Source organism: Brassica oleracea, chromosome C4 (assembly GCF_000695525.1).
Source record: "Brassica oleracea var. oleracea cultivar TO1000 chromosome C4, BOL, whole genome shotgun sequence".
In the NCBI taxonomy this organism is placed as follows: domain Eukaryota; kingdom Viridiplantae; phylum Streptophyta; class Magnoliopsida; order Brassicales; family Brassicaceae; genus Brassica; species Brassica oleracea.
This window is the reverse complement of record NC_027751.1, coordinates 1522230-1576706: the sequence shown is the minus strand read 5'-3', so window position 1 is coordinate 1576706 and position 54477 is coordinate 1522230. Positions and strand designations below refer to the sequence as shown.

Sequence of the window (54477 nt, the reverse complement as noted above, 5' to 3'; positions counted from 1 at the left end):
TGGCTGATCAATTTAGTTGTCCAGTTGAAATCTTTCAAAAGTATGTGAAAGATTAAAGTCAAAGTAAATATAGATTTAGAATAGTAGTTATATTTTACTAACGAAAATACACAAAAAAACCGAACCGAACCGAAACCAATCTGATATCTGGATTGAACACCCCTAATCCAAATGAAGCCAAACTATTGTTTCATTCTCCAAAATATAATAAAAATAATAACTTAATTCCGCGCAAGGCGCGGATCTTATCCTAGTTCTTAATGATAGATCGAACGAAGCTTTATAGATCCCCAAAGATGTCAAGTTACGGCTGTGGAAAATTAAGAATGGCACGCCTTATTCAACCAATCAGTTGTGGAATTTTTACAATTATGGGGGTCGGACCATAGACCGGTCCTGGCACGGATTCAGTCTAGGGTTAGGAGGTCACGAAAGAATTTCAGATTTGACAAGAGATGGATTGGAAAGCCGGCCTTCAAGGAAGCAGTAACTTCGGGGTGGGGACGATTTGATGAAATTCCAATGATGAATTTTCACCAAAAAGTTACCTCATGTCGAAATAAAATTAGCTCATGGAAGAAGCAAAATCTTACAAATTCTGCTATATTGATAAAAGATCTCAAAGACAAGATAGATTTCGCACATGATGATGAATTCACTACAACAGAAGAATTGGAAGATTTGAGGAAACAACTGATTTTGGCGTTTAGAGAAGAAAATACTTTTTGGGAATAAAAAAACAGAGATCAATGGCATAAATATGGGGACATGAACACAAAATTTTATCATGCCATTACAAAGAAACGGAGAGCACATAATCGGATAATTAGTATCAAAGACAAACATGAGAAGCTGGTAGAGAGTGAAATCGAGGTGGAGAACGTAGCTATTCAATACTTTCGAGATCTCTTCTCTACCTCTTCGCCGACAGAGCTAGACGCCTCAATCCGTTTTATCTCGGAAAAGGTGTCCAATACCGAAAATAGGTTACTCTTAGAGGAACCGTCAGAACATGAAATTAAAAAAGATCTTTTCGATATCAACCCGAAAAAGGCACCCGGTCCTGATGGTATGACTAGTAAATTATTTCAGAAATTCTGGCGCGAGATGTGGCAAGACATTATTAGACTTGTCCGCGATTTCTTTGCGACGGGTAGTTTTGACCCACTTTTGAACCAGACGAATATCTGTCTCATCCCAAAAAAGAAGAAACCCGGGAAATGACTGAGTTTAGATCTATTAGTCTTTGTAATGTCAGTTACAAGATTATATCTAAACTCATATGGAAGAGACTTAACAGAGTTATCCCGCACTTGATCTCCGAAACACAATCGGCCTTTGTGGCAAAACGTTTGATTACTGACAATATCCTGATAGCACAAGAAAACTTTCACGCCCTACGGACGAACCAACGATGTAGAGAAGACTTCATGGCTATCAAAACAGATATGAGCAAAGCTTATGATAGAGTAGAATAAAGCTTTTTAGCTGCTTTGATGATAAAGATGGGCTTTGATGAAAGACTGGTTGACCTCATTATGTGTTGTGTCACGTCGGTCACATATCAAGTCTTAGTCAATGGGCAACCGAGAGGGCGTATCCTACCTAAGAGAGAATTAAGACAAGGCGATCCCCTCTCTCCTTTTCTGTTAATTCTGTGTACGGAGGCATTGATATCACTGCTGAATGGAGCAGAAGCAAATAAGAATATTACGGGTCTACGTGTTGCTAGGGCAAGCCCAAGGATCTCTCATCTTCTTTTTTCCGATGATAGTCTTCTTTTCTGTTAGGCGGAATTAAGCCAATGCAAGGAGATCATAGACATTCTAGATACATATGGGAAGGCATCTGGACAACGACTAAATGCATCAAAGTCATCGACTTTTTTTGGAAATCGAGTGGAACATTCTCGGAAGCAAGACATTAAAGCTGTGTTAGGGTTCTACTCAGAAGGAGGCATGGGGATGTACCTTGGATTACCGGAACAAATTGGTGGCTCGAAGATGAAAGTTTTCTCCTATATACAAGATCAGTTCAATGGGCGAGTCAACACTTGGTCATTAAGACTTATTTCTAAAGGAGGACAAGAAGTTCAAATAAAAGCGGTAGCGTAAGCAGATCCGACATATGTGATGTCGTGTTACTTGCTTCCACAAGGCATAACCGAAAAATTAAAAAGCACGACGTCTAACTTTTGGTGGAGTTCAAAACAGAATAGCAGAGGTTTGCATTGGATAGCATGGGACAAGATCTGTACCCCCAAAGATTTGGGGGGACTAGGTTTTCGAGATCTTCATGATTTCAATATAGCGCTTCTTGCAAAATAATTGTGGAGACTGGTCCATTACCCAAACTCATTACTCGTACGTGTTCTAAAAGGAAGTTACTATAATCACACTACACCATTAGAAGATCGACGTACATACTCACCATCATATGGATGGCATAGTATTATGGCAGCGAAACCGTTACTTATTTCGGGTTTACGGAAAACAATTGGTACGGGTCGAGACACGAGAGTTTGGAGTGAACCTTGGGTTCCAGATGAAGTGGCTCGACCACCTAGACCTGCTGGTCACATTGTATACAGACTACCCCAACTCCTTGTTCAGTCCTTTATTAGGACTGATACCAAGGAGTGGGATACACAGCTCCTCCGTGAGTTTTTTCATCCAGATGATATCCCCTTGATCCTGGGACTGAAACCCTCTAGCTCTCTTGTCCCGTATGGATAGGTCTGGAACCATACAAAATCAGATGTTTACTCTGTTAAAACATGATATGACTTAATCTGATCGACTAAGTTGAGTCTTTTACAAGGAGGGGCCATCGGACCAAGCATTACAGGTCTACAGGGCCATGTGTGGAATGTTAAGGCCCCGAGCAAGATGAAGCATTTTCTGTGGTAAGCTATTTCGGGTTGTGTGGCCACGGCAGAGAGACTCACGTGTAGACACATGGGCACTGATAGGAGTTGTCCTAGATGTGTTGGTCCAGTGGAGTCGATAAATCATTTTCTTTTTGAATGCCCCCCAGCCCTTCAGGTGTGGGATTTATCGGACTATCTGTCCCTTCCGGGTTACTTCCCGAGTACTTCCATATATCAAAATATGAAGTTCATGTTTTGGAAGTGAAAAGAGGTGGCTCCCTTGAGACCACAATTTGATACCTTCCCATGGATCTGTTGGTACATTTGGAATGCGAGGAATGATAAACTATTCAATGGGAAAGAAGTATCCCCAATTGATATCCTTCAACATGCATAGAGCTGGAAATTTTAATCATTGCCCGCGGGCCCCGCCCCGTTTGACCCGCTGCGGGTGCGGGTCGAACCATTTGAAATTTTTAAAACGCGGGTGCGGATGCGGATCGAGATTATTTTGAGCGGGGCGGGTGCGGGTCAGCCGAATTTGAATCGCGGGTACCCGCCAACCCGCAAATTAAAAAAAAAAAACATTTTTGAAAAAAAAAACATTTTTTCGTAAAATATATAAAAAACAATAAATATTTGTATAATTTTAATTATAAATATATTTTTTTAATAGTATTTTTTAAAAATAACTATTATATAAATAAAAAAATAATTATTTTTAATTAAAATAATTATTATATAATTAGAAAATAATCATTTTTAATTAAAATAACTATTTTTAATATAATTAATATTAATTACCCGCGGGTTTGGCGGGTTACCCGCGGGTTTTGGCGGGGCGGGTGCGGATATAAAAGTTTTTGTTTGCGGGTTATGCGGGTCGAGTTTTTGAATCGAAAAAATGATTCGACCCGCGGCGGGACGGGGCGGGTCGGGGCGGGTTGACCCGCGAACCCAGCACTAAACATGCATCTCTGGAGGCAGAATGTTGGAGAAAAGCAAACGAAAAAGAGGAAACAACTGAAGAACAGGAAGACCCTCCTCCTATTGAAACTGAGGCAGTGTCCCCTTGGATGGCCCAAATCCCTACCTGCCAAATTGATGCATCATGGATTAATAATGGCAGCGTCAGTGAATTAAGGTGGAGTCTTAAGGATCAAATGGGCCTAGAACTCTTTGGATTACGTGCTTGCCAGAGGAGCCTCTCAGCCCTGCATGCGGAGATGGATGGTTTCCTTTGGGCAGCCTCTTGTATTAGAGACATGAGGATAACTTCGGTACGGTTCGAGACGGACTGCTCGGACCTAGTGGATATGATAACAAACCCAACGGAGTGGTCATCCTTCTCAACAGAGATCGAGGCTTTTCAGAGGATACATGAGGGCTTCGAGAATGTGAGTCTGTCTCATATTTCTCGGAGTCGTAATGGTTTGGCAGATGCGCTAGCAAAGGATGCAAGGACTATATGCTACCTATTTACCCATATAGATCAGATCCAGACAGATGGAAGTGCTCGTAAGAGAATCAGCTCGTGTGCTCTTCACTTGATCTAGTTTTAGATGGGTTAGGGGAAAAAAAAAAGTAGACATAAAAGATAATTCCAAGTTTACGATTTAGCTCCATGCCCACAAAAGTTAGAAAAATATCGTATATAACGGATGATTTAGTTTTTCCTCATGAGATAACTAGGTCTAGTTTCTACACGTCACGCCGCTGTGAACATGCACGTTTCATTAAAAGGAAGAAGAAAGTTACTACGACCACATGTCGTTGAAATAAAAGAAAAAGCTAACACATTTATAATTATCAATCTCTAGCTAGCTAATTATGACCAACTATGTTGATTGAGATAAAATATTAATTTTGGCCTAATTAATTACAGAGATGGCAGTAAAACAACAACCGAATAAATTGTTGAAACAAAAAAAAAGAACTAAACTGTGAACTAAAAAGTAAAACGGCTTTCGTGCATGGTTGCATCATAAGGAGAACATGTATGTTGACTTTTAAAGTAAACGGATCGATGCAAAGCCAAAGGACTTATTCTGATCGAATCTATAAAGTTGATACGTTCTCTGGAGTTATTGTCTACGAAGTTGATACGTTCTATGGAGTTATGTGTTCTGAGACGTTGATTTGATCTCAAAAGAAGTCGTTTGGATTGATCCGTTTAAGTTTTGTTCTTTGTTATTCGTCGCTGAAAATAGCGATTACTAAATTTACGTAGGATCTGATCTTATATTTTGATCTATGTGCTTTGACTATGTTTTGAGTATACTATTTTTCATAGGATTAAATTAATTCTAAATCTGAAAACATTACACCCAAAGCAGTTGTATGTTTTATGTTTTTTGATTGAGAAGCCCATTGGACTGGATTATAAAATCAAAACCTTCTCCATTAACGATTCTCAAAATCCATATCTGCAAAGATAAATAAAAGAAGCCTATTGGACCTAATTTCCAGTAGATAAATTGTCTTGTTTTAGTATGCAAATTCGCAAATACATTTTGGAGATGGTACGTTAACTAAATAATCTTCAGAAGCAAGAAACATTTAACAAGCTGATGGTCAGAACCCCATCTTCCTTTTCTTTCACTTCCTGAAGGAATGAAATTGCTATGACCTAAAAATACACTTGCATCAGAGACTCCTGTCAAAAAGAAGGTTTCAGAAGCTTCAGTTCACTCTGCCTTCTTCCCCTGGTACTGCTGATAAGGAGTTCACCAACAACACCAGCTTAGGGCATGATTAACCCCGGTCTCTTACCCGGAGTTCTTAATTCATGATTTGACATTTTTTTTTCACTTTTCGGCTAATTAAGAGACGAATCTTAGAGCATGATTATTGGAGGGTTCTTAACGAAATATAAGAACATGTCTTTTAACTTTTAACTAAAAAAATTAAGAACCGGCTCTTAAATAAGAGTTTTAAGAAACGGTTCTTAGTTTTTTTAGTTAAAAGTTGAGAGACGGGTTCTTATATTCCGCTAAGAACCCCTCCCTAAGAACCTCCCAATAATTATGCTCTTTCATCTTTTATCTAAGAGACGGTTCTTACCTTTTTTGGTTAAAATCTAAGAAAAGCTAAGAATAGTCATTTAACCCAAGCTGAGAACCATGGGGTTAACGATGGTCTTAGGGAATTGTTTAAGGCCATGTGGGGCTTGAATTTACGCTTAGGTTATCTGTAACTTAAGAGCATTAGATTCTTACTTAGGAAATTAAAAAAATCTATTGTTTTTAAAACCTAATCAACTGCGTTTGTCGTATAGTCCACGTCACTTTTAGTTGAATTACCACCCAACATGAATTGACCAAGTCGGTTCTGATTTCGTGAGATAGTGGGTCAAAGACTTCTAAGATAACGTGGATAGATCCCTAAACCCAAATTTTGTTCCATAATCTTTAAAACATATACACAAAAGTAGTTGGAACTTTGGTAGAATTAGTCTACACACAAAAATTAAGTCGTTGGAAAGGCGTTCACTAATCCAAAACATTATAAACTTCGACGTTGTTGATAGTTATAATAGTTTAAAGATTAAGTTAGGTGCACCCAGCACCAGCTGTCACACACACGACAGAAACTCTTTAAGGCCATTGTCTCTCATGGTAATGCCAATGGAGTCTTAATGACCAAACCAACAACATTGGTTCTTCCTCTGCCCCACCTAACTCTCACCAGTATTAATTTATTGCTCACCCAATTCAATGTTTTAAAATTTAATAGCCTCACAACGAACGAGTCTTTACAAAATTATAAACAACACTCCTTGCATATTTGCTTCATATTTGTAAAATACATAGGACACACACGCAAAGCATGAGCCACATGAAACAACTCCTCTTGAATTGCGTGTGAATCACCCTAAAGGCAATACAGTATCCTTCAAATCTCTCTCTCTCTCTCTGTATAGCAACTCATGCTATTGTCATTTTGTTCTCTCTGTTTCTCTTTTCTACACCATTTCTTGTTTTCAATGGAGAACAAGTACCTCAACATCCTTTCGTTTTGTTTTTCCAACACTATTTGTGGGTTACTCATAGTTTCTTGGCTCGCAAGAAACATTATCTATACTAATGGATTATCAACAACGCTAACATGGAGAAGGAAAACAAGAAAGAAGAAGAATCAAGATGATGAGAACAAAATGTCACTGCTAGATTTGCCTGACTTAACCTTAGACTGCATCTTAGAGAAGCTCTCCCCGTCTGAGCTATGTGCTATGGCTTGTGTTTGCTCTGAGCTAAGGGATAAATGTGTGTGCGATCATCTTTGGAAGAAACACATGGAGAAGAGATGGGGGAGATTAATGGGTGATGCAGCGATTAAAGAGTGGAAAACTCATGTCGCCACATTAATGGCATGTCTCAAAAACTCGAATCCAAGCAGTTATAGAAGTAACGCACAACAATGGAGGTCGAGGCTTGCTGCGAATCTTAAACCTTTTTCATGGTTAAAAACAAACCATGGTTGCCACAACGGAGGTTCATCATCATCATCTCCTATTGATTCTGTGATGTATTGGTACTCTAATCTGGAGAGTGGCAAGTTCTGGTTTCCTGCTCAGGTCTACAACAGAGAGGTAAAAACATTTCCAACCTATTTCTATTTTTTCTTTATTTTAGAGTTTCTTTAAGGGTTGAAGATAGTTTAATAATCGAATTACCCTGAATAAAAAGACTTCAAGTTCTGATGATTTATATGATACTTCCTCAATTTCAAAATATAAGTAGTTTCAGTATAAAATATTAATATTAATAATTTCATTTATTTTTAATATATATGATCAACCAATTATAAAAAGTAACTATAAATTATTTAATTGGTTACATAAGTATAAAAGTTACATCGAAATGTGAAAACTATTTATATTTTTGAATAAAAAAAATATTTTCAAAATTACCTATATAACGTGAAACAAGGGAGTATAATATGTGTTTGGTTTGATGCAGAACGGGCATGTTGGATTCATGATGTCGTGTTACGATGCTAAAGTCAGATACGATAACAGGACTAATACATTTCAAGCAAGGTAAAGAATGACACTCTTGAAAACTTGTTTCTCTCATGTCACTGACTCAATGTTTCTTTCTCTTTATTCAGATACTCAGCGCATGGTCGACGTGCGGCGGAGGAAAACGTGACGTGGCAGAGATTGAGACCGGCTCTTGTGGAGACAGAGTCACGTGACCTACACGTGTCCGACTGTTTGCAGGGACTAAGACCGGGAGACCATTTCGAGATCCAATGGAGAAGAACTAAAGAGTTCCCTTACGGTTGGTGGTTCGGAGTAGTGGGTCACCTTCAAAACTGTGTCGGAGAAGAGAACTGCCGTTGCGTCTCTGACGGTAACATATACGAAACTTATCTTCTTACTTCAGAAACGTTTTGAGTCGTTCACGAGGGAATGAATAGATGTTTCTTGTGTGTGATTATATATATTGGGCAGAGAATGTGGTGATGGAGTTTAGACAGTTCAGACCGGAGTCGCCGTGGAAAACGACGGTGTTAAACCGGAAAGACCACCGTGAGACGGGAAATGAAGTCAGTGGTTTTTACGGTGGTGTGAAGAAACTGGGTACTGAGGAAGAGGTTTCTACGTGGAAGCGGTTGTGGCCTTCGCAAGTTTTAGATTAGTATTTATTTAATTTTGGTGGGGAGTTTGCTTAAGAAGTAGCAATCTTATTTAACTAAATTTGGAATTTCTACTCACACTGTAAAAAGAAAAATATAAATCAAAAAGAAAACAGACTTCAGAGAAAAGTGTGTACATTGGCTTTGCTTGAAGAAAACATAAACAGAAACAGACTACTGGTTTAGCGAAAGAAGGGTTTATCACGCATTAAAACTAGAATGTTAGATTTACAAGAAAAAGGAAAAGTAAGGATCTTACTTGTAATACTCCATCCGTTCCTGTAAGTAAGATGTTTTAGGATTTTTATTTGTTCCACAAAGATAGATTTTTTATATGTTTAACGTACTTTTTTATACTTTTAAAAAACATTAAATGAAAATATTTGAATTGATTAAATTTGATTGGTGAAAAATTATTGGAAAGTGTATAATAAAGTAAAAGAAAAATTAAATTATAAACATTTATTGAATTCTTAATAAGCGTGAAAACTTTAGAAAATCTTACTTTCAGGAACAGAGATAGTATTATTTAATTAATTTATAGCATATGCTGATAATTTATCTCAAAATGATACGAAATATTCGTTCTAAGAAAAAGAAGATACGAAATATTCTGGAATCTTTGCTGATTTTTATTTATTTACAACTTACTTCTAAATGATAAATATACTAATTTTTTTTAGTTTTTAATGGTAACAAAATTTGAAGTGTAAAAATATCTCTTAACCACAATTATATGTATTTTTTGAAGTGGTATTAGTTTAGAGTTACAGAAAATGATCTAACTTATATTTATATATGTTTAAAGTTAAATTATTATTTTAATATGTGTTTTTTTTTGTAGAACACATATGTGTGCTTTTTTTAAAAGAAGAAGAAAAAAACATCGTTTAGAAATAAAAGGAATAATGATCTCATAAAAAAATGTATATAAAATTAATATTATTATCATTATCTGAGTGATGATGTTTGTTTGAAAATGGAGAGATTACTGAAAATTTCTGGAAAGATCCTTCCTTTATAGACGACTCGAGGAGAAACTAAACCCCTCTCGATCCATCGCCAAATCCAGATTCATTCAACGACGAGCTTTCTCATATGACTTCAGAGAAAAGTGTGTATATTGGCTTTGCTTGAAGAAAACATAAACGGAAACAGACTACTGGCTTGTTTAATGAAAGAAAGGGTTTATCACACGTTAAAACTAGAGAGTTGGATTTACAAGAAAAAAGGAAAAGTAAGGATCTTACTTGAAAAAAAAAAAAAAAAACTTAACCTAAATTCGAGTTCGCCCTAGCCGCTCTCAGACACGATACCCGAGGCAAGCTCTAACTCCGCCTTCTCCGGCGCCGGCGAAGCTAGATCTCGCTGGCGCCAGGATCTCCCGGCTCGTCTCCTCTTCTTCTCCATCTCTCGGCTTCTCTCAACCATCTTATCTTTGTTTTGTCCGTTTATAAATCTGTTGCTTCTTGGTGGCTGGAAATCTCAACGGAGCTCACAACGGAGGCGGAAGCAAAACCGGTTGAATCTGTTTCTCCTGGTGATGCTTTCCCTATGGCTGGTACTCCTCTGCTCGACGACTCCAATCAGCTCTCCAACCATGGTTGATAACCGCTTCTCGGGTGAAAGCCCCGAAGAAATTTACTCACGAGTCTTTGCTCAACGTTTATTGGTGGGTATTGAGAATGTTTCTCCTCGGACGAGCTTGTTAATCTCAGTCCTAAACCTTTCTGCTCCTGTAGAACCGCCGAGTAATGCTGCTAGCTTTTCTTCCTCACAGTCTTTCCATTGGTCAGATCTACTATTTCACCGGTTTTTAACACAATCAACGACTCAGTGTTCGATGAACACTCTCTGTACCTGGAAGAACTGCTCAACTCTGCTATGGTGTGAGCGAGGCATCATATCCAGTGGCTTTATTTCAGATCTCGCCATAGTTGAGTGCTTTTGTGGCTCTGCACAAGATGATAAATCTCTCCAACCGTTAATGGCCACCCCGTTTGTTGACTCACGAAATCTGCTCCCTCCACCACTGATATATTATGTTCTGTGTATAAAAGAACATCCTTTGGAGCACTCACAAGCCAGTCAAAGCGTCTCTTCCAACATTCAATGGTCGGGAGTTGCGTTGTTCAGGTATCGATCAATTTCAGATAGCTCATTCTCAGGACATTACTCAATTCCATATCCTTCGCTGAGATGTGTAAGGCTTGATCCAAACAGCCCACTAAATTTATTCTTTGTGGATAAAATTAGTCAAATTTCCTCTCGACAGGGCCGAGAGAGATCCTTTTACATTTCCTCCTTCTCAAAGGAGAGAACTATCCCACCAAAATCCCTCTTTCTAAGAGTTGATTCTCTCCCGGAATCCAAAACCGGGAAAATTTACAAATTTCCACACCGTTTGTTATCTTATGTGATGATCCATTTGGGGCCGGTAGATGCAACGAATCTCATTCATATGAGAGTCGAGGTTTCAGATGATATTTCGATGTCACATACTTCTGTGACTAATCGTTTGTTATTTGAAGAGATTGAAGTGCGGTGTAAATCTTTCATAGATTGGATCGCAAGTGGCAACTTTGTTATCTTCTATAACGTTTTATCAAGCTTTTTAAAATTTGTGTCTCTATCCTTCTATTGCTTTGAATTATATGTTAGGGATTTAGCCGTTTGGCTCGCACATCGTGGCTTGTACGATGTTGCTACTACTGTTGTCATCGTTTAATCTAGTAATGAAGATTTTGGTGCACACAAAAAAAAAAAAATCTTACTTGTAATATTATTTAATTAATTTATAGCATATGCTGATAATTTGTCTCCAAAGGATACGAAATATTCGTTCTAATAAAAAGAAGATACGAAATATTCCGGATTGTTTGCTGATTTTTTTTTTTATTTATAACTTTTTTTTTGTGAATATTTATTTATAACTTATTTCTAAATGATAAATATTCTAAATTATTTAGATTTTAATGGACATTTTATTAGTCAATAGTAACAAATTTTGTATAGTAAAAATATTTCTTAACCACAATTATGTATATGTAAGATAATTATCTAACTTACATTTATATATTTTTAAAGCTAAATAATTATTTTAATATGTGTGCTTTTTTAAAAGAAAAAAAAAACATCTAGGAATAATAATTAATGATCTCATTAAAAAAAGTGTAGAAAATTAATTTTATTATTATCTGAGTGTTGTGTTGTTTGTTTGAAACTGGAGAGATTACTGAAAATTCCTGGAAAGATCCTTCCTTTCCTTGGGTAGAAAAACACATCGGAGATACAATTCCAGATTCATTCCACCACGAGCTTCCTCTCCGCGATTGTTTGACTTTTTCTGTTCATCTCCGATTACGATGAACGGAGGTCCTTCTGGTTTCAGTTACGCACCCTCCCTCAATAACCCATCCCCTCCTTTGATTCGATCAAATTATTGTAATTTTCCATCATGGGTTTTCGATTTAACGATCGAAAGTTTCGAACTTTTTGCAGATAACGCTCCGGTCACGCGAGCCTTCGTCATCACGAGCGTCCTCTTCACTGTCTTCTTGGGGATCCGCGGAGGAGGAGGAGGTTCTTCTTCCAAGCTCGCCTTGTCTTATCAGGTAGTGAATCTCCTTTTTCAAATGTCTTCTCTTTACTCTTTGTTCGATTTTAAGCTCTTATAGGTTACATAAGATCTGTTGTTTATGTTGGGTTTCCACTTTAGTCTCAAAGGTTGTTGCTTTATTGAGTGGGGAAGAAGCTAAATTAAAGATCTTTAGGCTTCAAAGAGATGTTACCATTATGTTAGATAGTTTGATAATGGATGTGACCATCATCATGTGTTAGATAACTTGCCTCTGCTCATGTGATTGTGTATGCCAAAGATGTTTGATTGGTTTAAAAGCTTCTTGTTTTTTGAGTGTCTCTGTAGAGTAACTATTGTTAAAGTCTCTTCCTTTTTTTGTGAAAGGTTGGTAATTGTATTATTGTATTTATTATAATCTTATGGCAATTTGATTGTAGGATGTTTTTGAGAAGTTTAGGATATGGAAGCTGATCAAATCGAGTTTCGCCTTCTCCTCCACCTCAGAATTGCTCTTTGGCGTGTATTTGCTTTACTACTTCCGAGTCTTTGAGAGGCAGATTGGTTCGAATAAGCACTCGGTAAGGAGATAGCTCAGCTTCAGTTCTCTCTTCATTGTAAATTTTGGTTTGTCATTTCATTTATGCCCCTTGGACTGGTAACTAGAAAGATGATTGCCTTTTAATCTTTAAACGATTGTGCTTACAAGACATTAACTTGTACTCGTTCTGCAGGTTTTCATCTTGTTCTCTGGGTTTGTATCACTAATTCTACAGACCATCGTGTTATCACTCTTTAAAGGTATATGTATCTTCCAATCTTGTAAACTTACACTCTTTTGGTCAGTTCTGGTACTTTAGAATAATGCAGACAATGGGAAGGGAATATAGTTAATGATTAAGCTTAAATTAGCCTGGTTGCTAGTCTCACCAATCACCAAAGTGCATAGGGAGGATTAGGATCGGTGATGATCTATTGTTGGTGTCAAATTCTTTCTTGCTTACCCTTGACTCTCACACTGTTCAAGATGTTTTACAAACACTTCCCTGGTCCATGAGTTATATTGTATTTTTCTTGTTAAGCACTTGTGGGCATATAAAAATATTGTTTGTTTGTTTGTAGACTCTTCAGCAAACCTACTGACATCTGGACCATACGCTCTCATATTTGCTTCCTTTGTACCCTTCTGCTTGGACATTCCTGTTTCAAAGAGGTTCAATGTATTTGGCCTACACTTCTCTGATAAATCATTCATATATCTTGCTGGTGTCCAGGTAAACACTACCATATGTTTATTTGTACTGTACGCTCTCATATTTGTCAATTCTTTTAGATGGACAAGTTACTCGGTTTCCATTTTTTTGTAGCTTTTACTATCTTCTTGGAAAAGATCCATGTTACCTGGTATTTGCGGCATAATTGCTGGTTCCTTGTATCGTTTAAACATCTTTGGTATCCGCAAGGCAAAGGTTATATGCCTTTCTTACCTTTTGCTAACAGTATTTGTCACTTTACTAACACTAGTTTTTTGTCTAAAACACATTCACAGCTCCCTGGGATCATAGCTTCGTTCTTTTCCCGAATGTCATTGCCATCCTCGAGCAGCCATTCTCAGGCACCAAGAAGGACATCACCCAGCTTAGGTCGCCAAGCAGTGGTAAGGACAACATCTGTTTTTCTTTGCTTGAAACCCCCATCTTCATTTGCTGACATGCTGTGTTTGAGTTTTTTTTTTATAGAGATCTTATCAAGCACCGATACCGTCAAGTATAGAGCCATCTGAGGAAGCTATAGCTACTCTGGTGTCTATGGGATTTGACCAGAACGCAGCTAGGCAGGCTCTTGTACACGCGAGAAACGATGTCAACGCAGCCACCAACATTCTTCTTGAAGCACACTCTCACTAAACCTTCGATAGGAAAGATTCCATTCGAGATGCAGACGGGAGAGGTGTTCTTCTTCTGCTGTGTTCTAACATTGCCTTGACGAAATCATGTCCAGCGAACGATCTGATTTGCATCCTCTTTTTCTTTCTTTTAGCTTTTTTTTTTGCCGTTGTATTTTAGGACAACATCTGTAGGTTGTGTCTATGTAGTGCACATTTGCTAGTCTTTTCTTGCTGATTTGAAAGATATATGGAGAGGCCATTCTATGATTTCAATCTTCATATCTTACTGATCTTTCACAGCAAACATAACACTAAAAATCGGTTTAAACGGATTTAAGGGAAACAATTTTTTGAACGATCAGTTTAAGTGTTTAAAAAGTCGGTTTAGACATCCTCTTAATCAATAATCTACTATAAAATGCTTAATGATTTTTTGAACATTGAGTTTGCTAAGGACTTGGTAAAAGAATAATTCATTGTGAAAACTTGCTATAAACTATTATTAATGAGTTGATATACATAAACATAACAAACAGACCAGGAAGCAAGAAAAAAAATGCTCAAATAACTCTGCCTCTGGTTACACATTATACATACGCAAATTTGTGACTCTTGTCTGGATCAATGCGTAGTCTTTAGTTCTTCCTTGTCTTGGTCCATGGTGTAAACTGGTATCTCCCAGTTCTTGTTCTTTTTTGGATCATCTGTTAAAGTAAGATCCGTTTCATACTCTCTAAACGTCTTGAAGAATGTCTTTGCACACATCATTACCAGCCTCTCCACCATGAATAACTGATAATTGTTCTCGATTATAGGATCTAAAATCTCACTGAAATTCGACGAATAAGCCACTTTGTACCTGTAGTGTTAAACAAGAGTCTTAAGCTCATCTTTGCAAGAACATTCAAACATGTAGTAAACCTATAAACTTGATTTTACCTGGCAGAGAGAGGAGAGAAGAATCCAGGGGTTCTCTCATTAGAACCGATGTAAAGAGTTCTCCCTGGTGGCTGCTTCTGTATCCTGCTCATGATAAACTCTGGGCGTGTGTCTCTGTCTAAATGCGGAAACTGTGTTCTTCCAACGTTAAACCTGTCTTTTCTTGTTTTTAGTTTGTCACCTCGACGAACATGGATTGCATCATAGTCACCAAGTTGTGCTTTTATCTGTTCAACCAAAATTTGCTTGATATCAAAGCTAAAGACAACCTTCAAAAAGCTAAGATTGTATGGAAACTTCATTAACCTTTTCTGCAGCATTTCTCAATCTTGGTGCTGCCATACTCGGCAGAAACGAATAAGGAAGCATGACGTTGCTACGATCAATTCTATCTTTGCACTCAACAAACCTAACACCAAGAAAGATACAAGAATCAACAATGCTCACGACCGGTCCTGGTTAAAGCCGAAAGAAATCTATATAGACATAAGCTCCCAAATATGTAAAAATAATATTTTTTTTTATCGAATCTTTTACTAAATCGCCTACGGTTTCCAAAATCTCAAGGTCGGTTTTGGTCACATTGGTCTTACCATGCGAGAGGACTTGCGGTTCGGTTAATGAGCAAAAGATTTGCATAGTGGCTAGAGTCATTAAGCTCACGCCTACTAGCTCCACTCACATGCGCAATCCCACGCTCCTTCAGCTTCATACCTGTCGATAGCACAATGTGCCACGTCTCCGAGTCGTCCAAGATCACAGGGATCTTCTCAGAGATGAGGTCAACGTCATACAATGACTCCATCGCACAAGAACTCACTTCCCAACTAAAAACACACACACAAACACATAAAGAGACATCCATGATCCATCTCTTGTCTTTAAAGTACAAAACACAACAAAAAGAAAAGTTCTCACCTTTCATTGTCGGATCCGTTAAGTAAACCTTTCTTGTTATGTATCGGATTGATGCACATACGAGAAGGCATAACGAACGTCCTGTTGAGAAACATGGCTTCTTCGAGAGCGCATCTAAGGCTGGACTCTTGGTGGCCCAAACCAGCGCAGCTCTCGCAGTTCTTGCCGGGACAATCGACTCTGTCTCCCCAGTACAAGTACTTGTCCGACAAGCTGTGTTGTCTCTTGGTGCGAGAAGACCTCGAGAAGTAATCAACTAGACCGGATCCTCTGGTGGAGAAGGACGAGGAGAAAAGGAGGAGGAGCAATGCGGCGGCGGCGAGGAGAGATAAAAGGACGAGTCTTTTGGATCCGTGAGTGGGTTTGGACCTATGGGTTTTGCTCATCGTCGCCATTGAAGTGATGATGATGGAAGGAGGAAGAAAGGAATAGTCTTTGTGATGGATCAGAGATCTGAAGGATGGTCACGTACTCACGTGGGTCTCTACGGCGAATGTGAGGGGACAGGATCACGTGTCTACGGATGATTGCTCATGATCCAAAGATGTTTCAGTGAAAGAGTAGTCAACACGTAAAAGGTGTAGCAGCGCACGTATCTAATAAGACTACAAAACATACAAAAGTTCTTTCTACTGTCGGAGACTCTCTCAGATGTCGCTGTATCCCCATTTATGGATCTGATCCGTATCCCTTTCGACTAGGGGAAAGTCAACTGATTCTAAACCGAATCTAAACCAAATTCAAACCGATAATTGAAGGATACATGTTGGCAACTATAGAGAGGACATTCGGGTACCCTTTCATATCTGAATAGTGTTTTTCGGATTCTTTGGGTTCAATCTCTTATGTCTGTTTGGAATTTTATATATGTTCGGATTGAATTTGATTGCTAATATTTTGGGTTCAAATATATTTTTATAACTGTCTAAGATTTATTTGGTATACAAACTTATTTAGGATTCAGTTAGTAATAATTCATGTTCGAATATCTATGTTACATGGAAGCGGAAGCGGCTACGTGGAAGCGGAAGCGTAGAAGCGAGATTTTTTAAAAAATTAGGAAGTGGGTACGTGTTGGAAGCGTATATCCATATGTATATATAAATATAAATATAAGAATTTTTTTAAAAAAAATTAGGACTAAAAATTATATGATATAAATTTAAAATAAAATATTTATTCATTTATAATGATTTTGAAATGATTTCATATTAAAACTGCGAAAATACACATAAATTAAGTTTAAAAGAAATTATTATATTAATTATTTTTAATACTTCATAAATAATTGACAAATATATTTGAATATATGATATATGTTTAATAAAAACCTCAATACATAAAGACAATTTATAGTATTAATTTTAATATTTATATATTTATATTCTCTCTATTCATTACTATTAAAATTTGGATTTTATATAAATTAAAAACTATGATTATATATATGACATTGTATTTTTTTTAAAGAACGGAATTCCAAAATGGAACCATAAGCTTTCAATATGTTTTTAAAGAGAATATTTTAGAAGCGTTTTGGAAGCGAGATTACGTAAGCTTCTATAAGGTTCCGATTCCGATTCCGAAGCGGGAAACGGAGGTCCGATGAAGCTTCCATGCAATATAGTTGAATATATTTAATAACTAGGTGTTTCGTCCACGCATGCTGATATAAATATTTTATTTAATTATTAATACATTCATTACTAATTAAAAGACTATAATGATAAATTATTATTTATGTTTTATAAAATTATTATATATATTTTCGTTTGAAAACTCTTACGTATATTTTTTTAAGAAATTACATTATATTCATTATTAATAAATAAATCTAAAAAGTCACTCAATATTCTCTTTTCAATTATATAAAATTATAAATTTTACTTGGTTAGTATTTAATTATGTGTTTTCTGTTTTTTTTTTAATTTTAACCTTTTTATAAAAAAAAATATTTTTCAGATAACAACACAATATATATAGAAATTATCCTTTTAGTTTAAAATATATCTTTTAGGTTTTGGATATTTGTTGTTATTATTAAATTTAATCACTTATCTAATCAAAGTAATTTTTTTTTTTCATTTTTGTAACTAATTTATATCTTTTATTCATTAAAAATATAAACGATAAAAATCACTCTAACTTTGAAAGTGAGACCTTGAAAACGAAAAATCACTTCACAAATAATAATATAATAAATAAATCCATTCAGATATTTTTACAAGTCGGATTGAACTGTATGTGGATTCGGTTTAGGTTTAGATTTCAGGTTTTTTTTTGCCAGATCTAAAGTAAATGGAGCAATCCCTTTAAGGGTGATCATATTCAATATGATTGTGTAAGATATATGGAATGTCACATTCCTCTTTATCTGAAGGCACACACATTACACACACAGAGACATAATTATTGAATCTTTTTGACTCAAAATATTACCACACGAATACAATAAGAAACACAAAACTACACTTTTTAGTTTGCATCTTTTTCTCAATCTAAAACAATGTTCGTTGCTCCTCTACGCTTTCTGTAATGTCCGAGAAGAAACGCCATGTAGTAGCCTGACAAAACCCAAGAAACTAAGCTTCCCATCTGAATGTCTTATCCAATCCTGAAGCACAACGTGCACTGGTACTGATGGCCCCAGTCCAAGTTCCTGCAGTTAGTTAACAAACATTTTTCATTACCAATCAGTAGTTTAAGTTTGCTTCTTCATGAGTAAGAAAGGGTAAAGATTCATACCGATGCAAGTTCCTCGATCATGATGGGTCTATTCCCATCTTTCTCAAACAACTCGTAAGCACGCCGTGCGTGTTGCTCCCACGTCTCCATTGCTTCCAGCTGATAAACACTTAATGCTGATGCACAGAACTCTTCAAAGTCTAGCTTCTTGTATTGAAGACAACTTATCTGCATCCCAAGAAAAAGATTAATAACGTTTAACCACCAAACTTAATAATAAAGCTCAAGTCTCATTTCCTTACCATGTGAACAAAATCTAAGACTCGTGAGTCCTTGGTAGCATCTGTTGCAGTCTTTAAAATTGCCTGAGATTTTGTATGAAAAAAAAAATCAAAAATCACACAAAGATGTTCCAAATGAAAAGAGATTAGAACTCACTGTTTTGTAATTCTGCATGGAGATATATCCATTTTTGCTTGGCCCCAACAATGTAAACTGCTCCCTCAGATAAGCTAACTGTGGTACAGTTAATGTCTTGGCAAGAGCCTGGAACAATTAATAAAAAGAAAACGCTTTTATTCTCAATAATTGAATCTACCAAGTAGTATTAGTCACAGCTTCTTAGAATCAAACTAACCTGCAAAGCAGATTTTCTCAAAGAAGTTGACATTATGTACACTTTCACAAGCTTGTATATGATCATATCAGATGGTATCTTCAGCTCATGCGAGCCAACTAGCCACGGATGACCTGAGGAACAAAGACAAATGATTCTTCAAATAATGCTATAGAGATGAAGTTATGATTATATATACTTACACAAAGCCTGTGCTGCGGTTAGTCTTTTACGGTAATCTTTATTCAGCAATCTTTTCACAAAATCTACAGCATCAGGTGACAGTGAAGGCCAAGGAGCTTCTTCAAAGTTTGGTTCTGCTTTAAGAACAGCTCTAAAGATTCCGGATTCAGTACGTGCCCAAAAGGGTCTACTCCCGCAGAGAAGAATATAAGCAATGACTCCTATACTCCACATGTCAGCTTCTGTTCCGTATGTACGGTGCAGAACCTCTGGGGCCACGTAATAAGCACTTCCTACTATATCATTCAACCTTTCATCTGCAGAACATGTGTAAAACACTGTCAAGTTTTCATATTTAACAACGAGATGGGTACATATAATGTCTTGTCATTGTTATTCACATGTTCTGACCTGGCTTGACGTAATCAGAGAGACCAAAGTCTATTGCTTTTAGAGGAGAAGTCTCATCCTTAGTGCTGAAGAGAAAGTTCTGTGAGAGGAAAATGAACAAATAGAAAGAAAACATAAGCGTCATCATCACTCTTGCACAAACTAGTGGAATAATTCAATCTTTGTGTAACAAAGACTAATGATAATGTGATGGGGCCTAGAAAGTGAAGTGTCACCAAAATTTAAATCATTTCTTAAAAAATGTCACAATGACATTTCACACAGATTAAAAAAAATGATTTAAATACATTTATGTTCTTATAAATTACACCTATTTGACGAGATAAATAAAATTATTTATAATATCAATCCAATATGCAATTAATATTAAACTAAAAGTAAGTATAATTTATAATAAAATTCTATAAATGACATTTTTATGTAACAAGAAAAAATGACACTTATTCAGAAAGAGAGGGGAGTATAAAGGTACCTCGGGTTTAAGGTCACGGTGAACCACACCTTGTAGATGACAGTAAGCTACTACACTAAGAATCTGAACCATAACTTGTTTAGCATCATCTTCTGAGTATTTGCCACCCCTAATGTGAGACCAATCCCAAAAAATTCAATACATCAATAAGCAAAGGGAGTTCAAAAGCCCCAAAAAAATTACCTTTGAAGTATTTTGTCCAAGAGTTCACCACCTTTACATAACCTGATAAAAAAACAAGAGATTTTAAGTATTTTTCATCACAAGATGATTAAATGAGGTTAAGAAAAATAATGTAATGCTTACTCCATCACAATATAAACATTTTCATCATCTTCAAAAGCGTCATAGAACTGGACTAAGTTCTTGTGACCAGTCAGAGCTCGCAGTATCTTCACTTCTCTACTAACATCCTCAATTGCAATTGCAGTCGTCATCTGAACTCAACAACATATAACAACACTAAGCAACGAGCTAATGGAGATAGCTGGTAGCTGGTTTAATCAGTATCATCTGAAAACTCTGTTTCAGACCAAATAGTAAAAACAACGAACTAAAGAATCAAACTTTGTTCAATCATAAGCATGATCTCTAAACTAGATGGAAGTTTGGAACAAATCAAACATCATTCGCCAACATTTAAAGCAGTTCCACGTAGATTCACATAGAGAAGCCAAAACAGAGCATTTAATGAACAGAGCACAATCCTAACACATCAGAACAGAGCACTTAATGAAACAGAGCACAATCCAAACATTAACGGACACGACATTAACAGAAACTGTTAAAGATCAAACCTTTGACTTAGGGATGACTTTAACAGCAACTTCTTGACCCTTCAAGCTCCCCTTTTTACCCTTAGCGGAGCAAGTATACCCAAAATGCCCCCGACCCACCTCCCCATCAATCTCGTAATGCGACGCGAAGTGCTTGGAGAACCCGAAGCTCTTGTCAAGACCGATCTCGAACTCCTCCCCTTCGGGGATCGAGACCTCGTTGGGGGGCTTGGCGGCGGAGCCGTGGCGACGCGCGAGGAAAGCGCGTATGTGCTTGGCAGGGGAAGGAGGAGGGAAAGGTCTCTTGAAGATGCGGAGAGGCGTGGAGCTCGCGCTCGACGAGACGGCGGGGGAGGATTTGAACAAGCTGGGTAAAGGGCTTGGGCTGTAAAACGGAAAGCCGGAGGATTTCGCCGGAGGAGGAGGAGGAGGAGGCTGAGGTTCGTCGGGAGATGGGAGGCTCTGTTTTGATTGGTGCTCGATGGGTTTGCCGTGGCACATCCCCATGGCTTGAGAAGGGGAGAAAGATTGAGACTTTTCGATTCGAACGACGAGAAAAATAGAAACTTTCGAGAACTCGGTTTAGGGATTAGATCACACGCAAAGTGGAAGGAGAAGGTGAAGGAGGGGAAGCGATATTCATACCAATCGGAAGGGAAAGTTGAGTAAATACACTAGGCGAAGCAAAAGCAAAGTGTTCTCGAGGATGAAAAAAAGAGAAAAGAAGATGCTTTCACAGTAACAACAAGAAGAAAAAAGGTAGAGAGAGAGAGAGGAATAAAGGTGATAGAATAAAAAAAAAAGGAAGCAAAAGCTTTGATTGGTTTACTTTTTTATTTTAATTTATTTTTAATGTAGTTTAACATACATATATATCCCTCTTGCCATATCTTTTGTTAAATGGGAATAATGTGATGTTTGGTTGCCAAGAATGAAGGAAGAGTTTTGTGATGTTTAGTAGGTTATATATGGGTTTTTTTCCAACAGTTAGAATTTTATTAACTTGGTAACATAAATACAAAATTGGAGTTAACCAAGATGGTGATAATACAAGCACTATTTGGTGGCCTTTCCTTGCTAACATATGTGCAAAATTATTACAAGTTCGTTTGTTATCAGGGCTTATCATAATATAAAGAGATTTTAGGTTTTAGATAGAGTGGGGGAGGAGAATAGACGAGTCTATAAAAAGAAAATTGACAAAGTATTGTCAAGACTCACGGCAACCTTATCTTGAGTATTTGCACTGCCCAATTTGGTATTTGGTATAAGTATAATTACAAACAAAGAGTCCAAAAAGAGTTGTAGAATCATGCCAGACTGATAAAGGAGCACATAGTCTCGAAGTTGGCACTTGATAAAAAGAAAGCTACCCGATGAAAGGCATAATTAGTTTTCATATACTATGTTAGCAAATACTTCCTCTCATAGTATATGTTTTGTATTTTTATGCATATTAAACACACACTAAAATTTGATAGTAAATAAGTTTATTATTAACTGTTATTAACCTATTTAAAATAATGTATAGAAAACATAAATTTTATCTCTTGTAAAAACAAATTTCTTAAGTAAAATATTTTTCTTTCAAAAGCAAAAAATAATTATATGAGATTTGCTTAATTTTTACTAACTACATACGTAAACTTACACCCAAAATCCACATATCTAATTATATATATGTTTCTTGTAGAATTATTAACATGAATATTACATATTAATATACTATACAACATTCAAATTTCTTTGCATTTTTACAGACTGAGACATAAATTAAGCTCTCCAGATTTTGGTTATTGGTTTCTTGCCACATCTCATTTCCAATTTTTATTTGCCTACTCAAACTTTGAAAACAACATGTATGAATTTACTTACACGTCAAAACCGAGATGAATAGATTAATAAACAATAGTTTGTGTTTGGTACTACTAGCATACTAGCCACTAGGCACAAATGATTTGAATACATCGATGAATTTCTTATCGTAGAAAACAAGTATCGTCGCTGGCATAGTTTAATCAACCGAATGTTTGTTTTGTTTTATTTTTACATGACAGAGTGTTTTACAGTACAACCTAGGCTGTTTTTCTTCTGCTAATTAATGGGTTAAGTAGATTAGAGGCTTAACTATTCCACAATTCTTTCAAATATTTATGTTTATGCCGCAGTTAATCACGTATGGACAAAACCCACCTGACATTTCAATCACGTTTTAAATAATGGTTTCGTCTAAGATAAGAAAATACATATTTTAATTCTGTGCATCCTATGATATTATCATTAATTATTTCATGGGGTATACATCCTATGCAATCAATAGTCATCATTCGTTTATTTCATAAAGATACATTTTGTGTGTAATGCGTGAGATAGTGACTATCTCACGTGTTTTACAATGAGTTAGAAACTCGATAGTTAGGAAGGCAAATGATCTGACTGATTTTTTTTTATTGAAACGAGTCTCTGGAGTGTTTATAAAATTCAGTGGGTTCAGATGTCAGTTTGAAAAAACAAAAACAAAAAATGAGTACCACAAGTTTCATCATACAAACAAATAATAAAATTTGCTTTAGTTACGGGTTCTTATTTTTCTTGAGCCATGCAGAAGAGCTCAGTCAACAATACAAAAGTTAAAAAAAAAAAACCATTGAGAAGAGCCAAGTCAATAATAATTGAGTAATCATGTTCAAAGTATCAAGATGGCAAGATCAGTAGTATTATACAAAATGGCAATATTATAAATGAATTTGAACGTGTTAGTTATAAGTTCTAACCTAACCGAAAGAAGATTCTGAAAGTAAATAATAAACTAAACAAACAATGCCCAAAGAAAGTGGAAACCAGAGAATGCCTAAAACAACCACCGTCGGTGGGCTTAGAAGTAAAACAATGAAAGTGGACTGAACAGAAGAATATCTATTTTCCCTGACAATTTTCTCTCACTTCATTTGCTTTTGCCACCTCTTTGCATTTCTAATTTCAATCTATGTATGTCATTTCTAAACTAAATCATTTTCTTAATTGTATTCACTAGGTTTTTGTTGCATCTACAAAATATAATCAGAAAATTATCACAAAAATTAAAAAGGCGTAAGTTTCGATTCAGTTTTGGTGCCGTCCAATTTTATAAAGTGACATTCCCGTGAATTACTTGGAGTTTTGTAAGAAATGGTAATTTTTTTTTAACACAAAGAAATGGTATAAAATGATTAATTATATGTGGTAGCAGTGTTGGTGCCTTTGACGTACGGCATAGGCTTTAGAGTAGAGACATGGTGTTGTAACTCAAAAGTGTTATCGAGTTGTCATGTCAGAGTCACCGTCACAGTGGACTGCGCTACTCAACTCTAATTTGGGCCTTTCTCGGGAAACCGTAAGAAGAGGGGTCCAAGTCTTTTTAGATGGGCTTCAATCCTCTATTATTCTCTTCTTTTTTCTTATTTGTTTTCATTATCAATCCATTCAAGAGTTTGGTATTGAAAAGAGGAACAGTTTGTTCATTTCATTTATACAGAGGCAGCCCTCAGGGGAAGCAATGGAACCTCAGGCTCCAGGCCTTTATTAATTTAAGAAAATTATTGGCCAAAAATTTCCAAAGAACCCTAAGTAGCCTAGTGGTTAGTGAAAGCCAAAATAGAGATGGGGGTACAGAATATACACTAGCATTTCTCCTTGTGCTGTTGTGCATACATTTTTTACATATCCCTTTTTATTAAAGGTGAATTATTTAGAGTCTCTCCATAGTAATAGCCAATAGGCCTTGTTTTTTATTGCTTCCGGTCTGGAAATAAATATTAAGGGCTGGCACTGCACTTATACGTGCAGTTCAATTATACGTGCAATTTTAAAAATCGAGAGTGATTGATTGTCTCACTCTAAAGAGTTGAGTTTTTAAGTAGTAAATCTCGTACGAAACCCTAAACATATCTTAAAAAGTACGGTTGCATATATACGTGATTCAATTTTTAGTTATCAAAAGTTTTGAAGAGACATGTTACGTATTCTAGATAAAGTAGTCACGCATATATAAAACAAGTTTATACGCAGGTACAATATATAGATGTGGGTGTAATTTAAATATTGTGATGTTTCATAGTGTATAATTTAACTAATGGTTTTATTTTAAAATATCTATCAATTTCAATAACATTTAGATAAAATTTAAAGGTTATATATGTTCATAGTCAATATAGATTTAGACTTAGATAAAATTCAAATCAGTCGTATAAAAGATTTACGTTAGATCAGTCAGTCGTCTATTAGAAGTGTTGAGCATGACTACATGTTCTGACATACTAACTGCTTAAATAATTAAAAACTCAAAGCTTAAGTGTGATATATTCACAAATATAACAACTCAATTTGTTTTACAAGTCGAATGAACTAGTTATAGTTCATTTCTGAAGAAGCTTTCTAAAACATTTGTGTCAAAAGAAAACCAATTTCTGCATTAAAACGATACCGAATATTACGCTGAGGTTGCTACTTCAGCATTTTAGGAAATTCCCGGTAAACCCTGTAGTACGTGAAAAGGTTCCAACATTTCTGCGGGTCGATAAACAAGAAAACCTGAACAAGACAGACAGCAAGATCACATGAAAACAAAAAGAAAAACACATATTTGACGTGTAGTATGACAACTCATATTTGCTTGTTTGTGAATTGTAAATAAAATAAAGCAAACACACAAAATAGTAGTAATATTCAAAAACGAAATAGGATGGTCAAAATAGTGTGGTAAGATAAGAAAGGGGGGGACTCACATGTTCACACGATGAGACACTAACGTGTGAGGTTAATGATTCATGATTAATTTTGTCACAATACCCATAAATGTTAAAAGGGTTTTTAAAAACTTGAAGGTTGTTTTACTATTAATTGAGATGAATTACAAATTTAACTTTAATAATAAAAATAGTGCCAAAGCTATGAAGACTTCTATACTTTTTGGTCGAGAGGTTAAGTATAGAGGGGACACGAGCTGCCCCAAAACCATCACGCTCCATGGACAAACTTTCTCCACCTTTTGTTTCTTCTTCTTCTTCTTAGTTTTCTTCAATATACTTTATTAAATTCTCCAGAAAACTAAGAAACAATTATAAGAAAAAGAGAGAAAAGGGAAAAAGGGAGAGTGATGAGAAGGGTCGGTCTTTTTTGTCTCATAGAGCCAATGGCCCATCAATTCTCCTTCCTTTTGTCAGTCCCCTTTTCTCACGCTTCTCCTTTCTTTAAATCTTTAATCCACACATTCTCATCCTATTCATGTTATACAACTCATAATAATTCACTAAAGCTGTTTTCGATGATTAGGAGATCTCAAACCAAAACTCAAAATTTTGGAGCATTTCTCATTTAAAGACATAATAATAACCAACCAATAGTTGAAAACCACGTTAGAAAAACTCGAATTCTTATTATTATTATCCAGACCGGAATAAAACAACAAATAAAGCAAAAAAAATCTATTACTCAAACTCGAATTCTTATTCTTATAATCAAATTCAAAATGAATTAAATATCCACTATATCACAATGAAATGATTTCTACTTATAAGTTTGTTATTGAGTTAATTGATTCATATGTCCTATTTCGAAATACAAAACGTGTAGTTTCTTTTTTTTTTTCTTATTTATCCTAGTGTATATATATATCTTCAAAGTTGTTCAAACTATTGAACCATTATATGTGCATGAGTATCCAAATATATCTTCATGAGATTTTCAACCACTAAACCACTATATATACGAACACGAGTATTGAGTATCAGTGTGTGAATATACAATTTAGGCTATTCATCCACAGCTATCTAAGCAAATGATCACTCATGTACTATATCAACCTTTTGTGGAACAATACAAATGATATTAGTAAAAAAATCATGTTATGGGAGATAACATATATATATATGAGTATCGGTGTGTGTAAAACTACCATTTAGGTCATTCACCCACAACTATCTAAAACAAATAACTCATGTATTTTTTTTGAGCAACAATAACTCATGTATTAGATAACCTTTTCTGGGAGCAATACTAATGTTCATGCTATGTAACAAATGTTCATATTATGGGAGATAACATATATGTGTATATATTATATAATCCCAGGTATTTATACATGTTGTCTTCTATATATACGTACTTGATTAAAGAATATAATCCGAGAGGCTTTCGATTCGAATATCTAACATCTTTTTGTCTTGTCCATATTGTATATATTTTCCATAGGAGCTAACACTAATTTTAAGGCCAAATTAAAGAAGTGAGCTAAGCAGTCTTTACCACTCGAGTAAGAGCTCAAGCATATACAGTAGTATATACTTGTGTTATGCGTATGTGTACGCTTTTTCCATATGATCCAAAAAGTCGAGACTAAATATTAGTAATTAATTCTTTATAAATCTGAACTAAAAGTGTTTCAGTTCGTCAAAATCTCATGTTATATGTAGAAGTAGACTAAATACTCATTTATTTTTGAAGACGTGCTACTTCTTATATATAAATATGAAAAAGAAATCAAAACCTGCATATATTCTTCGGTCTAGAAAATGTGGTCACATGTACACATTTAGTAAGACATGAACAAATAAAGGGAGGAGCGACTGGATTCATTTGGGGACAAAGGTGACATAAGGGTCGCTCTGAAACTGCATGCAAACATATAGATCTCTATTCACCATGTACTTGTTGTATAAATTCACATATGTAGTGTAATATGTGGAAGTATTGTTTCTTTTGTACTTCACTACCAATCACAACTATTACTAATTAGATTTTTCTTTTTCTTTTTTTTTTTGGGCAAACTAATTAGATTTTTCTATGTCGACAAATATCCTTACAATCTCAAAAACCTAGAAGTCCTCACACCAACGACTCAAACATAATTGAGAGTAAGTATAGAAAAATAGCAGGAAAATATACTTTATATATTATATATAATCTTCTTCTTGAAATAGGATAAGAAAAAAGAACACACCAAACCTACTTACAACATTTGCTTACACTCCCACGCTTATAACTAAAACCATAGAGCATATCATAAAGTAGGAACAATAAAAAAGGTTTTGGTACTTATAACCAAGTTAATTATGATGATACCCTATATAAAAATAAATTAAAGACCTTTTAGTGTACTCTCATCATCTCACACCATTATGATTTGATCCAGCGCACGACGGCGTTTTGACCGTTCTCCACCAGAACTACGTTCCATCAGCAACTTGCTCGACCGCTCGAGCAGCGACTTGAGAGCATTCTGTAAAAAATGCACAGACTCGACGCCGTGCATCTCTTTGTCGGCAGCTACAACAAGAACACTTCTTGTCCGACCACCAAGAGTAACCATCTCAGCTCGAAGAGTCTTCATGTGAAGAGACTTAAGTATCTCCATAAGGTCAGGCAAGAGATCTGATCTGTCGTCACAGCATAGAGAGGCTTTGAATATTATATGACCGTCATTTGAATAGTCTCCATAGTGTAGAACGCTAATCTCGTCGGTCTCTGAAGGTAAAAGAGTTTGGTCGGATTCGGATATCTCTAGGGTTTGTTGTTTAAGTTCTTTGACTCGTTGAACCACTTTGGCGAGTAGTGTGGCTTTATCAGTCTGAAATGGAACACACATGAAATCTTTAGAAAAAAGGCTTTTCTGAGTTTTGGATCAAGAAGTTGAAATCTGATTCATATCATAACAATTTAACTGAATAAAGCTTGACAACTTTCCCAAAAAGTGATATACTATTCCAACAAGATTCAGAAAAGGCCATGAACCTTTTTTTTTTTTTCCTCGTCTTCTAAACCTTCTCACTATTTGCAAGTTTTAAATAACTAATATGACTATGCATACATGCAGTGAAAATTAATCAATGAATATATAATGAGAACTAAGGATCATCTTTGATAAAAAACATGTGTGTTAGTAAGAAAGAGTATTAGTATTTATTTTAATCCTGTAACGATTTATCAATTAAAAACTAGTATTGTTTTCTTAGTTAAGAAAAACTAGTATTCATCAGCGAAAACAAAATCGAATGGAACATAAGAAAATTCTAAAGATGCAAAACCCTAGTATACCCATTTCAAACATTTTTAAAAATTGATAAGATGTAAGCATATGTATATATATATGGGGATATATATACCACATGAAAGAGTGTTAGTAGTGTATATAAAACTTTATAATACCTTGGAGTTGCAAGAGAGTACGTTACGCAGCTTGTTGAGATGAGAATTGATTCTCTCTCTTCTTCTTCGCTCAGCTTCTTTGTGATTCCTCAAAGCAGCAAGAGCTCTGTCTTGAGCCATCGTTTCTCCGATGCCAGAGATCGCTAGTGGGTAATAAGAGGACGTAGACGAAGATGACCCGCATAAGCTCTGCATAGTCGACAAGTAGTCGTCTGAGCCGCAGTACCCACCTCCGGAGATTTGGTTTCCAGAGAGGAATGAGTACAACATCTGATCTGAACTCTCTGGTTGCATCTTTTTAGTTCTTTCCTTTGCGCCGTCTTCTTTTTGTTTTTAATGGAGTTTGTGGAGCTTTCGGTGGGTTCTGTCCTAGTTTTATATACGTAAAAAGAGAGTGTGGAAAGTACTGTAGATTAATATTTATTAATATTATTACAACATTCTTTTTTGTAATATGTGGCGGTGTATATGAAATTATTTCTGATTGTCTATATTATTAACGTGTATTTATTTTTCCGAAGAAATTCTAAAATTAAATAGGCTTAAGTTGGAGTAATTAAAAAATAGATAACCTATCAAAAATGATTTGTGCAATTGAAAGTAAAGCGTGAGAAAAAAAAATGATAATTCTGGACTAATAAACAAATATTTTAAGTTTCCAAAGGATTAAATCGCGTACTATCAACCAGATGATGGAGTTCATAGACCAAGTGAATGAGCGTAGACACCCACTGTGAATCGTGCCGTTGCATTTATATGCTAGCTAATATCTAAAATGTTCCCTGCAATACAAATTTACTTTTTTGGTAAAAATACAGTGGTGAAAAAGTTACTATAGAGTTTGGAATTTTTGTGAAGGGTATTTAATCAGGAGGTCATTGTCTTGGCACCATCATCAATGTATCATCATTCTAAATAGTTTTATGATCTATCAGATGATATATTCGTAATATTCTCGTTAGTGATGTTTGACCGCTTTGTTTTCTCTCAAAGGCTAATTTCATCTTCTTTTTTTTTCTTTTTTTTTTCTTTTTTTCTAATTTCATCTTCTTATTTACGAAATTGATGTTGTTCCAAAAAAAAAAGGAGTGGTCACTTATCAGAGTACATGACAATACTCTTAGTTTATAACACATGTAAAGTCGTAAAGTTATAGGGCCTCGTTTAAACGCAGCAGCTGCTCTTACGGTTACGGGAGTTTGCGAATGCGGATGGTTGCGGTTTCTATCAGTTTTAAGAGATTTGTACGACTGGTTCTGCGGTTAGAAATTAGTGAGTTTGCGAGATATTTATGACTGATTAACTATATCAAATGCATCAACGGTTAAATAATAAATTAACAATATTTACATTTTATATAATTATAAAAATATCAAAAATCATAATATTATAATAAATATAAAAATTAAATTTAGAAAGTTATAGTTTTAAATTTTTAAAAGTTATAGAAAATATTTTTATTTTAAAATTTTATAATATTAATTAAAATATAATAGATATATTTTAGTATTTTTATAATTTTAATTTAAAAATTTTATTGAATATTTTTGTATTTATATTTTTTTTTAAAAGAAAATTTTTGTATCCTCCCTCAACCGTTCGCAATCGCAAATGCTAACTATGACCAGCTTTTGAATTTATGAAGTTTAGAGCAGTTTGAGTGATTGTTTCAAAACACCAACAACCGCTACCAACCGCAAAAGCTGCGTTTGCTGGTGGTAGCGGAGAAACCAATCTTACCCATAGTGTAGTGTTGAATCGAATTATCAAAAGTATGAACCGTTTCTCTTTCGATGAGGGTTATTACAAATGGAGCAATCACACAATCTGTCAAAATTACAAATGATGTAACCTCAGATGACTAACCACATGGTACTTATGAATAATAACAAGAATCTGCAGTGTAAAGAATCTGAGTCATGTGACTAAAACGTTCACAACCTTTGTCTTACTGCTACCCCCAAGTTACCAATAATCACCGCAAGAACACTTCCCGTTAACGAAATGATGGAATCTACTACCATCTCTCAACGTGATCTCTCTGTTTTTGATCACCGATATATACTTGAAAGCAACATGGCAATCTCCGCAAACCCGCAAGTTCTTAATTATTCTAATAGGTACACCTTCAGGTAACACCATGAGCGCATACGCAACCGCTAGCTTCTCGCTGTGCTGCACCAAGTCCGACTCTTTCTCCTCGTCATCCATATCGTGCAGCACCGAAGCTGTATCAGGCTTGTATCCTTTCACCTTCATCTCCAGAGTCAGCTCTTTGAGGTACGAATAGATCTCTTTAGATTGAGACTGAGAACGATCTCCCATCTTAAACCGATACACTTCACCTTTGTGTTCAAACCAGCTGACTCCCGGCTCTTTCTTCACGTCCTTATCTCTCATTGACTTCCTCACCTCCGAGACGTCGCGCCATCGCTTAGCCGAGGCGTGAACGTTCGCAAGGAGGACGTAGCAAGAAGAGTCGTTAGGGTCAATCTTGAGAATCTCTTCGAAGGCTCTCTGCGCCGTCTCTGCGTTTTTGTGTACGCTGCACGCAGACAGTAACGTTTTCCATATAACGGCGTCTGGTTTCATCGGCATGGACCTTATCTTCGCCTCGGCTTGATCCAAATCCCCTGCTCGACCGAGCAAGTCCACCACGCAAGTGTAGTGCCTTAAGCTAGGCTTGAACCCGTACTTTTCAACCATCGTATCAAACAACTCAAGCCCTTTGTCTCTCAAACCAGAGTGGCTACACGCGTAAAGTAAGTTCAGAAACGTGACCTCGTTGATCTCCATCTCTGTCTCCTCCACCATGGTATTAAACAGCTTGATCGCCTCTTCCCCTCGTCCGTGAAACCCATAAGCAGAGATCATCGAGCTCCACATCACTTCATCCTCATCTCCACGTTCCGAGAAAGCTTTCGCCGCGTCTTCAAGACACCCGCATTTTGAATACATGCTGATCAATGAACTCACCACAGCTACCACGGAGCTAGCCCCGATCTTAACAGCTTCCGCGTGAACCTGCTGACCTTGACCTCTGATCGCTAAATCAGAACAGGAACTAAGCACGGTTACAAAAGTAATCTGGTCCGGCCTATATCCAGAGATTTTCATCTTCTTATACTCACAAAGAACAGTTTCAGGACATCCCTCTTGAGCGTAACCTGAGAGGAGTGTGTTCCAAGCAACCAAAGTACGAACAGGCATCGACCTAATCACACTTTGACCATCTCGCAACTTCCCATTTCTCATATACATATGAGCCAACGAGCTGCTAACTACTGAATCCAACTCAAGCCCGTACTTAACCATATAGCCATGAGCCTGCTGACCTATGAACACAGACCGCAACCCAGCGCATCCGCTAAAGACACTACCGAGAGTGTACTCATCAGGCGAAAACCCTAACTCATGCATCTCTCTAAACAACCTCAAACCCTCTTCGTTACACTCGTACTGAATCAAACCCGCGATCATCGCGTTCCAAGTTGTGACCTTTCTTTCAGACATTTCATCGAACACCTTCCGCGCATTAACCAAATCACCGTCACGTACATACCCATTGATTATTATGTTAGATGACATGTAATGCTTCTTGTTCATGCGATCGTATAACGCGACGGCGGAAGGGAAAGCTCCGAGCTTGGAGTAGAGGGTCATGAGGTGGTTGCATATGAACTTGTCCGAGGAGAATCCGGAGACGACGAGGAGGCAATGGAGCTGTTTCGTAGACGGGAGGGATTGTAATGATTTGATGAATGGGGTGAAGAGAGATGTGTTTGAGAAGATGTTGAGTCCGAATCTATTGAAAGCTTCTCGGAAGTTACGCTTTGAGCATAGACTGGCTATGGTGTTTGAAGAGTCTGATGATAGTGGACGGAGAAAGGAGGATACTTGGTGTTGCATTAGAGAAGTAGCCGAATGGTATCACTGTTGATACGCCGGAGAAGAAAAGAAACGAAAATGGAGTGAGAGTGTTTTTTTTTTCTTCTGCGTCAGTCAGTTTAACTGGGCCGTTACAAAGAGCATCGTTAATGGAGGTTTTTCTTTTTTTTCTCGGATATTCCAATATATTTTCGAGTCTTGAAGTATATATATATAACGTCTTAATTATACCGTTACAATGCTGATAAATATTACATAGACAATTTTACAGCCGATAATTTACTACCATATGAGAATATACGTCTGACTGCGTCGTTCCAAGTCGTCCTATGAGATCAATGTTCGATGATATGTCATGCACTATGCTGAAGACCTCTTGTAATTTTTTTTCTCCGTAATCTGCATAATTTGCGTTGACTTTCTGGTGTAGAAGCATTAATGAACCCTTAGTCAAACCACTAGACTAAGGGGCCTTCCACAAATGGGGGTTTTTAGGACGGGGTTATTTAGCGGAATATAAGAAACCGTTTCTTAACTTTAAACTAAAAAAAAAATAAGAACCAACTCTTAAATATCTATGGAGTAAGAGCATGATTAATAGACATCGCTCTAATTTTTATAACAATTAATTTAATAAAAATCTATATACTTCTTAAATTATTGGAGTAACCACTATAAATATCTATTCTCTAGAGAAACAGACACAAAAAAAATATTTTAAACCCTTTTGACCATCATCCTATGTCAGTGCATGAAGCAATTATCCAGTAAAACAAGATTGCCATAATTTATGTTTTTTTCTCAAAATCTGAAGGTTAACATCCATAAAAAAATGGTTTACACTCTTCAGTGTTGTAAATTTCTAACCACATTATACATTTGTATTAATTTATTCTAAACTCTCTTTTATGTTACATAAACATCGCTCAAATTTTTAACAATTAATTTAATAAAACTCAATATACTGCTTAAATCAGTGTAATAACCGCTATAAAATATATATTCTCTAAAGAAACAGACACACAAAAAGATTTCAAACATTTTTGACCATCATCCTATGTCAGTGCAATTATGCAATAAAACAAGATTTTCATAATTTTTGAATTTTTCTCAAAATCTAAATGTTAACACCCATACGAAATTTGATTTTCGGTAAATGCTCTATATAATGAAATTTTCTCTGTTTAGTATTGTTTAAAATTTTATAACCAAATTATAAATTTGTATTAATGTATTATAAATTCTTTTTCATGGTACATGAGTATTGTCTTTAACTTTTTAAATGTTAATTTAATAAAACTTCATATATTGTCTAAATCAGTGGACTAACATGAAATCTCTATTCTCTTGAGAATCAGAAGCAATAAAGATTTCAAACCTCTTTAACCATCATCATATGTCACTTTAGGATGCAACTATTCCATAAAGCAAGATTTTCATATTTTTTATTTTCTATCAAAATCTGAAGGTTAACAACCCCTACGAAATTTAGTTTTTAAATATGTGCTCTATATATATTGAAGTTTACACTCTTAGTGTTGTTTAAAAATTTCTAACCACATTATACATTAATTTATGCTAAACTACTTTTCATGGTACATAGACATCCCTCAAATATTTTAACAATTAATTTAATAAAACTTTTATACTGCTTAAATCAGTGGACTAACTGTTATAAAATATTTATTCTCTAGAGAAATGGACATAAAAAATATTTCAAACCTTTTTGATCATCATAATATGTCAATGCAGGATGCAACTATGCAATAAAACAAGTTTGTCGTAATTTTGATTTTTTCTCAAAATCTAAAAGTTAACACTCCTACAAAATGGAGTTGTGAGTAAATGCTTTATAAAATGAAGTTTACACTCTTTATTGTTGTTTATAGTTTTCTAACTACGTACATTTGTCTTAATATATTCTAAATACTTTTTCATGGTACATGAGTAACCAATCTAATTATTAAACAGTTAATTTAATAAAACTTCATATATTGCTTAAATTATTGGACTAACCACTATGAAATGTCTATTCTCTAAAGAAACGGGTACAAAAAGATTCCAATCATCTTTGACTATAATCTTATGTTTGTAAAATATGCAACTATGCAATAAAGAAATATTTCCATATTTTGATTTTTTTCTCAAAATCTGAAGGTTTAGTGAATGAATTCTGAAGGTTTAACCACTTCAGAATTATTTCTCAAAATCTGAAGGGTTAACCCCTACGAAATTGAGTTTTTTCGGTAAATGCTCTATATATGGAAGTTTACACCCTTTAGTGTTGCTTAATATCTTATAACCACGTTCCAAATTTGTAATAATGTATGATAAACCTTCTTTCATGCTATATAGACATCGCTCTAATTTTTTAACAACTAATTTAATAAAACTTGATATATTGCTTAAATCAGAAGATTAGTCACTATAAAATATATATCCTTTAGAGAAATGGACACAACAAATATTTAGAAACTCTTTATCCATCATCCTATTTGAGTTCATGATGCTTTTATTCAATAAAACAAGATTGTCATATTTTTTTGTTTTCTCTCAAAATCTGAAGGTTAACCCTAACGAAATTGAGTTTTCGGTAAATTCTTTATATAATGAAGTTAGCACATTTTAGTGTTGTTTCAAAATTTCTAACCACATTATGCATTTGTATTAATGTATTCTAAAGTCCCTTTCAAGGTACATGAGTATTGTCTTTAATTGTTTAACTATTAGTTTAATAAAACTTCATATATTGCCCAAATGAGTGGACTAACCGCTATGACATCTCTATTCTATAGAAAAATGGACACAAAAAATATTCTAAACCTCTTTGACCATCATCATATGTAACTTCAGGATGCAACTATTCCATCAAGCAAGATTGTCATATTTTTGAATTTTTATCAAAATCTGAAGGTTAACCTCTATGAAAATTAGTTTTTCGGTAAGTGCTCCATATATTGAAGTTTACGCTCTTTAGTGTTGCTTAAAATTTTCTAGAGACATTCTACATTTGTATTAATTTATTCTAAACTCTCTTTTAAGGTACATAAACATCGCTCTAATTTTTAACAATTAATTTAATAAAAATCAATATACTGCTTAAATCAGTAGAATAACCACAATAAAATATATATTCTCTAGAGAAACGGACAAAAAAAAATCTCAAACCTTTTTGACCATCATCCTATGTCAGTAAAGGATGCAATTATGCAATAAAACAAGATTGTCATAGTTTTTGAATTTTTCTTAAAATCTAAATGTTAACACCCATACGAAATTTGATTTTCGGTAAATGCTATATATAATGAATTTTTCTCTGTTTAGTATTGTTTAAAAATTTCTAACCAAATTATAAATTTTTATTAATGTATTATAAACTCTCTTTCAAGGTACATGAGTATTGTCTTTAATTTTTTAACTGTTAATTTAATAAAACTTCATATATTGTCTAAATCAGTGGACTAAGATGAAATCTCATTTCTCTAGAGAATCAGAAGCAATAAAAATTTCAAACCTCTTTGACCATCATCATATGTCATTTTAGGATGCAACTATTCCATAAAGTAAGATTTTCATATTTTTGATTTTCTATCAAAATTTGAAGGTTAACAATCCCTACGAAATTTAGTTTTTAAGTAAGTGCTCTATATATATCGAAGTTTACACTTTTTAGTGTTGTTTAAAAATTTCTAACCACATTATACATTAATTTATGCTAAACTACTTTTCACGGTACATAGACATCCCTCAAATATTTTAACAATTAATTTAATAAAACTTTTTATACAGCTTAAATCAGTGGACTAACTGTTATAAAATATTTATTTTCTAGAGAAACATACACAAAAAATATTTCAAACCTTTTTGATCATCATAATTTGTCTATGCAGGATGCAACTATGCAATAAAACAAGTTTGTCATATTTTTTTATTTTTTCTCAAAATCTAAAGGTTAGCACTCCTACAAAATGGAGTTGTCAGTAAATGCTTTATAAAATGAAGTTTACACTATTTATTGTTGTTTACAGTTTTCTAACTACATTCTACATTTGTCTTAATATATTCTAAATACTTTTTCATGGTACATGAGTATCCTATCTAATTATTAAACAGTTAATTTAATAAAACTTCATATATTGCTTAAATTATTGGACTAACCACTATGAAATGTCTATTCTCTAAAGAAACGGGTATAAAAAGATTCCAATCATCTTTGACTATAATCTTATGTTTGTAAAATATGCAACTATGCAATAAAGAAATATTTCCATATTTTGATTTTTTTCTCAAAATCAGAAGGTTTAGTGAATGAATTCTGAAGGTTTAACCACTAAGGAATTATTTCTCAAAATCTGAAGAGTTAACCCCTACGAAATTGAGTTTTTTCGGTAAATGCTCTATATATGGAAGTTTACACCCTTTAGTGTTGCTTAATATTTTATAACCACGTTCCAAATTTGTAATAATGTATGATAAACCTTCTTTCATGCTATATAGACATCACTCTAATTTTTAACAACTAATTTAATAAAACTTGATATATTGTTTAAATCAGGAGACTAGCCACTATAAAATATATATCCTCTAGAGAAATGGACACAACAAAGATTTAGAAACTATTTATCCATCATCCTATTTAAGTTCATGATGCATTAATGCAATAAAACAAGATTGTCATATTTTTTGTTTTTTTTCAAAATCTGAAGGTTAACCCCAACGAAATTGAGTTTTCGGTAAATTCCTTATATAATGAAGTTAGCACATTTTAGTGTTGTTTAAAAATTTCTAACCACATTATGCATTTGTATTAATGTATTCTAAACTCCCTTTCAAGGTACATGAGTGTTGTCTTTAATTGTTTAACTATTAGTTTAATAAAACTTCATATATTGCCCAAATGAGTGGAGTAACCACTATGACATCTCTATTCTATAGAAAAACGGACACAAAAAGTATTCTAAACCTCTTTGACCATCATTCTATGTAACTTCAGGATGCAACTATTCCATCAATTGTCATATTTTTGAATTTTAATCAAAATCTGAAGGTTAACCTCTATGAAATTTAGTTTTTTGGTAAGTGCTCTATATATTTAAGTTTACGCTCTTTAGTGTTGCTTAAAATTTTCTAGAGACATTCTACATTTGTATTAATTTATTCTAAACTCTCTTTTATGGTACATAAACATCGCTCTAATTTCTAACAATTAATTTAATAAAATTCAATATACTCCTTAAATGAGTACAATAACCACTATAAAATATATATTCTCTAGAGAAACGGACACAAAAAAAATTACAAACATTTTTGACCATCATCCTATATCATTGCATGATGCAATTATGCAATAAAACAAGATTGTCATAGTTTTTAAATTTTTCTCAAAATCTGAATGTTAACACCCATACGAAATTTGATTTTCGGTAAATACTCTATATAATGAAATTTTCTCTGTTTAGTATTGTTTAAAAATTTCTAACCAAATTTTAAATTTTTATTAAAGTATTATAAACTCTCTTTCATGGTACATGAGTATTGTCTTTAATTTTTTAACTGTTAATTTAATAAAACTTCATATATTGTATAAATCAGTGGACTAAGATGAAATCTCTATTCTCTAGAGAATCGGAAGCAATAAAGATTTCAAACCTCTTTGACCATCATCATATGTCACTTTAGGATGCAACTGTTCCATAAAGCAAGATTTTCATATTTTTGATTTTCTATCAAAATCTGAAGGTTAACCCCTACGAAATTTAGTTTTTAAGTAAGTGCTCTATATATATCGAAGTTTACACTCTATAGTGTTGTTAAAAATTTCTAACCACATTATACATTAATTTATGCTAAACTACCTTTCAAGGTACATAGACATCCCACAAATATTTTAACCATTAATTTAATAAAACTAAACACAATCTTTTCGTGTTGGACTCAACCAGTCAGTGAGCTATTTTAGTCTTCAAAACTTAGCTTCTTTGGTTACAAATTTGGGGTTTTTGCCGAAACTAACCCACAACTTGATTTTAATCCCAAACCTATACCCAAACTTGAATCAAATGAAAAACTAACCTAAAAGCCTAGTGAAATTACAGCTCAGCCCCTTGTGACCAAACAAAAAAACAGAAGCCATTTTTACGAATATAGCCCTAGTAAATCGTCTGAGTCGTCTGAGATGTTGGAAGTCGTCTGGACGACTGAAGTGTAAGTCGTCTGGTACCGGTTTATTTTAAAAATAATTTATAAATCTTGTAAAAAAATATTTTGATGCGTGAAAAATAAAAATCAAGTAATTATAAACAGTTTTAAGTGATATAAATTAAGATATGATAAAATTGATTTGTTTTGAAGATAGATGAGTGGAAGTAGTGAATCATGAAATACTTTGGTTTAGGAGTTTGGCAAACATATGTTGTAGTATTGTATGTATTGTTAGGGTTAGATTTTGGAAAACTAAAATGTTTTTTTCAAAAATTAGTTTTCACCTATATGTGTTTATTTCTATGTATAGTAAATACTTTTCAAGTTTGATTTGGTTTTATGAAGTGTTTAATTAGATAATTAAGTTTAGGGGTTATGTTTAGGGTGTGGGCGACTTATATTTCAGTCGTCTGTTGAATAATTTACCCGGACGACGTATATTTCAGTCGTCCACATCGTACCGAACCTTTAATTTTACCAATGTACGTTTTAACCTAACCGGATCATTTTACTCGGACGACTTACATTTCAGTCGTCTGGTAAAGAAATTAAAACAGACGACTTACATGTAAGTCGTCCAAATATTCCCGCCTAAAGTTTTTTAATACTGCTTATATCAGTGGACTAACTATTATAAAATATTTATTCTCTAAAGAAACGGAAACAAAAAATATTTAAATCCTTTTTGATCATCATCATTTGTCAATGCAGGATGCAACTATGCAATAAAACAAGTTTGTTATATTTTTGATTTTTTTCTCAAAATCTAAAGGTTAACACTCCTACGAAATTGAGTTGTCGGTAAATGCTCTATAAAATGAAGTTTACACTCTTTATTGTTGTTTACAGTTTTCTAACCACATTCTACATTTTTCTTAATATATTCTAAATACTTTTTCATGGTACATGAGTATCCTATCTAATTATTAAACAATTAATTTAATAAAACTTCATATATTGCTTAAATTAGTGGACTAACCACTATGAAATGTCTATTCTCTAAAGAAACGGGCGCAAAAAGATTCCAAACATCTTTGACTATAATCCTATTTTGCGAAAGATGCAACTATGCAATAAAGAAGTATTTTCATATTTTTGATTTTTTGATTTTTTTCTCAAAATCTGAAGGTTAACCACTACGAAATTGAGTTTTCCCCGTAAATGCTCTCTATATGGAAGGTTACACCCTTTAGTGTTGAATAATATATTCTAACCACATTCTAAATTTGTAATAATGTATGATAAACCTTCTTTCTTGGTATATAGACATCGCTCTAATTTTTTAACAATTAATTTAATAAAACTTTTTATATTGCTAAAAATCAGGGGATTAACCACTATAAAATATATATTCTCTAGAGAAATGGACACAAAAAAGATTTAGAAACTCTTTAACCATCTTCCTATTTGAGTTCAGGATGCACTTCTTGAATAAAACAAAATTGTTATATTTTTTGTTTTTCTCTCAAAATTTGAAGGTTAACCCTAACGAAATTGAGTTTTCGGTAAATTCTTTATATATGAAGTTAGCACATTTTAGTGTTGTTTAAAAATTTCTAACCACATTATGCATTTGTATTAATGTATTCTAAACTCTCTTTCAAGGTACATGAGTATTGTCTTTAATTGTTTAACAATTAGTTTAATAAAACTTCATATATTACCCAAATGAGTGGACTAACCACTACAATTACATCTCTATTCTATAGAAAAACAGACACAAAAAATATTCTAAACCTCTTTGACCATCATCATATGTAAGTTCAGGATGCAACTATTCTATAAAGCAAATTGTCATATTTTTGAATTTTTCTCAAAAGCTGAAGGCTTAACCCCTACAAAATTAAGTTTTTTGGTAAATGCTCTTTGTATTGATGTTTACACACTTTAGTGTTGCTTAAAATTTTCTAGACACATTCTACATTTGTAATAATGTATTCTAAATCTATTTCATGGTACATAGACATCGTCCTAATTTTGTTTATCAATTAATTTAATAAAAATCTATAAACTGCTTAAATCATCGGACTAACCACTATAAATATCTATTCTCTAGAGAAACGGATACAAAAAAATATTTCAAACCTTTTTGACCATCATCCTATGTCATTGCAGGATGTAATTATGCAATAAAATAAGATTGTCATAATTTTTGAAGTTTTCTAAAAATCATACGAAATTTGATTTTCGGTAAATGCTCTATATAATGAAATTTTCTCTGTTTAGTATTGTTTAAAAATTTCTAACCAAAAATTAAATTTGTATTAATAAATTATAAACTCTCTTTCATGGTACATGAGTATTGTCTTTAATTTTTTAACTGTTAATTTAATAAAACTTCATATATTGTCTAAATCAGTGGACTAACATGAAATCTCAATTCTCTAGAAAAACGGAAGCAATAATGATTCCAAACCTCTTTGACCATAATCATATGTCACTTTAGGATGCAACTATTCCATAAAGCAAGATTTTCATATTTTTGATTTTCTATCAAAATCTGAAGGTTAACAACCCTTACGAAATTTAGTTTTTAAGTAAGTGCTCTATATATATCGAAGTTTACACTCTTTAGTGTTGTTTAAAAATTTCTAACCACATTATACATTAATTTATGCTAAACTACCTTTCACGGTACATAGACATCCCTCAAACATTTTAACAATTAATTTTATAAAACTTTTTATACTACTTAAATCAGTCGACTAACTGTTATAAAATATTTATTCTCTAGAGAAACGGACACAAAAAATATTTCAAACCTTTTTGATCATCATAATTTGTCAATGCAGGATGCAACTATGCAATAAAACAAATTTGTCATATTTTTTTATTTTTTCTCAAAATCTAAAGGTTAACACTCCTACAAAATGGAGTTGTCAGTAAATGCTTTATAAAATGAAGTTTACACTATTTATTGTTGTTTACAGTTTTCTAACTACATTCTCCATTTGTCACAATATATTCTAAATACTTTTTCATGGTACATGAGTATCCTATCTAATTATTAAACAGTTAATTTAATAAAACTTCATATATTGCTTAAATTAGTGGGCTAACCACTATGAAATGTCTATTCTCTAAAGAAACGGGTACAAAAAGATTCCAATCATCTTTGACTATAATCATATGTCTGTAAAATCTGCAACTATGCAATAAAAAAATATTTCCATATTTTGATTTTTTCTCAAAATCTGAAGGTTAACACCTACGAAATTAAGTTTTTCCGGTAAATGGTTTATATATGGAAGTTTACACCCTTTAGTGTTGCTTAATATTTTCTAACCACATTCTAAATTCTTAATAATATATGATAAACCTTCTTTCATGGTATATAGACATCGCTCTAATTTGTTAACAATTAATTTAATAAAACTTTATATATTGCTTAAATCAGGGGACTAACCACTATAAAATATATATTCTCTAGAGATATGGACACAACAAAGATTTAGAAACTCTTTAACCGTCATCCTATTTGAGTTCAGGATGCACTTATGCAGTAAAAAAAGATTGTCATATTTTTTGTTTTTTTTTCTCAAAATCTGAAGGTTAACCCCAACGAAGTTGAGTTTTCGGTAAATTAATTATATAATGAAGTTAGCACATTTTAGTGTTGTTTAAAAATTTATAACCACATTATACATTTGTATTAACGTATTCTAAACTCTATTTCAAGGTACATGAGTATTGTCTTTAATTTTTTAACAATTAGTTTAATAACCACTATGACATCTCTATTCTATAGAAAAACGGACACAAAAAATACTCTAAACCTCTTTGACAATCATCCTATGTAACGTCAGGATGCAACTATTCCATAAAGCAAGATTGACATAATTTTGAATTTTTTTATCAAAATCTGAAGGTTAACCCCCTATGAAATTTAGTTTTTCGGTAAGTGCTCTATATATTGAAGTTTACACTCTTCAGTGTTGTATAAAAATTTCTAACCATATTATACATTTGTATTAATTTATTCTAAACTTTCTTTTATGGTACATAAACAATCGCTCAAATTTTTGACAATTAATTTAATAAAACTCAATATACTGCTTAAATCAGTGGAATAACCACTATAAAATATATATTCTCTAGAGAAACAGACACACAAAAAGATTTCAAACTTTTTTGACCATCATCCTATGTCAGTGGATGATGAAATTATCCAATAAAACAAGATTGTCATAATTTTTAAATTTTTCTCAAAATCTGAATGTTAACACCCGTACGAAATTTGATTTTCGGTAAATGCTCTATATAATGAAATTTTCTCTGTTTAGTATTGTTCAAAAATTTCTAACCAAATTATAAATTTGTATTAATGTATTATAAACTCTCTTTCATGGTACATGAGTATTGTTTTTAATTTTTTAACTATTAATTTAAAAAACAACATATATTGTCTAAATCAGTAGACTAACATGAAATCTCTGTTCTCTAGAGAAACGAAATCTATAAAGATTCTAAACCTCTTTGAGCATCATCATATATCACTTTAGGATGCAACTATTCCATAAATCAAGATTTTATATTTTTGATTTTCTATCAAAATCAGAAGGTTAACCCCCTACGAAATTTAGTTTTTCAGTAAGCGTTCTATATAATGAAGTTTACACTCTTTAGTGTTGTTTAAAATTTATAACCACGTTATACATTAATTTATGCTAAACTACCTTTCACGGTACATAGACATCCCTCAAACATTTTAACAATTAATTTTATAAAACTTTTTATACTACTTAAATCAGTCGACTAACTCTTATAAAATATTTATTCTCTAGAGAAAAGGACACAAAAAAATATTTCAAACTTTTTTGACATCAACATTTGTCAGTGCATGATGCAACTATGCAATAAAACAAGTTTGTCATATTTTTGATTTTTTCTCAAAATTTAAAGGTTAACACTCCTACGAAATCGGGTTGTTGGTAAATGCTCTATAAAATGAAGTTTACACTCTTTATTGTTGTTTAGAGTTTTCTAACCACATTCTACATTTGTCTTAATATATTCTAAATACTTTTTCATGGTACATGAGCATCCTCTCTAATTATTAAGCAATTAATTTAATAAAACTTCATATATTGTTTAAATTAGTGGACTAACCACTATTAAATGTATATTCTCTAAAGAAACGGGGACAAAAAGATTCCAAACATCTTTGACTGTAATCCTATGTCAGTGCAAGATGAAACTATTCAATAAAGCAATATTTTCATTTTTTTGATTTTTTTTCTCAAAAATCTGAAGGTTAACCCCTACGAAATTGAGTTTTTTCCGGTAAATGCTCTATATATGGAAGTTTACAACCTTTAGTGTTTCTTAATATTTTCTAACCACATTCTAAATTTGTACTAATGTATGATAAACCTTCTTTCACGGTATATAGACATCGCTCTAATTTTTTAACATTTAATTTAATAATCTTTATATACTGCTTAAATCAGGGGACTAATAAAATATATATTCTCTAGAGAAATGGACACAACAAAGATTTAAAAACTCTTTAACAATCATCCTATTTGACTTCAGGATGCACTTATGCAATTAAACAAGATTGTCATATTTTTTGATTTTTTCTCAAAATCTGAAGGTTAACCCCCACTTAATTGAGTTTTCGGTAAATTCCTTATATAATGATGTTAACACATTTTAGTGCTGTTTAAAAATTTCTAACCATATTATGCATTTGTATTAATGTATTCTAAACTCTCTCTCAAGGTACATGAGTATTGTCTTTAATTTTTAACAATTAATTTATTAAAACTTCATATATTGCCCAAATGAGTGGACTAACCACTATGACATCTCTATTCTATAGAAAAACGGACACAAAAAATATTCTAAACCTCTTTGTCCATCATCCTATGTCAGTAGAGGATGCAACTATGCAATAAAAAAGATTTCTTATAATTTTTGAATTCTTCTCTCAGTCTGAAGGTTAACTCCTACGAAATTGAGTATTCAGTAAATGCTCTATATAATGAAGTTTACACTCTTTTGTGTTGTTTAAAAATTTCTAACCATATTCTACATTTGTATTAATGTATTCTAAACACTCTTTCGTGGTACATGAGTATCGTCTCTAATTGTTTTACAGTTAATTTAATAGAACTTCATATAATTCCTAAATAAGTGTACTAACCACCATGAAATATATATTCTTTAGAGAAATTGACAAAAAAAAAAAGATTTCGGAAGTAGAAGCAATGCGGTGGGCAATGGAGAATATGCTTCAACATTCAACATGCCAAATATTTAGGACAGACTGTAAAGAGCTGATTGCAATGATAAAGGAACCTCATGCTTGGCCAAGCTTTGCGACGGAATTGGAGAGGATAGAGACACTACAAATATGCTTCCCGGATTTCAACATCATTCATGTTCCACGAGCGCGCAATCAGATTTCAGATTTTTTAGCTAAGACTGCTAGATCCTTCCATAGGGAGTTACATTTTATCGGTTGTTCTATTCCGGTCTGGTTACCAGACCACCTCAAGTTTGAGTAATAGAATGGCCTTTTGACGTCAAGAAAAAAAAAGATTTCAAATCTCTTTGACCATCATCCTATGTCCATTCAAGATGAAACAATAAAACAAGATTGTCATAATTTTTGAATTTTTATCAAAATCTGAAGGTTAACCCCTATGAAATATTTAGTTTTTCGGTAAATACTCTATATAATGAAATTTACACTCTTTAGAGGTGTTTAAAAATTTATAACCACATTATACATTTTATTAATATATTCTAAACTCTCTTTCATGGTACATTAGTATTTTCTCTAATTTTTAACTGTTAATTTAATAAAACTTCATATATTGCCTAAATTAGTGGACTAACCACTATAAAATATATATTCTCTAGAGAAACAGGCACAAAAAAAGATTTCAAACCTCTTTGACCATCTTCCTATGTCAGTACAGGATGCAACTATGCAATAAAAAAGTTTTGTTATAATTTTTTAATTTTCCTCTTAATCTGAAGGTTAACTCCTACGAAATCGAGTGTTCGGTAAATGCTCTATATAATGAAGCTTACACTCTTTTGTGTTGTTTAAAAATTTCTAACCACATTCTACATTTACATTAATGTATTCTAAACTCTCTTTCGTGGTACATGAGTATCGTCTCTAATGGTTTTACAATTAATTTAACTGTTAATTTAATAAAACTTCATATATTGCCTAAATCAGTGGACTAACCACTATGAAATCTCTATTATCTAGAGAAAGACACAAAAAAATTCCAAAACTCTTTGAAAATCATCCTATGCCAGTGCAAGATGCAAATTTGCAATAAAGCAAGATTGTCATATTTTGAATTTTTCTCAAAATCTTAAGGTTAACCCCTATGAAATTAAGTTTTTCGTTAAGTGCTCTTTATATTGATGTTTACACTCTTCAGTGTTGTATAAAAATTTCTAACCACATTATAAATTTGTATTAATTTATTCTAAACTCTCTTTTATGGTACATAAACATCGCTCAAGTTTTTAACATTTAATTTAATAAAACTCAATATATTGCTTAAATCAGTGGAATAACCACTATAAATATATATTCTCTCGAGAAACAGACACAAAAAAAATTTCAATTCTCTTTGACCATCATCCTATGTCAGTACATGATGCAACTATGCAATAAAAAAGTTTTGCTATAATTTTTGAGTTTTTCTCGCAATCTGAAAGTTAACTCCTACAAAATTGAGTTTTCAGTAAAAGCTCTATATAATGAAGTTTACACTCTTTTGTGTTGTTTTAAAATTTCTAACCACATTCTACATCTGTATTAATGTATTCTAAACTCTTTTTCGTGGTACATGAGTATTGTTTCTAATTGTTTTACGGTTAATTTAATAGAACTTCATATATTTCCTAAATAAGTGTACTAACCACAATGAAATATATATTCTCTAGAGATATTGACATAAAAAAGATTTCAAACCTCTTTGACCATCATCCTATGTCAGTTCAGGATGAAACTATGCAATAAAACAAGATTGATCATAATTTTTGAATTTTTATCAAAATCTGAAGGTTAACGCCAACAAAATTGAGTTTTCGGTAAATGCTCTATATAATAAAATTTACACTCTTTAGTGGTGTTTAAAAATTTATAACCACATTATACATTTGTATTAATAAATTATAAACTCTCTTTCAGGGTACATTAGTATTGTCTCTAATTTTTAACTGTTAATTTAATAAAACTTCATATATTGCCTAAATCAATGGGCTAAACCCACTATGAAATCTCTATTCTCTAGAGAAAAACACAAAAAAATTCCAAATCTCTTTTAAAATCATCCTAAGCCAGTGCAGGATTCAACTTTGCAATAAAACAAGATTGTCATATTTTTGAATTTTTTTCAAAATCTGAAGGTTAACCCCTATGAAATTAAGTTTTTCGGTAAGTGCTTTTTATATTGATGTTTACACTCTTTAGTGTTGCTTAAAATTTTTTAGACACATTCTACATTTGTAATAATGTATGCTAAATCTCTTTCATGGTACATAGACATTGCTCTAATCTTTTTAACAATTAATTTAATAAAAATCTATATATTGCTTAAATCATTGGACTAACCACTATAAATATCTATTCTCTAGAGAAATGGACAAAAAAAAATATTTCAAACCTTTTTGACCATCATCCTATGTCAGTGCATGATGCAATTATGCAACAAAACAAGATTGTCATAATTTTTGAATTTTTCTCAAAATCTGAAGGTTTTACCCATACGAAATTTGATTTTCGGTAAATACTCTATGTAATGAAATTTTCTCTGTTTAGTATTGCTTAAAAAATTTTAAACACATTATAAATTTGTATTAATGTATTTTAAACTCTCTTTCATGGTACATGAGTATTGTCTTTAATTCTTTAACTGCTAATTTAATAAAACTTTATATATTGCCTAATCAGTGGACTAACATGAAATCTCTATTCTCTAGAGAACGGAAACAATAAAGATTTCAAACTTCTTTGACCATCATCCTATGTCAATTTAGGATGCAAATATTCCATAAAGCAAGATTTTCATATTTTTGATTTTATCAAAATCTGAAGGCTAACTCCTACGAAATTTAGTTTTTGAGTAAGTGCTCTATATATTGAAGTTTACACTCTTTAGAGTTGTTTAAAAATTTCTAACAACATTATACATTAATTTATGCTAAACTCTCTTTCACGGTATATTGACATCGCTCAAATATTTTAACAATTAATTTAATAAAACTTTTTATACTGCTTAAATCAGTGGACTAACCTTTATATTCTCCAGAGAGACGAACACAAAAAATATTTCAAACCTTTTTGACCATCATCATTTGTCAATGCAGGATGAAACAATGCAATAAAACAGTTTTGTAATATTTTTGATTATTTCTCAAAATCTAAAGGTTCACACTCCTACGAAATAGGGTTGTCGGTAAATGCTCTATAAAATGTAGTTTACACTCTTTATTGTTCTTTACAGTTTTCTAACCACATTCTATATTTGTCTTAATATATTCTAAATACTTTTTCATGGTACATGAGTATTCTCTCTAATTATTAAACAATTAATTTAATAAAAATTCATATATTGTCTAAATTAGTGGACTAACCACTATGAAATGCCTATTCTCTAAGGAAACGGGCACACAAAGATTCCAAACATCTTTGCCTATAATACTATGTCAGTGCAAGATGCAACTATGCAATAAAGCAATATTTTCATTTTTTGATTTTTTTTTCTCAAAATCTGAAGGTTAACCCTTACAAAATTGAGTTTTTCGGTAAATGCTCTATATATGAAAGTTTACACCCTTTAGTGTTGCTTAACATATTCTAACCAAACTCTAAATTTGTATAAATGTATGATAACCCTTCTTTCATGGTATATAGACATCGCTCTAATTTTTTAACAATTAATTTAGTAACACTTTATATACTGCTTAAATCAGGGGACTAATCACTATAAAATATATATTCTCAACAGAAATAGACACAACAAAGATTTAAAAACTCTTTAACCATCATCCTATTTAAGTTCAGGATGCACTTATGCAATAGAACAAGATTGTCATATTTTTTTATTTGTTCTCAAAATCTGGAGGTTAACCCCTACGAAATTGAGTTTTCGGTAAATTCCTTATATAATGAAGTTAACGCATTTTAGTGTTGTTTAAAAATTTCTAACCACATTATGCATTTGTATTAATGTATTCTAAACTCTCTTTCAGGGTACATGAGTATTGTCTTTAATTATTTAACAATTAATTTAATAAAATTTCATATATTGGCCAAATGAGTGGACTAACCACTATGACATCTCTATTCTCTAGAAAAACGGATACAAAATATTCTAAACCTCTTTGACCATCATCCTATGTAACTTTAGGATGAAATTATTCCATAAAGAAAGATTGTCATATTTTTGATTTTTTTTCAAAATCTGAAGGTTTAACCCCTACAAAATTAAATTTTTCGGTAAGTGCTCTTTATATTGATGTTTACACTCTTTAGTGTTGCTTAAAATTTTCTATACAAATTCTAAATTTGTAATAATGTATGCTAAATCTTTTTCATGGTACATAGACATCGCTCTAATTTTTTTAACAATTAATTTAATCAAAATCTATATACTGCTTAAATCATTGGACTAACCACTATAAATATCTATTCTCTAGAGAAACGGACACAAAAAAATATTTCAAACCTTTTTGACCATCATCTTATGTCAGTCAGGATGCAATTATGCAATAAAACAAGATTGTCATAATTTTTTATTTTTTTTCTCAAAATCTCATAATTTTTGACCATCACCCTTATTTTCGGTAAATTCTCTATATAATGAAATTTTCTCTGTTTAGTATTGTTTACAAATTTCTAACCTCACTATAATTTTGTATTAATGTATTATAAACTCTCTTTCATGGTACATGAGTATTGTCTTTAATTTTTTAACAGTTAATTTAATAAAACTTCATATATTGTCTAAATCAGTGGACTAACATGAAATCTCTATTCTCTAGAAAAATGGACACAAAAAATATTTTTAACCTCTTTGACCATCATCTTATGTAACTTTAGGATGCAACTATTTAATAAAGAAAAATTGTCATATTTTTGAGAGCCGGTTCTTAGGTTGTTTTAGTTAAAAGTTAGAGCGATCGATGTCTATGTACCATGAAAGAGCCGGTTCTTAGTTTTTTTAGTTAAAAGTTAAGAGGCGGTTTCTTATATTCCGCTAAGAACTCCCCCCTCCCCCCATTAATCATGCACTAAAGGCCCAAAACGTATCTTAAACCTGATTCTGATTTTTCGACATACAAACAAATTTTATTAATAAGATTAGAAATTATAAAAATAATATTCTGAAATTCTGAAAGCAATTTATCATATAATCAAATATATGTGCTATATATTAAGAAAACATAACATAAAAAATTGAATTTGACGAAGTTTTCCAACGTGTAGCTTTATTAATCTAAAAAAACGGTAAACCGCTCTTCCGCGATGGAATGTTAAATCAGCGGTGGCCACACGTTAGGGATATCTGAGTGCAGTCGGAGTCGAACTTAGCTTGCTTACCGACGCTTAAACGCCTTGCTACCACCCGACCACTAACGCGTGGTTAAAAAATGGGTAGTGGGTTGCCCCTTTCCCCGGAGAAAGAATGTGAATGCTCTGGTGGCAAGCGCGAATCGAACCCAAGTGGCTTCCCGTATTGGGGCCGAAGCTCTCTCAAGTAATCATCACTGGACCAGCCCGCGCTGGTTTAGCTTTATTAATCTATTATCTTATTTCTATGTATTTGACACTTCTGAAGTGTAGCCTTATCTGACTGTGTTTAGATGTCATTTTTGTAGTTCCATAATTTGAGTCAATAACTACAACAAAAATTTATTTCTTCACTGTAAGGTAATGTTGTTGAATACATAAATGAACAAGTGTTCCTACTCAAAAGCTTGAACCAATACAGTGCCTAGAAGCTTACACATATTTGTTGTGCCAGTTGAGGGTAACCAAAAAGCCATATCATCATGTTTTGGGCCTAAAAGAAGTTATAAACAAGTAGCAAAAGGAAATGTAATTTAAGACATTGTTCTGAGTCAATAAAGTTTACATAATATACAAAGAACAAAAACAAAGCTGTCTCTCTCTCTAGTAAGAACCAACATAAAGAAGAACAAGAAAGAACCAAAGTCTCTTAAGATCAGAAAGAAGCAGAGCTTGTTCGCCTGAGCTTCCACTTAGGATCCGGTGGTGGTTCACTTGGCAGGATCTTCTCCACCTCCTACCATTAAATCAAATATTCAAAACATAAAGAAACCACTTAATAAAAATGGTTACCATTTAAACGAAGTTACAACATAGAAACAAGAAGAGATGGGACTTTTACCTTTAGCCTCCGAAGTTTTTCGTTTTCTTCTTCTAAGCTTGAAACCTTGATCTCTAACTCATGAGTATAAGCCTGCTCATCACCACAAAAATATTCAATATTATAACAAATAAGTTTGTTATTGTTTTCTTCATCATTCTTAACCTGCTTCCTAGCTCTTGAACGTGCAGCAGATTCTCTGTTCTTGATCATCCTCTTCTGCCTCCTCTCTACAACCCTCTCCACAATATCTCCTCCTGATGGAGCCACTCTTTTCCTCCCATGCGCTTGTGGTGCATCACCCATCATCATATTCATTGGTGACACCATTTCTTGCATCTCACAAACCGGATATGGCATAAACCCTTGTTGTTGATGCTGAGGATGATGATACTGAACCCATGGCTCATTTGAAGCTACATTAACAACAGTTTGAGGGAGTACAGTCTCAGTCACTACACCAGCTTTCAACAACAAGTCCTCAAGTGTGATTTCACCAAGTGTAGGCTGTTTATTATTATTATTATTATCTATCCTCTCACCATGAGGATTACCACTGCTTCCGTTCTTGTCATGTTGAATTTCTCTCCAAACCTCTTCAACTGTCTTCTTGCTGAGACCTCGAGGCAAAGCCAAGCTGCCTTGACGAGAGAGCCCTGCCTCTGTTGCTTCTCGTGGCTGATTAGTAGCTTCAGCAGACCAGACATTCTTGAGAAGCTCATCGAAGTTCATGCTTCCTAATGGTTTTGCGGAGCTTCCTAAGTGGTTTTGAACCTCATGGAGCTTTAAACTATATAAAGAGTTTTGTCTAGGTAATGACTGAGAGATAGGCTCTTCAACGTTTCCTCTAAGAGAACCCATTTATAACCTCTAAACAAAAAACTAAAACAATATCTATCTGGTATGAAAACTAGAAACCCTGGTCAATCTAAACACCTCAAAATCAAGTTCTAAGCACCACTACGAGCAGGACAGTATAAGAGAGTTAAAGGACTTGCATGCAGCATTCGAGGACTCACAACAGAGAAAAGGAGAGGAGACAGGAGCTTGTGAAGAAGTAGCAGATGGAGAAGAGAAAGAAATGAACTTTAGTTCTATCTTCTCTCTTATCTTCTCTCTCTCTCTCCTCCTTATTTACACACGGGAGAGAAAGAACAGAGAGAGAAAGAAAAGAAGAGTCTAAGAAAGAAACTGTTACACTCGAACTTTAAACTGTAGCTTAAGGAATCTTCAGTTAAAAGCTACTTTTAAATAATACAGAAAAAGAAGCAATGGTCTTCTTACTTATGAATACTTTTAGAAGGAACATGTGATATCAAGTTTTATTCCCTATGTATAAACCTTGTACATAAGTCATATGACTCATATCTAACAAATATTCAAGACACTCTACTTTATTATTTTATTTTTTTGATCAACTACACTGTACTTTATTATATAACCACTTTATCTTTGGTTTTTTAAGAAATATAACACTAATTAAAGACTTTGTCTTCTCAAACATAAGTTTCCCAAAAATGCACAACTTTCCTAGAGAGTCTAATGACTTCTACCGAGAAGGTGTTGAAATAAATAAATCAATAAAATTGAAATAAAGCTTTTTATTTGATGAAAAAAAATTCATTTGCATGGTCAAAAGAGAAAGAAGGAGGGGGACAAAGGGAGGAAGGGACCACATGGGCTGGTGAAGAGAATCGGGGTTTGCATGAAGATCCGCGTGTGCTTCCTCTTTGGGATGTTCTCCCACGTGTTTCTGCTTCCCTTATTATAAAACCAAAATATATTCGTAACACACTATATACATAATCCTTTACTCATTAAATCTAACAAAAGATTGAGATAAAAAAGAGACCTTGTAACGATCTTAATCTCGGCCCGTAAAAATTTACCCCAGTAAGACCTAATTATATTGCAGAAAACCCTAAAGTTTTCTTATTTAAGATGGGATTTCGTGGTGGCCTCTGACAGAGACTTTTGGGGATGGCAAAACCCTGCCGGAACAGCTACAAATAGCCACCATGAAAGAGAAGTCATCCTATCATCCGAAAAGAGAGAGTATAGCTCTGCAGACACGTTTTGGGGAATAGAAGAACGATCGATCAAATATGAGTATTTCGAAGCTAAATTTTAAGGTTATGTTCTACACTCATAGATCTATGTGTATCAGAAAGCAGATCATCATTTGGAATTTTTATCTAAGAGTTATGGTTGTTTCTTTGGGACTGATATCTACAGATCGGATTCGCGAACAGTCAACTTCATCAGCGTTTTACCGTTGATACAGAAGGAACCAGGAAACGGGCGAGATATCATTGGAAAGATCTCGATGCCAGCTTTTCAGATCATCTATCCGATCGTCAAATCGACGTACGGTTAGAAAGTTATTGACGTTTCTTCTTGGCGAAGAATAAAGCTGTTGAGTTGCAAAGATAGTTCCGACCAGTCTCGGTGTAAGTGAGAAACGGTCGACAGAAACAAAATCTTTCAGTCTGGAAATTTTTCAGTAAGTAGTTAATTCTCTTATCTATCATCTCCTGCAAGCGGATCGTTATTCCGAGTTATTTTCTGAGAGTTATGGTTTGCGTTTACGACCAGCCTGGAGATGAAGCTACTTTGGTTAAGCAAATGGTGTCCGATCAGAGTAAACTTGGTGTCTATGGATAGAGGACATATAGTACTATATTATGACCGGAGGGATCTAAAAGTTAACGGTCAGTTCTTGAGTTATTCATCTGTTTGATCTATGGTTCAGCTCTGCTAGAATATCATATTGATCTAATTTCAGAGAGCTCCGGAGTTGTTATGTTAGAGCCGTCAAGGTCCATTCGGCGTTTCCTCAGGTTTCTTCAGAACCCGTGG

At 33.5% G+C, this 54477-nt stretch overlaps 7 protein-coding genes across 9 annotated transcripts; 2 read left to right on the top strand and 5 right to left on the bottom strand.

Annotated features, from left to right (window-relative positions):
• The first annotated feature begins 6797 nt into the window (after positions 1-6797).
• On the top strand, positions 6798-8641 carry LOC106337161 (F-box protein At2g41170). The gene is made up of 4 exons (XM_013776213.1): positions 6798-7460; positions 7831-7910; positions 7982-8226; positions 8328-8641. Exons 1-4 carry the CDS (start codon positions 6798-6800, stop codon positions 8513-8515), a joined length of 1176 nt encoding a protein of 391 aa, XP_013631667.1. The 3' UTR covers positions 8516-8641.
• A 3081-nt stretch (positions 8642-11722) lies between these two features.
• On the top strand, positions 11723-14258 carry LOC106337348 (rhomboid-like protein 18). Of its 2 annotated transcripts, none has more exons than XM_013776449.1 (8): positions 11723-11902; positions 12014-12126; positions 12530-12670; positions 12824-12890; positions 13221-13363; positions 13457-13558; positions 13639-13746; positions 13829-14258. In XM_013776449.1, exons 1-8 carry the CDS (start codon positions 11878-11880, stop codon positions 13994-13996), a joined length of 867 nt encoding a protein of 288 aa, XP_013631903.1. In that variant the 5' UTR covers positions 11723-11877; the 3' UTR covers positions 13997-14258. The 2 variants fall into 2 exon arrangements, with proteins under 2 accessions (XP_013631903.1, XP_013631902.1); XM_013776448.1 differs by having other exon boundaries at positions 13212-13363.
• Positions 14259-14459: 201 nt separating this feature from the next.
• LOC106340065 lies at positions 14460-16403 on the bottom strand. The gene is made up of 5 exons (XM_013778933.1): positions 15835-16403; positions 15510-15743; positions 15223-15325; positions 14917-15143; positions 14460-14836 (listed from the first exon to the last, which is right to left on the bottom strand). The coding sequence occupies exons 1-5, from the start codon at positions 16227-16229 to the stop codon at positions 14599-14601; spliced, it is 1197 nt and encodes a 398-aa protein (XP_013634387.1). The 5' UTR covers positions 16230-16403; the 3' UTR covers positions 14460-14598.
• Positions 16404-18321: 1918 nt separating this feature from the next.
• Positions 18322-21741, bottom strand: LOC106342698 (CDPK-related kinase 1). The gene is made up of 11 exons (XM_013781701.1): positions 20999-21741; positions 20508-20638; positions 20385-20426; positions 20202-20310; positions 19730-19808; positions 19339-19635; positions 19157-19269; positions 18958-19065; positions 18822-18884; positions 18580-18747; positions 18322-18493 (listed from the first exon to the last, which is right to left on the bottom strand). Exons 1-11 carry the CDS (start codon positions 21482-21484, stop codon positions 18356-18358), a joined length of 1734 nt encoding a protein of 577 aa, XP_013637155.1. The 5' UTR covers positions 21485-21741; the 3' UTR covers positions 18322-18355.
• A 6141-nt stretch (positions 21742-27882) lies between these two features.
• On the bottom strand, positions 27883-29490 carry LOC106339905 (transcription factor bHLH106-like). Its single transcript, XM_013778775.1, has 2 exons — positions 29159-29490; positions 27883-28580 (listed from the first exon to the last, which is right to left on the bottom strand). The coding sequence occupies exons 1-2, from the start codon at positions 29450-29452 to the stop codon at positions 28122-28124; spliced, it is 753 nt and encodes a 250-aa protein (XP_013634229.1). The 5' UTR covers positions 29453-29490; the 3' UTR covers positions 27883-28121.
• Positions 29491-30927: 1437 nt separating this feature from the next.
• Positions 30928-33206, bottom strand: LOC106337597 (pentatricopeptide repeat-containing protein At2g41080). Its single transcript, XM_013776703.1, has one exon. It carries the CDS (start codon positions 33065-33067, stop codon positions 31124-31126), a length of 1944 nt encoding a protein of 647 aa, XP_013632157.1. The 5' UTR covers positions 33068-33206; the 3' UTR covers positions 30928-31123.
• An 18088-nt stretch (positions 33207-51294) lies between these two features.
• LOC106340459 (ABSCISIC ACID-INSENSITIVE 5-like protein 3) lies at positions 51295-52738 on the bottom strand. Of its 2 annotated transcripts, XM_013779338.1 has the most exons (4): positions 52161-52738; positions 51784-52034; positions 51640-51711; positions 51295-51534 (listed from the first exon to the last, which is right to left on the bottom strand). In XM_013779338.1, the coding sequence occupies exons 1-4, from the start codon at positions 52477-52479 to the stop codon at positions 51454-51456; spliced, it is 723 nt and encodes a 240-aa protein (XP_013634792.1). In that variant the 5' UTR covers positions 52480-52738; the 3' UTR covers positions 51295-51453. The 2 variants fall into 2 exon arrangements, with proteins under 2 accessions (XP_013634792.1, XP_013634791.1); XM_013779337.1 differs by having other exon boundaries at positions 51784-52738.
• Between the last annotated feature and the right edge of the window lie 1739 nt (positions 52739-54477).

What these genes read in the sequence shown, in the direction of transcription:
- LOC106337161 (XM_013776213.1), top strand. Translation starts at nt 6,798, where the DNA reads ATGCTATTGTCATTTTGTTCTCTCTGTTTCTCTTTTCTACACCATTTC. An exon ending in CTCAGGTCTACAACAGAGAG is followed by an intron (nt 7,461 to 7,830) that starts GTAAAAACATTT and finishes GGTTTGATGCAG; the next exon opens with AACGGGCATGTTGGATTCAT. An exon ending in ACTAATACATTTCAAGCAAG is followed by an intron (nt 7,911 to 7,981) that starts GTAAAGAATGAC and finishes CTCTTTATTCAG; the next exon opens with ATACTCAGCGCATGGTCGAC.
- LOC106337348 (XM_013776448.1), top strand. Translation starts at nt 11,878, where the DNA reads ATGAACGGAGGTCCTTCTGGTTTCA. An exon ending in TATATCTTGCTGGTGTCCAG is followed by an intron (nt 13,364 to 13,456) that starts GTAAACACTACC and finishes ATTTTTTTGTAG; the next exon opens with CTTTTACTATCTTCTTGGAA. An exon ending in TTGGTATCCGCAAGGCAAAG is followed by an intron (nt 13,559 to 13,638) that starts GTTATATGCCTT and finishes ACACATTCACAG; the next exon opens with CTCCCTGGGATCATAGCTTC.
- LOC106339905 (XM_013778775.1), bottom strand. Translation starts at nt 29,452, where the DNA reads ATGCAACCAGAGAGTTCAGATCAGATGTTGTACTCATTCCTCTCTGGA. An exon ending in TACTCTCTTGCAACTCCAAG is followed by an intron (nt 28,581 to 29,158) that starts GTATTATAAAGT and finishes GTTCCATTTCAG; the next exon opens with ACTGATAAAGCCACACTACT.
- LOC106340065 (XM_013778933.1), bottom strand. Translation starts at nt 16,229, where the DNA reads ATGGCGACGATGAGCAAAACCCATAGGTCCAAACCCACTCACGGATCC. An exon ending in TGAGAAATGCTGCAGAAAAG is followed by an intron (nt 15,144 to 15,222) that starts GTTAATGAAGTT and finishes TTGGTTGAACAG; the next exon opens with ATAAAAGCACAACTTGGTGA. An exon ending in TTCTCTCCTCTCTCTGCCAG is followed by an intron (nt 14,837 to 14,916) that starts GTAAAATCAAGT and finishes TTAACACTACAG; the next exon opens with GTACAAAGTGGCTTATTCGT.
- LOC106337597 (XM_013776703.1), bottom strand. Translation starts at nt 33,067, where the DNA reads ATGCAACACCAAGTATCCTCCTTTCTCCGTCCACTATCATCAGACTCT.
- LOC106342698 (XM_013781701.1), bottom strand. Translation starts at nt 21,484, where the DNA reads ATGGGGATGTGCCACGGCAAACCCATCGAGCACCAATCAAAACAGAGC. An exon ending in AACCGCAGCACAGGCTTTGT is followed by an intron (nt 19,270 to 19,338) that starts GTAAGTATATAT and finishes TTTGTTCCTCAG; the next exon opens with GTCATCCGTGGCTAGTTGGC. An exon ending in TGAGAAAATCTGCTTTGCAG is followed by an intron (nt 19,066 to 19,156) that starts GTTAGTTTGATT and finishes TAATTGTTCCAG; the next exon opens with GCTCTTGCCAAGACATTAAC.
- LOC106340459 (XM_013779337.1), bottom strand. Translation starts at nt 52,479, where the DNA reads ATGGGTTCTCTTAGAGGAAACGTTGAAGAGCCTATCTCTCAGTCATTA. An exon ending in GTTCAAGAGCTAGGAAGCAG is followed by an intron (nt 51,712 to 51,783) that starts GTTAAGAATGAT and finishes GGTGATGAGCAG; the next exon opens with GCTTATACTCATGAGTTAGA. An exon ending in AAAAACTTCGGAGGCTAAAG is followed by an intron (nt 51,535 to 51,639) that starts GTAAAAGTCCCA and finishes ATTTAATGGTAG; the next exon opens with GAGGTGGAGAAGATCCTGCC.